Source organism: Sorghum bicolor, chromosome 4, assembly GCF_000003195.3.
Source record: "Sorghum bicolor cultivar BTx623 chromosome 4, Sorghum_bicolor_NCBIv3, whole genome shotgun sequence".
Taxonomy (NCBI): Eukaryota; Viridiplantae; Streptophyta; class Magnoliopsida; order Poales; family Poaceae; genus Sorghum; species Sorghum bicolor.
Window position 1 is genome coordinate 61,698,161 of NC_012873.2, and position 70,409 is coordinate 61,768,569.

Below are 70,409 nucleotides of genomic sequence, written 5' to 3' on the forward strand. Positions count from 1 at the left end.
ATCCTACTGCTAATCTCCATTCTCCATCTCCATCAGCATCTCGTCTCTATTCTATTCTATTCAAACAGCGAAGGCTATGACCTGAATTCATGACATAAAGTTCACGCAATGATACGAAGTTTGATTTCAAGGCTTATTAGGTTACGGCTACGTTAGATAATAATATTAATTAATGATTTGGTTGTATAGTATTGGAGTAGTAATATCGTATACTAAATAATAACCATTTTACTACCTGCCACTGCCAGCCAAGGAATCAAAGAATCATAACGCATTAATCCAATAGTCCATACTAGTCCCTACACCTAGCTTTACAACCTGCATATGGATGGGCCAAAAAATAAAAACGAATCGAACTACTACAATACCGGATCAACCGATCATCATCTCTAACCATTGTGCCAATAGCTTTCGCAACAGACCCTGGTCCTTTTGTTGTTGTTGTAAAACCTCAGCTGCTTGACACGTCAGCCGGCGGTACCCTGGCACCGGCGCCGGCCTTGCGTCCCCGGCGGCGGCCTCGGGCGCGGGGCCTCATGACGACGGTCTTGGATTCCCCCCAGGCGGAGAAGGACTCCCTCTCCTCGTCCGAGTTGTCGCACTCCGGGAACGGCCCGTCCGCGTACCGCACGGCGTCGTAGCACACCGTGTACGTCATCTGCCGCGCCCTGAAGGCGCGCATGGCCGCGCGCTTCTGCGGCGTCATGACGGCGTAGTCGGCCGTCATGAGGCCGAGGAGGTCGGCCTGGCGGGCGCCGTGGCGGTGCGCGACGCGGAGCACCGGGTCGGCGCGGAAGCCGACGACGGCCAGCTCGGAGAAGTCGGACGCGAACGGCGCGTACTTGTAGTTGACCTTGTACTTGCCCCCGTCCGTGGCCCACGCGGAGCCGTCCCAGATGGTGGCGTACACCGCCATCGGCTTCGCCGGGAAGTCGCCGCCCATGTCCGGGTGCCGGATCACCTCCCGGATCGGCGTGTCGTCGATGTAGAAGCTGCATCGATCATGAATTGAACACCCAGTAAATAATCACTGATCAATGTAGTGAATAGAGAGTTTACTGGTGATTGTGATGCGTACATTATGTGAGTGGGAGCCCATAGGATGGAGTAGCTGTGGGCCTCGAGGGTGGGGTCGAAGGGGAGGAGGTAGCGTTCCTCCCGGCCATGGCTGGTGCTGCCGTTGCCGTAGACGTTGGTCTGCACGCGCCACTGCCCGCCCCACCGGCTGCCAAGGAACTCGAAGTCCAGCTCGTCGTGCGTCTTCTCGTACACGTCCCCATTAGACAGCTGCAGCATCATATCGAAAGGATTGCACAAGCATTATACACTGATGATGTCCATGAGTACAGTCGTAAAGAAGTCGGCAATTCAAAACATCATCGTGTGTTAGTTGGAATCTCTGAAGGTTGCAACCTCGAACAACCACAGAACAGTTGGATATTTTATTCCATCAACCACTGGAACATCATTCACTGCAATCACTGGTGTGGTGTGTAAACAGTAGCAGTAAAACTTTACCAAACAAGGAGGACTATGGATTCAGTAGCATTAACTATTTTTTTTTGGTGCGCCTAATAATCAATCATCAGGGGGGCGTGAATGACTGAAGAGGGAACATTTATTCCCGGGGCCAGCCGGCGCAGCCTTTCTGGGCTGCAAAGTCCAAGCAGCCCATGTGGGACGCCCTGTAGCGTCCTCTGCGGCGCAGGACATGGGCGCAGCAACCGGCCGCAACTCGCTACGGCTCGCCGGCGGTTGCTGCCGAGTCCGTGCTGACACGCCATGTGACCAAGCAAACGGTTCGAAAGCGCGGCGGCGGGGATACATACGCTACGATAGTACAGTAAAAAAGGCCCCTTTGGGCAGGAATGTTCCGGCATGGAATCGAATCCAAAAAAAATGTTGCAGCAACGATTGATTGAGAAGGAACACTCACGTAGAAGGCGACGACGACGCCGGCCGTGTAGTCCTTGGGCAGCTTGATGGACGCGCTGAAGAAGCCGTGGAGGTAGTAGTCCGAAGAGATGAACCCGGAACCTGCGCGGGACGAGCAGCTTATCAGAGACTGTATGGACGGCAAGAACAGAGGATGTTATGGAGAACAGAGGATGTTATGTCTGCGAGAAGATGATGCTCCACGTACCTGACCGGCGGTCGAGCAGGAGGCGGACGCTCCTGTCGTCGGAGGAGCGGACAACGTTGCCGTCGCCGAACAGCGGCGAGAACCGCTCCTCGAAGGCCACGGACGGCACGTCGAAGGCGGAGGCGGAGGCGGCCACGGCACATAAGCACGCCAACGTCGCGGCGGCGAGCAAGACCGTCAGCGAGACCCTCGCCTTCGCCGCCATGGCTGCCCGTACAGCAGAGCTTCTGCGCTGCTCTCAGCCTCTGGCCTCGGTTTCCTCCTTGCCCTCCTCTCTTTCTCTCCCACTTCCTCGCTTGTGCACCGGCAGGCGGCGGCGGCTTTCGATCAGGAGCCAAAACCCCCCACGCGTTTCTTGCCCTGGGCTAAAAGCTAACGATCTTGGCTTGCTTTATACGCGGCGCGGTCTTGCTATATTGGCCGGAGCCCGGAGCCGGGGGAAGGGGGATTAGATACGCGACGCGGCTGCGGGCGTCATGCGCGGACGCAGCGGACGTTGGGAGCCGCCTTTTCCGCCGCACCCACAGCCCATGCTGAGGTGGACACGGTTAGTGCTGCGTGGGCCCCACAGTGGCCCCGGAAGCCCTCCAGGCCTCCTCAACGACTGTGGAATGGGGATGTATAACAGTCAGAGCGGAGCAGCCAACAAAAAAATAGCGAGGAGGAGTACTGTCACTGTGCTGTGCACCGTCTTGGCACGGAAAAGGAGCGGCGGGAACGTGGTAGGTAACGGGCGATTAATAAGCAAGCACCAGCTAAGCTCTGCTGGTGACGGTGCAATGCGTGCATCATCACGCATGGTCCTAAACGCCGGGGGGTTGCCCGTTGCCTTGTCCTGTTTCTTTTGCCACTCAAAAGACAGCAACGCACAGTGCATCACTAACCTTGTTTTCGGGCGCGGCGAAATGGCTGGAGCTGGAGTTTTAATGTTAGCGGGACTATGGGGGATGGCGACGTGCTTGGATTTTGGACGTGGGATTGGATGGGATGGACGCATGCGCGGGCCAGTTTTAAGAGCCATCATTACTCGCGTCTGGTGGAGAGGTTTATCACAGGGAAGGCGACGTACGTACGTAATGTGAGGCTGGCTAGCCGGAGCACAGTTGGGCTGAGAACCCGTCCAGGTATGGTCTGACCGTGTGTACTCTACTATTTATTTGTTCCGTGTCGCGTGGCCACCGGTCGTTAAGTCCTGTCCTGTGGTGTGGCGTCGGATAGCGTGTGTGTGTGTGTGTGTTCGCCACCCACCGTGCCCGCTGCTGCTTTCACCTGCCACCGCCAGTGTGGCGCGTACCACTACATGCATGCATGGTGTCCAACGAGGCACCAGCTGTACAAAAGAACGCAACGTCCTCCTCCTCCTTATTGACCGTTTGTCCGGTTGCGTCCTGCTCGAGTGCTCCTCCGGTTCTCCCGTGGCATCGTGGCATCCAAAGGCGGTAGCTCCTCTTCAGCCTCACGAGCAAACGTGATCAACCTAATACAAGTGCATAACCAATGACAGTGTCATTATAATATTGCTACGTAGTTTATCTCGTAGCTGAGTTACTGTTGCGCATCTGCCAACCAACAGAAAAAGGATCATGCACGCGTCAATGACTATATTAATACTTGGTGGTAGCAGTATAGAGAGTACTCGCACCCATCAGCGTTTTATAGTATTGTACTCGCAGAACAGCGCCGCCAGGACCGAAAGTGGCAAGGCGTAGGCGGTATTCACAAATCATAAAGAATAATATGGCCGCAAAGCCGCACACGACAGTGACTAGTAATGTGCAATGTCCCCAACACGACATGGCAGGCGGCCCCCTTTTTCATGTGCGCCGCCCCCCAAGAACAAGGCACACATGCTCGTGCCTGCGCGCCGCGTCAAAGCTCCCGTGGCTTTTGGAAACAGGCAGCTACAGGCCGCCGCGCGCGCGCTCGCGGACGGACGGGGGGGGGGACGGGGTCTCACGCGGTCACGCTCACCCGCGCCAGCCAGCAGCGGCCACCCACCACACCAGCCAGCCACCCACCTGTTCCCTTGGCCGTTTCGGCACCATCCGCCGCCGGCTGGTGGATGGAGCGGGCAGCGGCTGAAGGCAGGTCGCGCTGTTCGGCCTGTGACTCTGTGAGAGGCCGTGTCGTCCTTGGACGCGCCAGTTGCGTCCGGGTAGGCGTACATGAACCGATGCAGAACGTGAGCTGTGTTGCCTTGTCAACGAGAGCGGCGCGCGCGCGTGCGATTTGTGTTGGGTTTCACGGGCGCGCATAGCTAGGACTAGGGAGCTATAGAAAAGCTGTCTGCGCCACCCAGAACACAGCTCCATTTCGATTAGGAGGATCTCGCACGGGACCGGCCGTCTGGACTCACGTCAGCCACATTCGTGCGTGAACGCCACAATTTGTTGGCGTATATCGATCGATAGCTACCAGCAGGCAAGGTTACGTAGAAACGTTGGCGATTTCTCCTTTCAGTTTCCGTTGCAGACGCAGAGTCTCGGGACTCTGATCGGTGATCTGGTGATCGCCTCTCCAACAATCCACACACTCCTATACCACAGCTAAACTCTGTCCATAGCTAGCAGCTATTAGAAGGCATATGATGGCGAGGTGGTGACCTCCGATCCCAATAATGCTAGTAGGAGTAACAATTCTCGTCAGTCCAAATAATAACGGACCAACGCCTGCGGCCCATTACTGTGTAACAGCCACTTTTCTTCCGCGCTCCGAACTACTACGGAGTATGCTCTGGCCCGTCACAGAGCTTGCACAGAAAGTAGGATAAGCTTATCCGAGCGTCAGAGCCATGCACGGATTGGGGCTGGGCACGCAGAACAAAGACTGATCGGAGTGTCATGCGGAGCCATGCGCCCATGCCAACCCCACCGTGCCGTCCGTGCCCATCCACATCCGTCCTAGAGATAGAGGTGCCGCGCAGGCAGAGAGCTTTGCCAAAGCAGCCTAATCCTCCCGTCAAGGCCTTCGAAAGCTGTCATGTGGTGAAGCTCCTCCCCGGTCCTCGCTGGCAGGGTGGCAGGTGAGAATACCGCGCTGCTCTTCCATACGTACAAGAAATACAGTACTACACATGATTGCTGCCCCTGTCTGTCCTGTGCTCGAAACAGGTCGACAACAGTAAAAGCGTATCTAAAGCAAAGCCATGGCAGGACATAGATACGCCAGCGTGTCAATTGTCAAATACTCCTCGTAGCGAGCACTGCATCTTACGAATATGCTGTAGCTGCGGCATCCTTTGTGGGCTTGTTGCTTGTGGCCCTTTTAGCAGTTTAGCGCTTTGCTTAATCTCGACCGTGCTGGTCCATGCTTAGGCAGAGTCGCAGAGAGCCCGGGTGAACGGGGTGCTCGAGGTCGAGGGGTGCGTGTGCTGGTTTCCACTTGCCAACATCTGTGCCACGTGCGACAGTGCGACGATGCTCTGGACAGCTTGCCATAAAACGCCACGACGTGGATTACACGTAACTGGCCTTATCAGTTACCGCTCCTTGTTCCATCACCATCAGCGACGACGTCCCATCCGCGCGCTAGGCGACGGCACGAATAATGCATACAGGCTGCAGCAGCAGAGCACGCTCAGGTGGCACGGGCGTCGTAATGGCTTTGTTGAGTTCCAAAATTTTTTTGCAAAATGAACACGGTAGCACTTTCGTTTGTATTTGATAAATATTGTCTAATTATATACTAACTAGGCTCAAAAGATTCGTCTCGTCAATTCCGACCAAACTGTGCAATTAGTTTTTATTTTCGTCTATATTTAATACTACATGTATACGTCTAAAGATTCGATGTGACGGGAAATCTGAAAAATTTTGCAAAATTTTCTAGGAAGTAAACAAGGCCATTTGTTTCTGGACCCCAAGTGGGGTGAACCTTAGAAGCAACTCCAACCCACCTACTAAATAAGTCCCTATTCTAAATCTACGGACTTGATTAAAAAAATTAACTCCAACTCAACTTCTACTTGGGCTTTCATTTTTCATGCCCTCCTAAATTATAGTTTCAACCTCTCACATCTAGAACCTCCTATCCTACTTGTTTAGGAGGTGGGTTAGAGTTGGGTCTTAATTTGAGCTCCTACTTTTTTTATCATAGCATGTAAATAAAAATTTAAGAGCTTAATTTAGGGACTTGGGTTGGAGTTGCTCTGAAGCCGGAAACAATAGTGCTTCTGGTATTTGGTTCAGGGAATCGACAAAACAATACTCCCTCCGTCCATTTATCTCAATCATTTAAGCAAAAGTTTTTCTTCCAATTATCTCCATCATCTTGAGGTGATCGGCTGTAATTATGGCCATTCCTTGTATGTATGCACACATCTCCATGCAGGACTTGGGGCCATCTTGACTGCTCCTTTGTTGCATGCAGACATGCACATTAATTAGATTAATTAGACTATAATAATTTAATAAAAAAATGTGAGTCATTTATGCTCCTTGGTCTCTGTGCATAAGGCTTAAATGAAGAATAAATGGACGGAGGGAGTACATCAATTTATTTTTACTCGAAAAAATTGAAGCATTGAAGCGTCACAGCTAGTCAGCTACTTGCATCGGCATCCAACAGCCAACACCTCGTGCCAGTGGCAGTGTGATACTACATCGGGGCACACACACAGGTGATTGGTGTGGTGTGGTGGAGCCGGGAAGCCCTGTGCGCCAACGCCCAACGGGCAACGGCCGAGGGAAAGCTCGAAACAGGGCCCCCGCCGCCCCGGAAATCTTCCGGTCCGAATGTTCGGACCGGAGACGCCGTCCTCCCGCTCAATCATTCCCGCGCGCACGGGGCTGCCAGGTACGTATGTTTTTTTTTAATTTCTTTTCCTTTTTTGTTTTTTCTTTCCTTTTCTTTTCTTCTTCTTTTCTTTCCTTTTATGTTTCATTTATTTTTCCCTCCCCGTTAGTTTTCTTCTCTTTTTTTTTCTTTTTCTTTTTCTTTTTATTTATTTATTTCTTTTTCCTTTTTCTTATTTTATTTTATTTTTCTTTATCTTTTCATTTTCCTTCCTGCCCGTTGTTGTTCCTATTTGTTTTTTCTTGGTATTTTTTCTTTTCTTTATTTTGTTTTTTTTCTTTTTCTTTTTCCCTAATTCATGTTTATAGATTCAATTTATTTTTATTTTTCTTTTATGTTATTTTATATTTTTATCTTTCTTTTATTTTTTCCTCTTTATTTTTTATTCCTTTTTGCGCTTCATTTTTCCCTTTCTTTTTTTTATTTTTTATTTCATTCATCTTTTTATTTTTTTGTTTCTTTTGGCAACACATTAATTTAGTGCTGGTTACAAAGGTGTTTATTAGATTATTTTTGTGGAATACATGCATGCATGTGATTGAAACGCTACAAACGTCTTGATATTGATCCTATGGTGGTTGTTTAATTTTTTTAGTGGACTAATATCATAGGAAGCGAGTGATATTATTTTTTGTTTATGTTTCATTCAATTTTCCATATTATTTTTATTTTATTTTTTATTTACTATCATTAATTAGTTTTATTTATTCTTTTTTATTTCTTTTTTGTCTTTATGTTTTTATAGATTTTTTATTTTTCTACTTTATCTTACTTAATTAATTTTTATATTTACTTTTTTCTTTTCTATATTTCATGAGATGTGATGTAAAATGGTGTTTTTTGCAACGTTTATGTGGTATACAATGCCATGTTTTTTTGATGTTTTTTTATGATGTTTATGTAGTATATGTAATGTTCTATGGTTTTCTATGATGTTCATGTGTTATACATGTAATGTTCTATGATATTTTTTTTGATGTTCATGTGGTATTTTTGTGATGTTCTACGATTTTTTTTGTGATGTTCGTGTAATATATATCTGATAATGCAACATTCTATATTGTATTTGGCGATGTTCTATATTGCATTTGGTGATGTTCGATGGTTCATTTAGTGATGTTCACTTAGTATATATGATGATGTACATAGTGATATTCACGTAATATATATGTGATGTTCTATAGTGTATTTAATGGTGTTCTATATTGTATTTAGTGATGCTCTATGATGTATTTAGTGATGTTCATGTTAATGTTCGATAGTGAATTTAGTGACGTTCATTTAGTATACATGTGATGTTTTTTTGATATATTTAGTGATGTTCAGGTAATATATATATGATGTTCTATAATGTATTTAGTAATGTTCTATGGTGTATTTAGTGATGTTCACTTAGTATACATGTGGTGTTCTATGATGTACTGAGTGATGTTCATGTAATGTATTTGTGATGTTCTATAATATATTTAGTGATGTTCCGTAATGTATTTAGTTATGTTCACTTAACATACATGTGATGTTTGCCTTTTATTTTTTCCATATTCCATTGTATATGGTATACACATGATGAATGAGATACTTTATGATTATCTTTAAGTATTTTCACAACATATTATGTAGTATTCATACAACATGTTATGTAGTATTTATACAACATGTTATGTAGTATTTTCCCATGTTTCATTTGTTATATTATACACATGATGTTCTACTTGTGTAATGTTATTTATTATATAATTCTATATTTTTATTTTATTTATTTATCGGTATTATAATACCAATCATTTAAGTGTGTTTTCATATGGAATATTGTTTTTTCTAAATTTAAAACATTTTTCTGTGAAGGCGGAATATTGTTTTATGAATCTAGAACACCACCTTTATTCAATAATAAAAGAAAATATTCTATCTTTATGAAATACATATTCGTTAATAAAACTTTATCTGAATATATTCATGTTGAGATCTTATTTTGAAGCATTTAGTATAAGGAATCCAATAGTGCAATCTGAATTTAATTTGGATACTTGATTTGCTAACTATAACGAAGATGGAACATCGTCTCTTATGAAGATGGAACATTATTTTTTAATGAAGATGGAACATCGTCGCCATGTTTATAATACCAATACGGTTCTTAGAATATTTTATTATGAAGATAGAACATTATTTTTTAAACCTTAAACATCGTCTCAGCTCAATACAAAAATGTTCTATCTTTATATGATAATTATTCGTTATTAAAATTTTATCTAAATATATCCATGTGAGATCTTGTTTTGAAGGATTTATTACAAGAAATCAAATGGTGTAATCGAAATTTAATTTGGATATTTTGTTTAAGAGTTATGACTTTTTTCATTAAAAGTCATTATGTGCATGCGTCGTAACTAACATGGATATGTTGCTGCACTATCTCCTCGCACTAGCTGCGCATGATAAAGCCACAAGCCAAAATTAATTATTATGGGTGAGAATAAATACGTACCAGCACCGGCCATAGAAAAAGTACATTATTAAAGGTCTAATTTGGAAACAGTCTGAAAACGACGTGCGCTGCAGAGGTAAATGTAATTTTCGGCACTAAAACCATTATCAACTAATTCATTCAATAACAGTTATTTAGAAAATGTATAGCTCGCTCTAAAAAAACAGTTTAGAAAAACAGTCAAAATAATTCGACCAACAAACAGTTAATAAGGTTCATTAAATATATAATGCACGGTGCTATTTGATCTTTTAAAGGAAAAAGAGGAATAGTCGTGGGCGCCAGGCGGGAATTGGGGCGCGGGAGTCTGCCGGACGACGCGTTCCGTCCGAACGGCCGGACCCGACGAGGCCCCCCCGCCGCCCCACGTCGCAGAACCGTCCGTGGGTGGTAATCTGGCCGGGTACACCAGCCGTCCCCTTGGGCGGCCTCACAGCACTGGGCTCACACGTGAGTTTTGTTCTGGGCTTCGGATCGCACCATATGGGCCTCGGCATCAGAAAGACGGGGCCCGTCTGGGATAGAAGAGACAGGAACCTCCTCGTGGATTCCAGAAGCCAGCCACGAGCGACCACCGACGCGGAGGATACTCGTCGTCCAAGTCCAACACGGCGGGCGGGCGGGCGGACGCGTGGGCTGGGCTAACTGCCTAACCTTAACCTCCAAGGCACGCCAAGGCCCGCTTCTCCCACCCGACATAAATATCCCCCCATCCAGGCAAGGCGCAGAGCCTCAGACCAGATTCCGATCAATCACCCATAAGCTCCCCCCAAATCTGTTCCTCGTCTCCCGTCTCGCGGTTTCCTACTTCCCTCGGACGCCTCCGGCAAGTCGCTCGACCGCGCGATTCCGCCCGCTCAAGGTATCAACTCGGTTCACCACTCCAATCTACGTCTGATTTAGATGTTACTTCCATCTATGTCTAATTTAGATGTTACTCCGATGCGATTGGATTATGTTTATGCGGTTTGCACTGCTCTGGAAACTGGAATCTAGGGTTTCGAGTGATTTGATCGATCGCGATCTGTGATTTCGTTGCGCCTTGTGTATGCTTGGAGTGATCTAGGCTTGTATATGCGGCATCGCGATCTGACGCGGTTGCTTTGTAGAGGCTGGGGGTCTAGGCTGTGATTTTAGAATCAAATAAAGCTGTTCCTTACCGTAGATGTTTCCTACATGTTCTGTCCAGTACTCCAGTGCTATATTCACATTGTTTGAGGCTTGAGTTTTGTCGATCAGTGGTCATGAGAAAAATATATCTCATGATTTTAGAGGCACCTATTGGGAAAGGTAGATGGTTCCGTTTTACATGTTTTATAGACCTTGTGGCATGGCTCCTTTGTTCTATGGGTGCTTTATTTTCCTGAATAACAGTAATGCGAGACTGGTCTATGGGTGCTTTGACCAGTAATGCGAGACTAGTTATTTGATCATGGTGCAGTTCCTAGTGATTACGAACAACAATTTGGTAGCTCAGTTCATTCAGCATTGGTTTCTACGATCCTTATCATTTTACTTCTGAATGAATTTATTTATTTAAGATATTACAGTGCAATAAACTGCTGTATAATATCAGTAACAAACTGCTATTACTAGTAAATGCCTAGATTCATAATAATTCATTATTCTACTTGAAAATGATCTTAGGCCTTTTTATGCGGTCCTACGCATCCTTCCACAGGACTTGCTGTTTGTTTGTTTTTTGTAATCCCTCGCTGGGACGCAGAATGGTTCATCTGTGCTAATAATTTTTTTGCATATATAAGTTTATAGTTCTCATTATTCATGTGGCTATGGTAGCCTGTAAAATCTATTGTAATAACATATTAGTCAGCCATACATCTGTTCCAACTTGCTCAATTGCAAATCATATCTCCACTTAAAGCACATGTTTGCAAGCTTTCTGACAAGTTTCTTTGTGTTTGATTGAAACAGATGCAGATCTTTGTTAAGACCCTCACCGGCAAGACCATCACTCTCGAGGTTGAGAGTTCAGACACCATCGACAATGTTAAAGCCAAGATCCAAGACAAGGAGGGCATCCCCCCGGACCAGCAGAGGCTCATCTTTGCTGGCAAGCAGCTAGAGGATGGCCGCACTCTGGCTGACTACAATATCCAGAAGGAGTCTACCCTCCATCTTGTCTTGCGCTTGAGGGGTGGCATGCAGATATTTGTGAAGACTCTTACGGGCAAGACAATCACACTGGAGGTTGAGAGCTCTGACACCATCGACAATGTCAAGGCCAAGATTCAGGATAAGGAGGGCATTCCCCCGGATCAGCAGAGACTCATCTTTGCTGGCAAGCAGCTAGAGGATGGCCGCACCTTGGCTGACTACAATATCCAGAAGGAGTCTACCCTGCACCTTGTCTTGCGCCTGAGGGGTGGCATGCAAATCTTTGTCAAGACATTAACTGGCAAGACAATCACACTGGAGGTTGAGAGTTCTGACACTATCGACAATGTCAAGGCCAAGATTCAGGATAAGGAGGGTATTCCACCGGACCAGCAGAGGCTCATCTTTGCTGGCAAGCAGCTCGAGGATGGCCGCACCCTGGCTGACTATAATATCCAGAAGGAGTCTACCCTGCATCTGGTTTTACGCCTCCGAGGTGGGATGCAGATCTTTGTGAAGACACTTACTGGGAAGACTATCACGCTTGAGGTTGAGAGCTCTGACACAATTGACAACGTCAAGGCGAAGATCCAGGACAAGGAGGGCATCCCACCTGACCAACAGAGGCTCATCTTTGCTGGGAAACAGCTGGAGGATGGGCGCACATTGGCTGATTACAATATCCAGAAGGAATCCACCCTTCATCTTGTCCTGCGTCTTAGAGGAGGGATGCAGATCTTTGTCAAGACCTTGACTGGCAAGACCATCACACTCGAGGTAGAGAGCTCTGACACAATTGACAATGTCAAGGCGAAAATCCAGGACAAGGAGGGGATCCCACCTGACCAGCAGCGGCTCATCTTTGCTGGGAAGCAGCTGGAGGATGGGCGCACCTTAGCTGACTACAACATCCAGAAGGAATCCACTCTTCATCTTGTCCTGCGGCTTAGGGGGGGCATGCAAATCTTTGTCAAGACACTGACTGGCAAGACAATCACGTTGGAAGTGGAGAGCTCTGACACCATTGACAATGTGAAGGCCAAGATCCAGGACAAGGAAGGGATTCCTCCAGATCAGCAGAGGCTCATCTTCGCTGGGAAGCAGCTTGAGGACGGGCGCACCTTGGCAGATTACAACATCCAGAAGGAATCCACTCTTCATCTCGTCCTGCGCCTCCGTGGTGGCCGTGTTAACTGAGGTAGTAGGAATATGTCCTGCTGCGAAGCTATTAAAATTCTATGGTTAGAGACGTATCCAGTTCTATTAAGTGCTTCGTCGTGTAAACTTTCTATATCCAGTTCTACTAAGTGTTTCGTCATGTAAACTTTTCTATATAATCTGTTGGCTATACTTTATATATAGCCTGTTGCGTTCGTACTTAGTTTCTCTTCAGATGTAACTTTGTTTACTTATACTCCTCGGGTGCTCTAGCTTTTGAGTCGATTATTTTGGTTGGTGGTCTTCTGACGAGGGTATGGTACCTTTTGAGTGAGGGATTGCAGCTACTATTGCTGCTATTTTGCCAAATTAGCATATGCATTTGACAGGGGACTGTCTGTTCTTCGCGTTTGTTGACTCGTGCTTATTAGTTAAATTATTTTGTTTGAAAGCAGACATTTTTTAAAAATAAAATAAAATCTGAAGGCAGTTCATTTAACTGATGGGCATTTGTGTTTGTTGATTTAACTGATGGGACTACTAGTAGTAACTTTAGGTGTATATGTTCAAACAGACGTGCAGTGTTCTGGTTTGGAAATGTTTGCTGGAGCCTATCTTTGACATTTTTACCTTTCGCTTGAAAGCAGGACAAACTTGTCATGCGGAAAATGACTAGCTTGAAAACGTACTTATAGTCAGCGAATACCAGCCGGCTCCTGTATATTCTACTGTAGGCATGTAGATGTGTGACCTGGGTGCGAGACTGCGAGGGTCAGCAGCCGATACAGTCCCTTTGGCAACTTGCCCAGGTTGATGTGCTGTGAGCCTGTGAAGCTGTGATAAAATCATAAAATTAGCCTAGCTAACGATACAAGAATGAGCTGTATATACACCCAAAATTCTCGGCTTGGGCACATCGATCCTTGCATCGCCGATCGCGTGCCTGCTGCGGTAGTGCATATCCGTCCAAAGTCCAACCACCCTACATGTCAGGCCCAGCCACACACGGGGAGCCCTGCAATTCATACTGGATCGAGCTTTGCAATTCATGCCACCATCAGTACGCTGTTTTTAAGAGTCGTTATTATTTATTAATGCAGCTTGGCCACCCCTGCCGCGGGAGTTTTGCTTTCCTCTAGTATCAAGCTGCAGGCAAAATAAATAAATAAATAAAAATAAAAATAAAAACTGAGATGTTTGCTTCTTAGATCTCGAGTGCCCTAAAAACTAAATTTTTTTAAAGATTTCTCGTTACATCAAATCTTGTGGTACATATATAAAAAGATAACTAATTATATAGTTTGTCTGTAATTTACGATACGAATCTTTTAAGCCTAATTAGTCTAGTTGAATATTAGTTGCCAAATAAAAATAAAAATACTACAATATAAAAAAAATCACCTCCAAGACTAAACAAGACCTATATAATGTGCCACACTGACAGTCATCTTAGCAGCTTCTTGCTGCGGGTAATAAATTTTCTTGCTCTTGTCAAAAAAAAAAAAGTTCGATCCGAGGCATGCATTTTGTCCCTCTATAGCTGGTAGGACAAGTCAGAGTTTTTTTTTTTTTTTTGGTGCTATAGTCGTTGGACTAGGAACCAACATTCGTGGATCTGGCGTCAGTCTCTTGTTCGATGTCGGCGTAGCGCTTGGGTTTGGCTGGCCAAAATTTCAGCGTAGCCGCTACAATTAGTTAAAGTAGGAGTGCGTGGGTCTTTGCAACTCATCAAGTGCACAACGTGCTACGGCCTTGTTTAGGCCTTGTTTAGATACGAATTTTTTTTTGGATTTTACTAATGTAGCACTTTCGTTGTTTGTGGTAAATATTGTCTAATCATAGACTAACTAGAATCAAAAAATTCGTCTCGCCATTTACAGGCAAACTGTGTAATTAGTTTTTATTTTTATCTATTTAGTGTTTCATGCATGTGCCGCAAGATTCGATGTGACGGAGAATCTTGAAAACTTTTTGATTTTTGGGGTAAACTAAACAAGGCCTTAGTTCCTCCGTATAACCCAAAAATTTTTCAAGATTCTCTGTCACATCGAATCTTTAGACACATGCATAGAGTATTAAATATAGACGGAAACAAAAACTAATTACACAGTTTACCTGCAATTTGCGAGACAAATCTTTTAAACCTAGTTAGTCTATAATTAGATAATATTTGTCACATACAGACAAAATGGTACAGTATCTATTTTAAAAAAAATTGTAACTAAGGCCTTGTTTAGATGCACTCAAAATTCCAAAAGTTTATAAGATTCTCCATCACATTGAATCTTTAGACACATGCATGAAGTATTAAATATAGATAAAAAAATAATTAATTAGACAGTTTATTTGTAAATCGTGAGATGAATCTTTTGAGCTTAGTTAGTCCATGATTGGACAATATCTGTCAAATACAAACAAAAATGCTACCGTTCAAAAAAATTTTGCATCTAAACAAGGCCTAAGGCCGACATCCGCAAGACTGCATCAGCACATGCAGTAAACGTGGGTTGAGGAGTTCTGAAAACCTGCTGCCGGACATCTACGCATATCGATATCTGATGGTGTTGCAGATTTGAAGGGATCCACCCGGAGTCGAGGACCAAACCTGCTGCCGGACATTTACGCTACAGTTTTTATACGGAGTATATGCATACCTTGGTCCGGACTCCTCCGGGCCCAGTCAGAGGCTGAGCGCCAATGGAAATATGGAATCAAGCACGAGGCATGTGCTTAGCAGCACAAGAACAGTATAGACAAACCGGATATCTATCCTACTTAGAGCATCTCCAACCATTATGCATTTGAAGTTATGCATTTTAGGCAAATTGTAAACCCCCAAATGAAAATGGCAAGGCTAAAATCAAGTGATCTCCAACCGTTATGCAAAATACCAAGTCCATCATCTTTTTTTTCCCGGAAATTTTGTTTCGCGGCACTCCTTCCCGCGCGGCCAATCGATCCCGCGCCAAACAGCCCGCCGTCGTCTCCCGTTCACCAATTCCCGCCCCTTGGCTCCAGTACCGATCTCCATCAGGTCCTGTTCCCCATCAGTTTCCGGTCGCCGCCATCAGTCAAGCCGTTGCAGCTCGCAAGCAGCAGAACCCTAGATATCGCATTGATGAAGAAGGCGTACCTGGCCGGCGTTGATGAGGAAGGCGTCGTAGATTCGTCCTATCGCGCGCTGTGTCGTCCTATTGTGCGCTGCTTCGTCCAAACGCGCGCGCGAAGCTGGCGAAGGAGGACGCGCGATGCTTCTCCTATCGCGCGAAGTGGTGGCGGCGCGAAGGGAAACCGCGTGAAGGGAAGAAAAAAGCCTGCGAGGTGGAACCAAGAATCCCGTGATCTCTATTTGCATAGCCGGACTCCTTTGGCATATATGCCAAGTTTCCCCCTCCAAATGCATAGCTATGTAAAATGCAAAGTCCAAATGCATAACAATTGGAGTGTTTTTTTTTAGAGTTTTATGCATTTTGGTAAATGCCAAGTCCATTTGCATAATGGTTGGAGTTGCTCTTACAGCTAAGGCCTTGTTTAGCCCTTGCAATTGCAGCATTTTTATTTATATGTAACAATTATTATCCAATTATGAACACCTTATATAAAATATAATGTCCATAAAAGAATCAAGTCCTAGAATCCGTATGAGTCAAACTTTTTTAAAGTTTGACTAACTTTATAGAAAAGAGTAACAACATCTATAATATGAAATGCACATTATATGAAAATATATTCTCTGATGTATCTTAGGATACTAATTTGATACCATAAATCTTAGCATTTTTTCTAGAAATTTAGTTAAAGTTTAAAAAGTTTGACTTAGGATAACTCTAGAAATTGATTCTTTCATGAATAGTGAGAGTAATTAGTTATTTTTTATCTATATTTAATATTCAATGCATATGCTGCAAGATTGATAGAATTCTTTTTTAAAAAAATTAGGCCCTGTTTAGATGCAGCCAAAAAGCCAAAACTTTTGGAGAAATGAGCACTTTTTGGAAGAATGGATCTAAACAGGGGCTTGTAAAACCTGGCTGTAAAGATTTGGAATTTGGGACATTGGAGCCCCAAAACTGTGTAAACTTGCTTAGGGACCCGTGTCATGTGTCTTGTTGACCAAAAAATTTGGGAAGCATCTAAACACCTACTTGAATGTAAAGTTTACAGCCAAAAGTTTTGGGATGTAAAGATTTGGGATCTAAACAGGCCGTTAGTTGTTGGGAGGAACTATGAGGCGCCTTGCATCTCCCCCCTCTTGGGAACTACGTCCCCGTCCGTCGGTCTGGATCCAGGCTGCATTGCAAGGAATACTCCGATCCACACACCAGGCAGGCACGCATAAGCGCCGCTAGCAGAACCGGCCGAAAACGGCAGGTGAAGTGAGGTTGCTGGTTCCTTTCAGCCGTCGGGCGTCGGCGTCGGGTGCCGGCACATGAAAAACCAACCGCGTGCGGACGCACTGATGTGCAGTCGCGGACTCGCGGCCATCGGACCACTGAAGTGCAGGGTCCACGTCGTGATGTCGTAGCTGCCCGTGCGATGCGAGCGACCTAGACGGCGACGTACAGCGCCGATGCCGCGCAGTCGTCGCCCCGTTGTGTACGACGTCGTCATTATATACGTAGAGACGACGACCGTGAGCGCGGTTCGGTATCACGAAGCCAAACCGAAAGGAACTGAACCGTTTATTCACATGGTGCAAAGCGACGATAATCCTGGGATTATTGGAGACATTGATGGGCAAAGTTCTATATGGTGGACCTACACGCCGATGCAGACGCCGATATCAGGATGGAGGGCAGGACAATCGGTGTTCTATTATTCGGTTTTTTACGAGTACGAGAACTTCGCGCTTAGAAAACCAACACACGATCGGTGTTGTATAGAGTATAAAAAACCGACGACTTTGGTTTTTTTTTTCTCGGTTTGGTGTTCGGTTACTGAATACACCGAACAGAAGTCCAGAAGCCTGACGGCGATACTGATACAGAGTTATAGAGCAGTTTATATCATAGTAAAAATATCAATAGGAACTGTTTCACATGTGAACCTTTATAGGAAATATATAGGAACCCGTTGTAGATGCTTCAGACGTTGCAAAAAATAGGACATCGAATCAACAACATTTCAACATAAGTTCAGTTCAGTAGAATACTAGCAGTAGTTCATAACTTGAAACTTAAAATATTACAAGCCAACGACACTCATTCAAACCGCCGATAGCTGCAAGCTCTCCTCTTAATGAAAAACATGCCTCGTGGCACGGTCGAGAAAACTGATAGCTGCTAGTTCAAGACTCTAGACTAGCCTCTGCTTAGAAATGGTGAGTGCACCAAGTTTTGCAAGAAGCTGTGTACGTTATTTTTCTATTTGATGTGACTCGAAAACCAACGGAGCTTCCGAGAAATGCAAACGACACCGAATTGAAAAACCCACATTTTCTAAAATGTAGATGCAAACGGACACCGAATTGAAAACCAACGGAGCTTCCCAGAAATGTATGTAGATGTGCCAGCCCTACGGAGATATATAGTCTCAACATAACACTGGTTTAGAAAAAATATATAATAATACGTATGTAAGAGAATCTTCGACAAATTAATTATCCTACATCTCCTAAAAATCTATATATGTGATATATCTTGTTATTAGTAGTGTAGTTTTTCTCCCATATCAACAAATTACCAATATAGCATTAAGTTTTGACTTTTCTAGATTCATAGTTTTTGTAATGCACCTAGATATATATTATGTCTAGATACATAATACTTCCTTTTCTTCCAAATTATAAGTCGGTTGGTCATAGTTTTTTGAATGCATTTAGATACATATTATGTCTAGATACATACTACTCATAGTTTTTGAATGCATTTAGATACATATTATGTCTAGATACATACTACTCACTCCCTTCCAAATTATAAGTCGGTTTAATTTTTTTTGGTACATTCATCTTGTCATGCATCTAGACATATTATTATATCTAGATGCATAACAAAATTGATGAACCAAAAAAGTCAAAACGACTTATAATTTGAAACAAGAGAGTAAAAACTATGAACCTAGAAATGCCAAAACGTCAGAGGAGGGGTGATAGGATGAATATTTTATGGAACAACTATACTCCTTTATGTTGCATATCTATTATATTTAACAGAATTACAAGAGCAACGAAAGAGCCCTACCTTCGCCAAGAGGGTCTAGAAATTATGATTTAATCGAAAAAATAATAGTAAGCACAACTCGATGTTATGAAGATCTAACGGTCTGTATTTAACCAAAAATCCATACAAAAAAATATATACATGTTTCATTTTTACCTTTTCATAACCATTTCACTTCCCTTTCAGTGATTTTTGTTCCGTTTTCTTTTGTTTTGCATTTTTCCCCTTTTTTACATACTATCTCCCACTGATTTTTTTTTCTCGTACCTATTCTATCTTCAGCTTCTCCAAAATATTTTATAAACATTAAAATTTATAAGATCTATCTATACCTAATATTAAAGAGAAAAAATTTATTTCCATATATTTTTTCATCTACCTAAGCAAAAGATTTGGTTGCTGATGTATATGGAGTTCATGCATATAAATGTACTCCATCCGTTCCAAATTATAAGTCGCTTTGACTTTTTTTTTTTCTGTATATTCATTTTGCTATGTATCTAGACATATATTATATTTAAATACATAGCAAAATGAATGTATCAAAAAATTCAAAGCAACTCATATTTTCAAACAGAGAGAATACTCGAAAAGCATAACAAATAGCAATTACATTTCAAAAACAAATAAATAAATAATCTAATGGCTATGATAAAAAAATAAACTATCAGTGCTATTTGCTCACGTCACCTTGCTAGTTTTAGCATTGCTAGGAGTAATACAAGTATTTTGTTAAAGATGTTCTTAAGGAAGTGAGATTAGCTTGGTAAAAGCTGCGGTCATACAGCCATCCATCCTGCCTGCACCCGCGTCACCGTGTCGAACCACTGCGCGGTACGTCTCGTGATCCAGCGGCAAGCTCGCTGGCACACTGTGCATTCGCATGGAGAAAAGCAAGGATCCTGATACTATTGACAAGTAAAGATTCAAACAGTATCATTTCAAACAAAACAGATACTACTCCGTCCGTATCAGCATTCTGCATTCACCTTCTTTTTGCCGTCATAAATGACGCGGCCAGATAGCATTGCACCGCATGACACCTCATCCGGGTGCCAGCCGATTAAATTAGGCCTTGTTTAGTTTGCGAAAATTTTTGTCTTTAGCTACTGTAGCACTTTCGTTTGTATTTGAAAAATATTATCCAATTATGGACTAACTAGGCTCAAAAGATTCATCTCGTAAATTACAGGCAAACTGTGCAATTAGTTTTTATTTTTATTTATATTTAATATTTTATACATACATTTAAAGATTTGATGTGATGGGAAATCTTGAAATTTTTTGAAAACTAAACTAGGCCTAAGGATTAAACCATCACCGTGCTCAAAGCCTCGATATATACGCTGCAGACGCGCGCGCGAGCTCAGAGACAGAGTGCGCCTCCCTTTGCTCGCCCAAAGCAACGCACGCGCAGAGTACCCGCTTGGCATTATTCAATCCGCCCACGCGCAATGGGCGAGATCGGCACGGACGACCGCGGTCTGGCCGAGGCCGAGGCCGAGCCCGTCGGCGGCGCCGTCAAGGAGGAGGGCATTCTCGACGACGACGAGGAGGAGGCGTCGCCGATCGAGGAGGTGCGGCTGACGGTGCCGACGACGGACGACCCGTCGCTGCCGGTGTGGACGTTCCGGATGTGGAGCATCGGGCTCTTCTCGTGCGCGCTCATGAGCTTCCTCAACCAGTTCTTCTCCTACCGGACGGAGCCGCTCGTGGTGACGGGGATCACGGTGCAGGTGGCGTCGCTGCCCGTGGGCCACTTCATGGCCCGCGTGCTGCCGCGCACCAGGTTCCGCGTCCCCGCGCTGCTCGGCGGCGGCGAGTGGAGCCTCAACCCGGGGCCCTTCAACATTAAGGAGCACGTGCTCATCTCCATCTTCGCCAACGCCGGCTTCGCCTTCGGCGGCGGCAGCGCCTACGCCGTCAGCATCATCAACATCATCCGCGCCTTCTACGGCCGCCACATCTCCTTCATCACCGCCTGGCTCCTCGTCATCACCACGCAGGTTGCTTGCTATTATATAAGTGCCTTTGTTGTTCTGCAATTATCAGCCAGAGCCAGCTGACGTTTCTCGCTCTCGCTTCTTCAATGGCGGGATGGCTGGTTGAAGGTGCTCGGATACGGGTGGGCAGGGCTCATACGCAAGTACGTGGTGGAGCCGGCGCACATGTGGTGGCCGGGCACGCTCGTGCAGGTCTCCCTCTTCCAGTGAGCACACCAGTTTTAACCCTACACTATTTTTTTTTACTTCAGTAAAATCAGTAAGCTGGTGCTGTGCTACCTTTTCTCTGTTATGGGATTCCGCCTTTTGAAATATTCTGCTACCGCGTTCTTCAGTTTGGTTGGATTTTGGTTGCCTTTTTGTGGTTGGATTTTCGGACGCCGGCGAGGGCAACGCATTCTTGGCTTCTTAAGGCCTTGTAATGCCTTGTTTAGTTCAAAAAATTTTGCAAATTAGGTACTGTAGCACTTTCGTTTGTTTGCGACAAATATTATCTAATCATAGATTAACTAGGCTTAAAAGATTTATCTCATCAATTCCGACCAAACTATGTAATTAGTTTTTATTTTCGTCTATATTTAATACTCCATGCATGCGTCTAAAGATTCGATGTGACGGGGAATCTGAAAAATTTTGTAAAATTTTTTGGAAACTAAACAAGGCCTTAGTTCTTAAAACTGAAAAGTTTTCGGAAACTGTAGCACTTTCGTTTGTTTGTGGTAAATATTGTCCAATCATATATCAAAAGATTCATCTCGTGATTTACAGTCAAACTGTGCGATTAGTTTTTGTTTTCGTCTATATTTAATGCTTCATACATGTGCCGCAAGATTCGATGTGACAGGAAATCTTAAATTTTTTTTAGATTTCGGAGTGAACTAAACAAGGCCTAAATTTTGTTATTACAGTTCTTCACCTCTGGACTCTGGTTGGTCGTTTACAGCTGCACACGCATGGCAGCTGGTCTAGTTTTTGCCGGACGTACTATTGGCGCATAGTAGAAACTGACAAAACTTGTGATATAACACCAAAAGAAAACAGAAAAGGAAAACTAGGTGTTGTGTCAGTGATCTTTAACCCTTTCCTGCGAGGTTAGCAATCTTTAGTTAATACTACCTCCAGTCATTTAAAGAGTCCGTTTGCTTCTGCTTCATAGGCTGCCGGCGCATACATTTTTTTATGGGCACTTTCCTTTTTATCGTGCCGTAGCACACACGCATACATTCAAGCTAGGGCCTTGTTTAGTTCCTCAAAAATTTTGCAAAATTTTTCAGATTCCCCGTCACATCGAATCTTTAGACGTATGCATGAAGTATTAAATATAGATGAAAATAAAAACTAATTACACAGTTTGGTCGGAATTGAGGAGACGAATCTTTTAAGTCTTGTTAGTCCATAATTGAACAATATTTGTCAAATACAAACGAAATTGCTACTATTCCTATTTTGCAAATTTTTTTGGAAGTAAACAAGGCCTAGAGTAAAAAATCAGAGAGTGAAGGTCTGCGAAACCAGTCCCAGTATGTAGGAGCAGCGTTGTCACCAAAAGTTGGTCCCAGAACGGCGAATTTAATCTGACTGGCCGATAACATTAAATCGTTAACAAGACAAAAGCGTAGTTAAATAAATGAACTTTTGAAGACGAAGAATCTTAAGAGCATCATGACGCATGATTACAAAAGTACTAGCTACTAGGCTCGCAGTGACATTTCAGTTGGACAGCCTCTTTCTCTTTTTTAGATGGTCCTCTCAACGCTCAAGTAGGACTAATCAGATCAGAGGACTTTCTACGGTACTACCCCACCATGAACATGGGAGTGCAGCCACATACTCCTACTCGATCTAGTGATATGGGTTAACATTGTTCAGTGATAAAGTTTTGGCTTGTGAACACGTGTCCCCACTCCCCACACGCACCAAAACGGAGCCCGTAATCTCCCATAATCTAGATGCATGCTAGATCTTATCAAATTCTCCATGACAAGCCCGTACCGCAGTGGAGGAGGCCAAAGCAGCCTTCTGCCTTCCTGCGCCATGCCCCCATGCGCGTAGCGTTCCCTCACTCGAGTCCAAGTCCACGGGGACAGCGATTTGCCCGGATGCACGGGCGTCTTTTCTGCCTCGTTTTTCTGCCAGCTCTTGACAAAAATTCGCTTGTGGTTTCTGCGCGAATACGACCCTGTACCGCTGCCGGCTGCCGGCGCGATGTGAACGCGCGCCAAGGCTGCGAGTTTTGACCGAGAGGAGGCCGGATCGAGGGGCATGGGGAGGAGACCTCTTGCATGTCTGAAGAGAAACTGTGTGCGCGTTGGGTGGATTGGACTTCACAAGCCGACGTGTGTGGTCCAGGCCCAAGTGGCCTTGAAACGGCGCAGCGGTGTTTTGCACTTTGCACATCACATGCTTGCAGGCCTGCGTTCCTGCCCATATCCAAATGTGATGGCCTCGAACTTGGATTTTGTTTTACATACATACTGACAACAAATAAAAAACAATGTGTTGTGGTGTGGGTTTGTATAGCAACTAAATCATATGCTAGCTGATCAGAGACAGTCGGCTGCACATACAGGATAATGTGAGGCAGAAAATTGAAGTGTACTACCTCTGACCCAAAGATAATGTAATCCAATGTTTAGATCAGGTCGGTTTTTCTTAATTTAGCTAGATTTATAAAAGTAGTATTAATATTTGTATGTCCAAATCTTATTCAAAAAAATATTTGTATGTCCAAATTGATTCATTATAAAAATACATTTTATGATAATCTGTTGATACTTATAACACATAGATATTTATTATATATATGGTCAAACTTAAGATTGATTGATCCATCGAAAAGTGAGAGTTATATCTTGTAAGGACGGGGAGAGTATATTATAAGCATGGTTTTATATTGTATCAATTTTTAACCCAATTCTTCTGTAGAAAATAACGGGCTATAAGTTAGGACAATATATTACTCTGATTGGAATTTGAAATAGTACCATCAATGGTTACTCATGAACCATTTTTTTGTCTACATAACCAACCTTGTGATCAGTTGAAATCTCGATAAAATTTGAATAGCTCCATATTTTCACTGTAAATTGCTTGCATTGAGATGAAAATTACTTAATTTTTGTACACCAATCTGATTAAAGAAAAGGGAAAATTGATGTGGGGTTGTCCTCTATCAGTTCATGACATTGTATTTTAGAAACACCTCTAACAATAGCACTGATCATGTGTCGTTAATGTTGAATCAGGGCATTGCATGAGAAGGACGAATCCGCCAAAGCCTCACGTCAGATCTCTCGTTCCAAGTTCTTCGTGGTGGTGCTCACATGCAGCTTCGCTTGGTACGCTGTGCCGGGCTACCTCTTCCCGACACTAACGTCCATCTCATGGGTGTGTTGGATCTTCTCCAAGTCTGTGACGGCGCAACAGCTAGGGTCGGGCATGAATGGCCTTGGTATTGGTGCCTTCACACTCGATTGGTCCGCCGTCTCCTCCTTCCTCTTCAGTCCCCTCATCTCACCCTTCTTTGCTACCGCCAACATCTTCTTTGGCTACACTTTCTTTCTCTATATTATCATGCCTATAGCATATTGGGGGTTCGACCTATACAACGCCAAGACATTCCCCATCTTCTCCTCGCACCTGTTCATGTCAAATGGCACCAACTACGATGTCCAATCAATTGTGAACAATCAGTTTGAGCTTGACCAGGAAGCCTATCGTAAGAGTGGCAATGTCAACCTTAGTATATTCTTTGCACTCACTTATGGGTTCAGCTTCGCCACCATTGCGGCCACCATCACTCATGTCGGGCTCTTCTATGGAAAGTATGGCATCTCCACTTAATATATGAGTAAAATACTCTATACACATGCTTTCATTACATTCAGTCCAAAATAAAAAGAACACTCTACATGTGGTGTCTGAAGTGTGAACTGAAATGCATGGTTCTAATAAGTTTCTTTGATTTAACTTGGGTATGCCAATGTCTAGGGAAATCTACTACCGTTTCAAATCATCGCAGAAGGAGAAACCTGACATCCACACGAAGCTGATGAAGAAGTACAGTGAAATCCCAGCTTGGTGGTTTTACCTGTTGATGGCCTTGTCAATTACAGTGTCCCTCATCCTCTGTACTGTACTAAAGCATGAGGTACAACTCCCATGGTGGGGACTCATTTTCGCATGTGGCATGGCATTCATCTTCACACTTCCCATCAGCATCATCACTGCGACAACCAACCAGGCAAGTAAAATGTTTGCATGCTTAATGTTCTTTTAAGAAAATAAAACAAAAAGGAGAGATGTTTGAGGGTATTGTCATGCACAGTGATAATCTATGTACAAAAAGGTTGATAGACCCTCCAAAATGCCTTTTGCAGTCACCTGGTCTAAATGTGATCACTGAGTATGCCATGGGTTTAATTATGCCGGGCTATCCTATCGCCGTTGTCTGCTTCAAAGTCTATGGCTACATGAGCATGTCACAGGCTGTTGCCTTCCTCTCGGACTTCAAACTTGGCCACTATATGAAGATCCCTCCAAAGTCCATGTTCCTTGTTCAGGTAATAAATAAGACCCCCAATGCAGTGTTCTTGTAAACGAATTGCTGACTTGCATAAAAGAAACAAATAATGGTACTAACCTTCACTTACTGTGTTTACATAGTTTGTTGGTACCATTGTGGCTGGCACGGTCAACGTTGGGACGGCATGGTGGCTGCTCGGTTCCATCCATGGCATCTGCTCGGATTCTCTCCCACCAGACAGCCCTTGGACATGTCCTAGTGACCGTGTATTCTTCGACGCATCAGTCATTTGGGGCCTTGTCGGTCCAAGGCGCATCTTTGGGCCAGAAGGGAACTATGGTGCCCTCAACTCGTTCTTCCTCATCGGCCTAGCAGGCCCGGTTATCGTATACGCTTTCCATAGGATGTTCCCCAACCAGAAGTGGATACCATTGATCAATCTCCCGGTGCTCTTTGGTGCAACAGCTCTCATGCCCCCAGCAAGGGCTGTGAACTATAACTCATGGCTAATTATTGGCACCATCTTCAATTTCTTCGTGTTTCGGTATCGGAAGAGGTGGTGGACACGGTACAACTACATTCTCTCTGCTGGGCTCGATGCCGGAGTTGCATTTATGGGGGTGGTGCTGTATTTTTCGCTAACCATGCAAAACAAGAGTATCGATTGGTGGGGTACTGCAGGAGAGCACTGCCTTCTTGCCACGTGTCCTACTGCTAAAGGGGTGGACTTGGGTGATGGCATCTGTCCAGTCTTCTAAGCCTGAAGTTTAATGTCTCAACATCTTGCTGCAAGTTTAGCAAAGATCAGTTCCAGTTATATATGTTGATGTCATAGATTTGTGGTATACTATATATGGAGTATAATGCAACTCGCTTTTGTGTAAAGGGTCATATTCTCATGTAATACTTAGTAGTCGATTTCACAGAAGGAAAGGACTAAACATTTGGGAAAACCAATGTGCAATATAGGTTTATCATTTGGGCAATGCAAAAGCTTGCTAGTTTCTGAAATCATACAAATTTAGTCATTACAAGATCATACCCTCCAAACCAAGCACCTCAAATCTAAGGGGACATCACTATTAGGTAATGGGTATTTTGCCCAAGCCTAAACTCATTACCCTTCATGAGTTCCTTACAGCTACCGCCAACGACAGAGGCGGATCAAAAGGGGGGGCTAGGTGGGATCCAGCCCCCCCTATGAGTCTAATTTGTCCATTAGATTAGGGTCAATTAGCCTTAAATTTTTATTAATCTCTAAATTTAACCCTAAATATTCACTGTTTAGCCCCCCTTTGTTCTCATCCTGGATCCGCCACTAGCCAACGATCCTGAAGGAGATGGACAGGAATCGCCGTGCTTTCCTCTAGTCTGGTGATATCTCGGGCAAGTCTTCGCCGACACGATGCTTGGTGGCATGGATCAACGTTTGTATGCCCAGGGATCTGGGAGGCCTTGGGATCAAAGACTTGGGTCTGCAAAACATCTACCTTATGCTGAAATTATTGCATAAGCTACATTGCAACAGGGATTCAGCATCGGCAACCTGGGTCAGGAGACGTGCCTGCGTTGCAAGCCTCACTGGAGATATATATGGCGGTCACTGGGATGTGCTCAGGGTGCTACTGCCTCTCTATCAGGCTCTCACGTCTATCCAGCTAGGGGATGGCAGCACCTCTTCCTTCTGGAGAGACGTCTGGTATGAGGATGACACGCTCGCTGATGTCTACCCGGCCCTCTTCAGCCATTGCAGCAGCAAGGAGATCACTGTTAAACAAGTTCTTCAGGAAGGCTTACAACAATTCTTGGTGCCACGTCTCTCACTGGCAGTTGCCTCCGAGCTACAACAGGTTGAGCACATTCTTTCATCAACAACACTCTCTACTGAACCAGATAAAAGGGTAACTCCCTTCACCAAGGAGGGTAATGCCTTAGACACTAGGACCTTATACAGACTGCTAAAAGCCCGTGGGCAGCAACGGGATGACAGAGTTGTTTTCGTCTGGCAAAATCATGCACCACCACGTGTTTAGATGTTTATGTGGTTGCTCACTCACAGGAGGATTCAGTGCAGAACTAATCTACTCAGAAAGCATGTTCTCCCAAATGCAACATGTGAGGTATGCAATGAAGCGGATGAAACCCCAGAACACATCATTGGAGGATGCACCATTGGAAGGCAGTTCTGGGAAAAGATTGGACTCAAATCCATGAAAACAGCGTCGAAGGATGCTATCCACAACCTCAGTCCACCAGCCGGGGTACCCAATCAAGGTTTCTTCGCGTTCATCGCGCTAGCCTGGTGGCCACTCTGGAAAACAATGAATGCAGCGGTCTTTCGTAATGAGTTGAAGTCGCGATCTCGAAAAAAAAGTTGGTAGGCCTCAACCAAGTACTAACGGCTTGCAAGGCAACAACAAGGCAAACTAGGAGAAATCGTTGATAAGTGGTGCCTATTCTTTGATCTGACAAACTAGGAGAAAAAAATACAAGTATTGTTTCTTTCTTTCATCTTGTATCCTTTAAAGAAATCACCATCTGAGTGATGTTCTTTGATTTGTAAATTCACTACAAGCCGTTCCGTTTAGGGCCACTGTATATAATATAAATTCAGATGGGGAACATCTCCCCCGGTGACCATAAAAAAATAAACTCAATATATCACCGTAGCATCAATATATAGACGCTCGACGCTCGCACGCCTCACAAGCCGTAGTAGCTCAGGGTGCGCCTCTCTTTGCTAGGCCAAAGCAAAGCACGATGGGTGAGATCGGTACGGACGACCGCGGTCTGGCCGAGCCCATGGGCGCCGTCAAGGAGGAGGGCATCCTCGACGACGACGACGAGGACGCGTCGCCGGTCGAGCAGGTGCGGCTGACGGTGCCGACGACGGACGACCCGTCGCTGCCGGTGTGGACGTTCCGGATGTGGAGCATCGGGCTGCTGTCGTGCGCGCTCATGAGCTTCCTCAACCAGTTCTTCGCGTACCGGACGGAGCCTCTCGTCGTGACGCAGATCACGGTGCAGGTGGCGTCGCTGCCCGTGGGCCACTTCTTGGCCCGGGTGCTGCCGCGCACCAGGTTCCGGGCGCCGGCGATGCTTGGCGGCGGGGAGTGGAGCCTCAACCCGGGGCCCTTCAACATCAAGGAGCACGTGCTCATCTCCATCTTCGCCAACGCCGGCTTCGCCTTCGGCGTTGGGAGCGCCTACGCCGTCGGCATCATCAACATCATCCGCGCCTTCTACCAACGCCAAATCTCCTTCTTCACCGCCTGGCTCCTCGTCATCACCACGCAGGTTGGTTGCCAAGCTAGCTTCTGCAAGATCATGAGCTACTAGCTAAACAACTGACACTGACCGGAATTTCTCGCTCTTGCTTCAATGGTTGGCTGGTTCAAGGTGCTTGGGTATGGATGGGCAGGGCTGATGCGCAAGTATGTGGTGGAACCGGCGCACATGTGGTGGCCGAGCACGCTCGTCCAGGTCTCCCTCTTCCGGTGAGCTCAATTTTTACTCCTACATCCGCTATTTTTGCGTCAGTATGCTGGTGCCGTCCATACATCGGCTTTCTGAATTTTTCTGCTACCGCGTTCTTGAGTTTGGTTGGATTTTGGTTAACGTTTGTGGTTGGATTTTCGGAAGCCGGCGAGACCAACGCGTTCTTTGGCATCTTGAAACTTTTGTACAGCTCTTCACCTCGTTGGTTAGTCGTTTGGTTTCTCAGTCCTACAGCTGCAGCTGCAGCTGCACGCATGGCAGCTCGTGCGCGTCAGTAACTTTGCATGGAGCATCTAAGCTACTAGTATTAGTATTATAGTAAGGGCTTGTTTGGGCACAGCTTAACTTCACTAGTAAAGCTGTTTTTTTAGAAAATAACTTTATGAGTGACTTTCTAGATGAAGTTGAGCTGTTTTGGAAAAAGTGTTTGGCAAAATAGCTTCACCAACTACTTCATGCATAGTTGAGAAAGAGAAATAAGGGAGAAGCTGCAATAAGCTACTTTTTTCTAGCTTCATCCAACTTATGTCTTTGTGAGAGGAAGAGAAAAACAGCTTCACCCATGAAGCTGTTTTGGAAATAAATGTTTGGCAAAAAAAAACAGCTCACAACAGCTCATAGAACCAAACAGGCCCTAACTGTATTTTTTTCTTCTTTATTATTATTTTTTTTTGCTGGTTTGCCGTTAGGGGCGCTAAAAGCACATAGCGAACTGAAAACTCTGAGTAAACTGACAATACTGCGATAGAACCAAAAAGGGTGTTGTTTCAGCGATCTTTGACCCTTTCTTGGAATCAAAATAATTAAGCGAAAACCAAACGTTCTTTAAATGTAGACAATCCAAGTAGGCAAAGACAAATCATTTATGATGTCTGAAGCGTCGTATTTATTTGACAGGAGGTAGAACACATATGTTGCCGTTTCCTGGAAACAAACGTTAAGCAGCGTGGTCACCAAAGTTGGTCACGGAACGGAGACTCTAATCTGACTGGCCCATGACATTAACAAGACAAAAGCACAGTTAAATAAATAAGCTTGAGGAATCTCAAGGGAATCATGATGCATGGTTACGTAGCTGTATGCAGGGCACGCAGTGCCATTTCAGTTGGACGGTCTCTTTCTGTTTACGATGATGGTCCTCTCAACGCTGATGATGCAGAGGAGTAGATCAGATCAGAGAGCTTTACTACCCCACCATGAAATGGCATGCAGTACTGCAACCACAGACTGGATCAAGTGATGGGTTTATCTTTATGGATTGGCTGCTGACAATATTGCATGCCATGCCTGATCATGGAATCCCCGATTATTACATTGTTCGTTTTCAGTGCTTGGAGAGAATTATTTTGGCGAAGATCAATAATAGAGCTAAGTGCTTGACTATAAGCCAAGTGATTAGAGCCAAGTTATACAATAAGTTGTCTCATACTTGTCTCTAAAATATCTTCTCTTTCATATTCCTTCTTACAACACTTTCTATTTGGGCCCACCACTACTATACATTCGTGCCCAGTTTGGTGCTTACATAAGAGCCAAGCTATCATCTCTCTCCTCTCTTCTCTCCTCCACATCATCATTAGCTTGACTATAAGCCCATTATTGTACCCGCTCTTACAAACCTATGTTCCCATGCAACAAGGACAACTTTGGTTGGCCCTAAAACACGGACAAGTTTTGGTTTCAGACATGCAGTGCGTGCACAACATTGGTTTTTCTAATCAAACTCCGGTAGCAGGTCGACTGATAGACATGGCGGCTGGGCCAGTGGGGCTGCACGCAGGGGCGGGCCTAGGACTAGGACCAGTAGGGCCATGGCCCTAGTCTCGGCCTAGAAAATTTGGGAGCAACTCTTGAAAGGGGTGTAGGACTAAAAGAGTGAAGACAGTTCAGTTGTGATTTCTGAAAGTAAAGGTATTCCATCAACTTTTCAGTAGTTTAGATATTTTGTTCTCTTGATTTCAAGTTTTGAACTGTTAATGTGAACTTTTGATTCCAATTAGATGAAGAGGACAAGAACTATTGCATCGTATTTCTCTCCAGTTGCCGAACAAGGATATGTCATAGCTATTGTATCGTATTATTATTTTATTAATTATATAATTTAAAATTTTCTCTGAATTTGCAAATTTTGTTTAAGAATATTTGTTATATAGACACACACACTATATAGGCTATAGGCTCTATTTTAGGCTATAGCTTTTGAATTTTGGCCGCTAGAATTTGGCCCTAGTCTTCGCCAAATCCTGGGTCCGCCACTGGCTGCACGCTTTCGTGTTGTACCTTTTGTAACGGAGTCAGATAATAAAGTTGCTCGGTAGATAAAGATCTCCACTGCAAACTGCAAAGTATGTAATTTTAGTTTAGCTGCAAAATGAAGAGAACAGAGTCTCCTCTACAAGTTAGTGAGTATTCCACGTTAGTAGGCGGCTAGGCGCCCTCTCGGAATGAAGCGAATCAACACAAGCCATCCAGTGCTAAACCATAGTACACTACTGTTTTTCTTCTCAAGCTGTACCTGTTACCTGTAGCTTGCCTAACCTTGACGGAATCCAGTTTGTCGCTGATAATCTGAATCTGCCAGCCTGTAGTCCTCTATCGCATCGCAGCGCTACACTGCACTGACTAGACTGAAAAATCAGCATCACTTTCATCAGAACGCGAGATTCCAAAGCGATTGCCACGCATGATTGCGGTGGCATCACTCTGGTGTCCCCGCTTCATGCGGCGTCATCAGTCCCATTCGCAGTACCGTTTTCTCTGAATCTCTAAATCATAAAGAAGAGGTTTTTCTTAGTCCGAAATTGGGCGTCATTTTCTCGTTAAGCCAATCTGCGGAGCGCCGATAGCTTGCGAAAGCAACATCCGCGGCATCCGCGTTGCCATTATGCTGGCCAGTGTGCATATATATACAATAACAGCAACTTGTCCTTAACTTTATGTCCCATAATCTAGATGCATGCTAGACCAATGATCAAAGTCTCCATGACAAGACAGCAAACCATAAGCGTTAATGTGCCGTGCCCGTCATCCTCGCTGGATTCTATAGTCAAGTCCAAGACGACCGAAATCACGGGATGGACTGGGACTGGGACTGGGACAGCGATTGCCCGGATGGCCGTGCCCGTCTTGGTGCTTCTCTGCCATTTCGCTGTGTAAACAACAACGTGCTCATCTAGATAACAGTGTACTGTTGCCAAGGGATACGAAATCATCTGCTAGCTCATTATAGAGACAGTCGGTTCTGCAAGCAGCACTACAATGGGAGGCAGAAATATGTTGTAAGGCTGGTTTTGTATCCAAATTTACCGAATTCTTATATGTTTTGTCTAGCAAAACTTTCCTAGTCTGAGCATATAAATTCAGGACAGTACATTATTCCACAATTGGCATTTGACAGAGGACCATCAATGGTTACTCATGAATCATTTTTGTTTACATAAGCAACCTTGTGAATCAGTTGAAATTTCGATGAATTTTGGATGACGGCATCTTATTTTCACTATAAAATTGCTTACTGTTGAGATGTGTACACTAATCTGATTCAAGAAGAGGATATAGTTACAGTAAAGGCTGCATAGTTTCATCTGACATCACATTTTAGCCATTGAGGTACAACTGCCACTAAAAACAGCACTGATCATGTGTCCTTAATGTTGAACCAGGGCATTGCACGAGAAGGATGAATCCGCCAAAGCCTCACGCCAGATCTCGCGTTCCAAGTTCTTCCTGGTGGTGCTCATCTGTAGCTTCGCATGGTACGTCGTGCCAGGCTACCTCTTCCCGACATTGACCTCCATCTCATGGGTGTGTTGGGTCTTCTCTAAGTCCGTGACAGCGCAACAACTGGGATCGGGTATGCTAGGTCTTGGTCTTGGCGCCTTCACACTCGATTGGTCCACCGTCTCCTCCTACCTCTACAGTCCACTTATCTCACCCTTCTTCGCCACCGCCAACATCTTCTTTGGCTATGTGTTCTTTCTCTATGTGATCTTGCCTATATCATATTGGGGGTTTAACCTATACAACGCCAAGACATTCCCCATCTTCTCCTCACACTTGTTCATGTCAAATGGCACGGAGTACAACATCCCATCAATTGTGAATAGTCAGTTTCAGCTTGACAAGGACACATATGATAAAAATGGCAAAATCAATCTCAGCGTATTCTTTGCAGTCGGTTATGGGTTCAGCTTCGCCACCATTGCGGCCACCATCACACATGTCGGGCTCTTCTATGGAAAGTATGGCATCTCAACTTTTTTCTTCCCAAAAAGACTTTGAGCACTAGAACTCACTTTGATTAGCACATGAGAAACATATTCTAAACACATGTTCTGGTTATGTGTTTTATGAGCTGAAACACATCATTTAAGATTCTTTGTCTGAAACGAGACATGTCAATGTGCAGAGAAATCTACCAACGTTTTAAATCATCGCAGAAGGAGAAACCTGATGTCCACACAAAGCTTATGAACAAGTATAGTGACATCCCAGCGTGGTGGTTTCATTCGCTAATGGCTCTATCAATTGCAGTGGCCCTCCTCCTTTGTACTGTACTGAACCACGAGGTCCAGCTCCAATGGTGGGGCCTCATCTTCGCGTGTGGCATGGCATTCATCTTCACCCTTCCCATCAGCATCATCACTGCGACAACCAACCAGGCAAGTAACACATTTGCGTGTTCTATGTTCTTTTAAGAAAATAAAACAAAAAAGGACAGATGTTTGAGGTACTGTCATGCTCATGCATTCTAAAACGCCTTGTGCAGTCACCTGGTCTGAATGTGATCACTGAGTATATCATGGGTTTGATTAAGCCGGGCTATCCCATTGCTAATGTATGCTTCAAGACCTATGGCTACATGAGTATGCAACAGGCAGTTGCCTTCCTCTCCGACTTCAAGCTTGGCCACTATATGAAGATCCCTCCCAAGTCCATGTTCCTTGTTCAGGTAATACAAACCAAAATCACCAAGCATTCTTATTGTAAATGATTTGGCAACATGTATAAAAGAAACAACATGTAGTACTAACCTTCATGTACTGTATTTACTTAGTTTGTTGGTACCATTGTGGCCGGCACTGTCAACATTGGGACAGCATGGTGGCTGCTCGGCTCCATCCACGGCATCTGCTCGGATTCACTCCCAGCAGACAGCCCTTGGACATGTCCTAGTGATCGTGTATTCTTCGACGCATCAGTCATTTGGGGCCTTGTCGGTCCAAGACGCATCTTTGGTCCAGAAGGGAACTATGGTGCCCTCAACTGGTTCTTCCTCATCGGCCTAGCAGGCCCGGTTATCGTATATGCTTTCCATAGGATGTTCCCCAACCAGAAGTGGATACCATTGATCAATCTTCCGGTGCTCTTTGGTGCAACAGCTGCCATGCCACCAGCAACGGCTGTGAACTATAACTCATGGCTGCTTTTTGGCACGATCTTCAATTTCTTTGTGTTCCGGTACCGAAAGATGTGGTGGACACGATACAATTACATTCTCTCCGCTGCCCTTGATGCCGGAGTTGCATTCATGGGGGTGGTGCTGTACTTTTCGCTGACCATGGAGAACAAGAGTATCGATTGGTGGGGCACTGCAGGAGAACATTGCCCTCTTGCAAAGTGTCCTACCGCTAAAGGAGTGGACTTGGGTGATGGCATCTGCCCAGTATTCTAAGCTTGGAGTTTAATGTCTTAAGGTACAGATGCAAGTTAAGCAATGATCAATTGCAGTTACATTGCCATAGATTTGTGGTATACATATGTGGTGTGTAATGCAACTTCTCCTATGTAAAGGTTATATTCTCATGTATAGGTTGATCATTTCGGCAATGCAAGGCATGCTAGTTCATGAAATGCTATAATTTTACTCATCGTATGATAATACCCTCCAAACCACGCGCCCCAAAGTATTTGGTTTGCGATTTCAATTCATCTACACAATTTGGGCCATTGATGTACACAATGGTGAACCGGGCCTTACAATAGCGCATAGTGTTTAAGAAGCTGAAAGAGATGAGAATATGAGATATATTCATGGGATCATTCGTAGCACATTCACTTTAGGTGGCGTGTACTGTTTCGCCAGCCCCATCATGTGCTCCGCGCGGCAGCAACGCCGGCGGTTAGCCCTGACTGATGCCGCCGATCACCATGCAGTGATGGAGAGTACTGCAACAAGAGGAGACGGCAACCGACAGCCTGTTCGGCTGTTCTGACCGCACACCCTGGCACCTTGCATTGCCAATAATTTTTTTTCTCGAACGTGCTCTGCGCACGGAATGCATTAAGAAGGAACGGAGGAAAAAGTACAAGCTAGGCAGTCTCAATGGTAATCCACAATTACCAGGGAGCGCAACCAACACCACACACACGAGCTAAAGAAACAAGCAAGGCAAAGAGGGAAGCAACACAGCAGAAGAGCCAACGTGGGCTAAGCACTAAGCAAGCTCACGCACACTCCTGAAGCCCGCTAAACACCAATCCTCGGCCTCGTTGAGAATGGCGGAGACAAGGCCAGCAACGGGCAGCGACTTCAAAGCGAAAGTGCGCGAGTTTCTTTCTTTCCACAGCCTCCAGCCAACTAAGAACACCAAGGAGTCAAATCCTCTCCTGCGCTGCTTATCCACCAGCCTTCTGGATCGAAGCCACCAGGACATGAAGTCCTCTTCCTGAACATGGACAACCTCCTGCAGGTGAAAGCGGACAAGGATGCGCTGCCAGGTCTCTCTGCTAAAGACACAGCCCAACAAGATATGGTCCATCGTCTCAGGCAGCTGATCACAAAAGATACAAGTGGGGGAGTCACGCAAGCCATGGCGGAAGCAGCGATCTGAAGTCCAACACCTATGGTGCATGACCAACCAGAAGAACAGGCGAACCTTGGCCGGTGCTGGTGTCTTCCAAACCTCTTTCGCCCCAAGCGGTGTAGATGCGCCAAGGAACATGGCACCATAAGCCGAGGCCGCGGAGTACACCCCATCAGTTGTGAAGCGCCAACTGAAAGTATCCGGCACACCCGGCACTAGCTGAACAAGTTGCATTCGCTGCCACAGCACAATGTACTCATTCAGCACCTAGACTGTTTGGGCACCAGTGATATGGTGAATCCAAGCATTTCCAGGTAACGCCTCGCACACAAGTGACTTCAAACACCACTTGGAGACAGCGGCAAAGAGAGCCGGCATGAGAGCCTGAATGCTGGACCCCTGAAGCCAGTTATCAGTCCAGAAGTATGTTGAATCGCCGCTTCCAACCACAGACACAGTTGCAGCACGGAAGAAGGCAACAACAGACTTCTCCTTGTTCCGGTGCACGGTAGCCCAGTCAAAGCATCGTTCAGTGTGGCATTTCCACTCCCCACCTAAGCCTGAGCACAATGTCAGCCCGTCTCAGGTCGACGACCCCAAGACCACCAAGGTCGCGAGGCCTGCAGACAGTGACCAAGGCCACCTCGCACTTTCCAGCTGTAATCGACTGGTCACCACACCAGATATCGGAGCTTATCAATCTGCTTCAAAGCCCATGGCGAGAGCCTAATAAGATCACAGCGTCTAATGCATTGTATCTGAATCCAAAGTACTAATGTCCAGCTAATCTATCACAGCGTCTGCCCTATGCTATAGGCTAGAGCCTAATAAGAGTCTAACATAGTAACATCCCAAGCAATGGCTGCAAGATTAGTATTGTAACTTATGATACATTCCAGTTATGTTAGCACAGACAGTGCTGTAGAATTCTGGTATGTCAAATGCAGTTGGTTGCAGAAATGGCAAGAACTAGATACTAGTGCAAACTACAATGGTTCGAGGCTCCAGTTATTTGGATGTTACACAAAAGCATGCTATTAATACTGTTCCATTCCTGAATGCTACAATTTACTGAATCTCGAAGAACACCTCCAAAAACCATGCATCCCAATTTCAAACCTCAAATTCAAGAAGACCACTAGCAGTTTTTCATTAATTCAAGTAGCAGTTCATTCATACTGAAAAACTTCTTTCTTTCAATTAGCTAGTTACACTATTATATGTGTTCTGCAGTCTGTAAACAGAAATAAATCAGACATAGTAACAGCTTACTAAACTAATACCGATGACACCAATTTAGCCATTACCAACACGCAGCAGACCTAAACATTACAATGGGCATAGAAAGGAAGCTGGGAGATAAGAGATACCAATGAAGATTGGGAACAGCTAGGCTCGCGAGACTCTTTCCCTCAGTCTCCTCACTCCGGGAGGCGGCCGCGGTTGAGGAGTCCGAGCGTGTGGCGCGCAGCCTCGACGAGGTCACGCATGTTGTGGAGCGACCTCTCCTCGGCGCCGAAGAGGAAGATGGCTCGGCACTCCGCCTTCTTTGCCAGCCGCGCCGCGTGCCCCAGCGGCAGCTCCGGCGAGTTTAGCGCCCGAAGGATCTGCCGGTACAGAGACAGAACCACCGGCCGGTTCCGCGCCAGATCCCCCGCTGTCGTCCAGATCAGCCCGCTGCTAGCGCCACCCTTCGCCATCCTTCCGCCGCCGTGCTCACCTCACCGACCGAACGAAAGCCGCCGTGGTCCAAAGCGAAAGGAATAGAGGGAGGCCACTGGGCCTGCATGAGAAAATGGGCTGACGGCCCATGATTAGGCTACGGCCTAGGAGCATCAGAGCATGCGTTCCCAGCCACAGCATCATCGCTCTCCAGAATTAGGCATCAGCTTTGCTCCTACGAAACCGGCAGCAAAATGCGCGTGAGGCGGTTCCATTTCTGTCACCCCATCTCGATCGCGTTCCCAGACACTGCGAGAGGCCGTTGGGATCGCATCCGTGGAGGTGAGAACGCAGATTTTGGAATTCCTGCTCTCTGCGATTCAGTGTGTCTATCCCTTTTTTTTCCCCCGATCCGAAGCAAAATTCAGAGTGTTATTCTCTTTGGTTTTTCGTGATTATGTTGCATTTGGGGATTAGCTTGTTCGCGGATCGATATGTGCAGCTGATCGAGGATGCTCTAGGGGATCCTGGCGCACTTTGTCTGACATTAGTCTTGTTCATTTGTCTTTGTTTGCCAATGCGTTGATTTTTCAACCATGTACATTGGTAGATTCAGACATTTTAGATTTCCTAAAAGCTGTGTTTGTATGTTCTGTTCGGTTCGTGTCATGGACTATGCTTTAGGTTATATACAGTTATACTACTGCTCAAGCGTGCAACATTTCATCAGCGACTCATTTATTGACCGTAGTTGGATGCCTACTAGCTATTTCTGAAAGAAACATTTGTCGTCGATTACTTTCTTTTTTTTTTAATTTTACATATAGCCTATATTCTTATGGAAATTCCTTGTGTATTCGTCCCACTTACTAGGCATGGTCAATCAAACTGCCGATTAATTCTTTTCGTTCCAATTTTTTTAAGGCAACCATGACCGGCACAGTAAAAGTCCACAATGTCTCACTTAAAGCAACAGAGCAAGAAATTAGTGAGTTCTTTTCATTTTCTGGTGAGATAGTACATGTAGAATTGCAAAGGTTAGTGTCATATCATCTTCATTATATATCATCAGTATAAATACATGCATAATTTGACCTGGAATGCTTTTGCAGTTGTGACGAGCGGTCACAGTTTGCCTACATCACGTTCAGAGATAATCAAGGAGCAGAGAGGGCTATGCTTCTTACGGTATAGGTTTTTGCATTAGTTTCCACAGTCTTTGCTATGAATTATTTATGATGATGATCATCTTCATACACTTTACCTATGAAATAAGTGCCTGCAAATTTAATATTATATCCACTAATTTTGTTGATTTTTTTTTTCGAACGGCGGCAAAAAGCATTTGCTGGATTTTTATTAGACGAGGAAAAAGAGAAAAAACAAGGAAAACAAACACTTTACAAACTGCGAGGCTAAGCTCAAACTCCACTAATTTTGTTGAATGAAAGCAATGATTTACTACTAATACACTTTTTCAAGATTTGACTCCTGAACTGAATATGAATATACAGTTTGCATATATGGTTTCTTCCATGAAACTGCCATGTATGTCTGTATGATGTGTTCTTGTTATTGGTCTCTAAGTACTATATTTTCCATCTTATATTTGATTTTCTTGTCTTTTACCTAACAAAATATCTTGTCCTTTGTATTTTTTTTTAGGAAATTTTCCTTTGTATTAAAAATAACCTTTCTACACTTATGAGCTCTATTACTCAAATCCATGCTTTAATGCAGGGAGCGACTATTGAACATATGGCTGTCATCATCACACCAGCCACCGATTACAAGCTACCTGCGTCCGTTTTAGCTGATCTAGAGGTAGTAGAACCATGTCATATTCAAATCTCCCATTAGCAAAATTGCTTTCAACAAGCTAAGACTCCTAATACCACCAATTGCATTACCAGTCAAAAAATACCGGTGGCATGGAATTCGCTCTTCAGAAGGCTGAGGATATCGTAAGTTCTATGCTAGCCAAAGGGTTTGTTCTTGGCATGGATGCCGTTGAAAAAGCAAAGACTTTTGATGAAAAGCATCAGCTTACATCAACTGCAACTGCCAAAGTCGCTTCCCTTGACAAGACAATGGGACTAAGCCAGAAGTTCAACACCGGGACCTTAGTGGTGAATGAGAAAATGAAGGAAATGGATGAGAAATACCAGGTTGCAGAGAAGACCAAGTCAGCATTAGCTGCGGCTGAACAGACTGTCTCTACTGCTAGTTCTGCCATCATGAGTAACAGATATATCCTTACAGGTGCAGCATGGGTAACTGATGCCTACAACAAGGTTGCAACCACTACGACCGATGTTAGCACGAAGACAAAGGAAAGGGTGATGGCTGAGTGGGAGGGAGCCAATCATAGCGGTGAAACCGCAAAGGTTGATTCGCTTGAAAGCTCCGAAGCGGATGAGGAAGAGTGCAAGCGTCATGAAGATGATTCTACAAACAACTTCATTGTAGATAGTCCTGAAATGACTTGTCAGGAGAATGAGCATCAAGTGGGTGAACGTCAAATGACTAATGTAGAGGAGAATAAAAATCACGAGGGTGAAATTGCAGTAGCCCACATGCAAGAAAACACTGAGACAGCTGAGAATCCTAGCTGCCACGAGAGTGAAGTATCCAAGGCCAATGCTCATGATAGCATTCTAATGACTGAACAAAGTGAGCGAGAGCATAAGCAACCCGAAGATGAATTTGCAAAGACCCATGTCCCAGGAAGCCCTGTCACTATTCCGGTCACCATGTCCACTATTGACAGGAACTCTAGCAACAGTCCCAATAAGCCTGATTCTGCTGAGGGTTTTCTATGATATGTTATTGTAAATATAGATTGGGGTGATGATGATAGTTTATTTCATCTCTTTCTATTGAATTTTTCATCCTTCTTGCTTAATTGTTCATAGGCAATGATAGTTTTGTTCAGCTCTTGCAGCTAATTTTCCACACTTTAGTGTTGTTTTCAGGCAATGATAGTTTCATTCAGCTCTTGTTGTTGAAAATTGACATCCTTCAATGTCGTTTTCGAGCATAATAGAGGTTATAAAATTGTAGTAGCAACAATTTATTGTTCTTTGAATATTATTTTCATGGAGCTGCAACTTGAGTTGTCTTTTATATTTCTTTTCTTTTGTGATGAATTGCTTTACCATCTGTGTTGGAAGTATCATGTTAGTTGCCTATTTTCAACCTTGCTCCTGTCTTTTTTAGGGAAAAAGGAGTATGTAGATTGTAGAGGAACCTTGTTCATGTCATTGTGAAGTGTATTATCCATGAGTTGTCCATTTATCCCCTTTCTACTTTTGTTAGGGCCTGCAAATGAGTAGTTTTGTCCTCACCCCATTTGTTATTGGTGAATATCGTTTTTCTAGAACACGACTTCATGTGTATTTCATTAAGCAAAGGGGACGCTGAAAGAACGACGAATAGGTAAAGTACATAGGATTCGCACGTAATCCATGGATTATCAGCGAATATCCACAACACAAACGAAAGCAAGAAAAATGAGGGGTGGGGGATCCTCCACCGCAGAGCCCCAACCAATTGAACCTAACACAAAAGAACTCAACACAATCATTAAGGTTACCTCTGCATCCGAGTTGCATGTAGACAATGAGCTCCCATTCTATTGTATCTAGGACATGATTATCATTCAGTAGGAATTGACACAAAACACGCACAATAGACCTCTAAGAATGAGGAATACAGACTGTAAATGTGTTGATGTGTCCGACAGTTGTGGGCCCATGAAAGAAAGCATGTATGAAGACAACATATTGGGACACATTGGCGTCTTTTTTTTTCAAAGGCAAGTGATAGGATCATAGGACCATGAACTTGCCAATCTAAGCTCTGACCAATTGGCAATTGCTACATGAAGACTAATCTGTCTGCATGGGCCAAATTGTGAAGCATGTCACACGGCCCTGCACAAATGCAACCTGTTTGGCTTACATGATTTTTATCATACTACAAAACCGCTTCTCTGAACAATGTGGACTTCATCGAGAAAATCAGAGGACCAAGTTGCGACATGCGGTGGAATGCTCGCGTGTGTGGGCAGGGAGGCTCGCGTGGGCGACACCCCGGCTCCGCTCCGCTTCCCACCATCGTGCTCTCCACGGCCGCCGTCGCCGTTCTCCTGGCTTACGGCGGCGGCGGCCAGCACAACCGGCCCCCGTCGCGGTACCTCACCTTCTTCCTCCTCTCCACCTTCTCTCCTCCATCTCCCTTCCTCTAACTCTGGTTCTCCGGCGAGCTGGCTGGCTGGCGGGGCAAATCTGGCCCCCTTGGGCTAGATCTGGCCTCCACCTCCTTGGATCTGCGACGAACAGCGGGTGTGGCCATGGCTTCGACATCCCTGTGCCTGGCTATGCTACTTCGGTAGGCTGGCCGGCCGGCAGGGCAGTGTTGGCCGCCTGTACGCTCACTACGGCGGGCCTCGCCGCTGGAGCAACAATGCCATGTCGAGGCCCCCCTCTAGTGGCCGGCCGAATCTGCACCCCTAGGGCCTGATCTGGCTTCTGAGGGTGCCATGCGACGACGGTGGCCAACGGCTCCATCCAGGTGGCCAGAGGCGGCGCCGGTTGCAGTGCCAGCCAAATATGGCTAGCCGACGGCGGGCGCGCTGCGGCTTCCTGTGCGCTACATGGCGATTGGCCCCCCTGCTTTGCTGGGCGGCGTCGTGACTTTGATGCGTGGGTGCGACGTCGCCTCTCTTGGTTCTCGCCCTGACTATGCTTTCCACTACGCGGTGTGGGTTGGGACGTAGACAGTCCAGGTGTGGCACGGGCTAGTCTCATGGCATGCTCGGGCTTCGACGCGGCATCTCCACGAGGCTCCGTGTGCGCCTCGGCCTTGCGCGCACTGGCGAACCCCACAAGCAGGAGGTGTCCTGGGTTTGGGTGGTGCCGTGGTGGTGGCCAGTTCCATGGCAGCGCCCCTTTTGACTTGTGGTGTCGAATTCTGTGCTTGGGTGTCTCTACCTTGCCTGCTTTGCCCCGGGCCGGCGACGATGGCGCGATTTGCATCATGTTTCTTCTTGAAGGCATCGTCAAAGCTTGTCTTCACCATGTGTGTCGCTGGGCAGGTTTTTTGGATGAAAATCCCTTGTGCTTTGCTAACGATGATGGCGTCTGAGGATGTCATCCCCCTCCTTGGAGGCTTCGTTGGAGCACTCTTGCGGTCGTGCCTCTACCCTTGGTTCCTGCTGGTGTGCTAGGCCTTTTTGTGCTTCATGTTTCCTTCACTTTGGTTTGTCTAGTAGTTGAGTGGTGTTACCACAGTTGCTTGCTAGGTAGCGGACGCTTTGCCGCTATCTCTCTTCTTGGACGGATGCTTTGCCGTCATTTACTCGGGTGGATGCTTTGTCGCCGATGTCGTGTTGATCTCCCCCTTTGGCAGATGCTTTACTGCTAAGGGCGTGATGGTCAGGCTACGGTTCGTGGACTGATGCTTTGCCGTCATGGTTCTGTGCCAAGGTTGAATTGGACTCCCCCTATGACAGATGCTTTGCTGCTAAGGGTGTGATGGTCAATTTGCGGTCATTGCGGATGCTTTGCCGCCATGATTTCTTCTCTTGCGGATGCTTTGCTGCTCTTGTTATGCTGGCGCCCTTGGCGGATGCTTTGCCGCTGAGGTTGAGCCTTGTCGTCTCTACGGTTCCACCACAACTACTAGTGACCATTGTGTTGTCCTCTTGTATTAGGCTTAGCTCATTGGAGTTTTAAGGTGGTGGGTACCCCCCCTCATGTTTTTTTGCTTTTGTTTTTTGTTTCGGGTTCTGGCCGGTAATCCTAGGATTATTTGTCAGTCCTTTGTATGCTCTGGCCTTTCTTTTGGCCTCTTCCTCTTAATGAAAAATAGGTAGAAGACCTGATCACAATAAAGTTGCGACATGCCGCTGATAAGGTACTATCCTTCTAAGTAAAATTTTAGAGGTTTTAAATTTTCTTAAAATCACACAAAATATTTTCTAGTTTCTCGATTGGTCTTCATACAAATTTTGAAGCCCCAAAACATGAACAATACTACTCCCGCAATCTCAAATTATAAGTCATTCCAAGAATTTTGGAGAGTCAAAATATTTTAAGTTTAACCAAATTTATATGATAACATAGTAACATTTATGATACCATATAAGTATCATTAGGTTCTTCATTAGTTATATTTTTATAGTAATATCTATTTGATGTCATAAACCTTTTTATTTTGTCTATAATGTTGGTCAAACTTGAAATGCTTTGATTCTCTAAGATTTTTAGAATAACTTATAAATTGAGATGAAGGGAGTACTATACAACTTGCTATCACCCGGCGAACTGCAGTTAACTTTGAGGGTATCCAAATCCAAGTAGAATGTTTTGCATGAGAATACTTCAGCACGTCTACAACCATTGCCTTCAATCTGTGTATCTATTGGGATATGTATCCTTGATCTTCGTCAGGTGAGGCCCTCTCGCTGCAATTTTCAGGGGTGTTCATTACTATCAATGGTGCGACCTGAATGCTCCAAATTAAATTAGCTTTCTATCCTGACCTGCACAAGCTCACAGAACATGCTAGCAGCTGCACATGCATATCCTGGCCATTGTTATTTTTTTGAGGGTTTCCTTGCCATTGTTCTGCACAAAACTTCTTCAGAACACTTATGATCATCTAATATACTTCTTGTAAAATCAGCATCGACAGATCAACATGATGTGACCTGCAGAGCTGTGGAGTCTCTCTGCAGCTGCCCCCTGCTTGTGCAAACCCATTTAGGAATTGCAAGTGGGCTAGCCCGTGTTGTCACAAGCAATCTACAAAATTAAGTCTGTATATGTAGGTTCACAGGCATGCAGCGGCCCAAGGAGCAAAGAGTGGCGACTGGTGGGCTCTCACTTGGTGTCTGGGGCGGATACATATACCTAGAGTTTATAAATATATTACTAACATTTTATCTCTAAATAAATTTATTACAAAAGTATATTTAGCGATTCATCTATCGATATTAATTATATATCATAAATAAAAATATTATATATATATATATATTTGATCAAAATTAAAAATATCTAACTTCTTGAAAAACACATTTTCTGAGACAGAGAGAGTATTGCTTAGACACTTAAATAGTAATACTAAGCATGAAGTTTCCCTACCTCTGCCACTGCTCGGTGCATTCCCTTCCTTATGCTTTGGGGGTCATGGCGAGCACACACGGCCTCTCACATCATCACATCATGTTCTTAACTTTGATCAAATATATATTAAAATAGATTAATATTTATGATACATAATTAGTATTATTGGATAGATCATTAAATCTATTTTCACACTAAACTTATTGGATAGATCGTTCAAACTTAGCATGTGTTTAGTTGCAAGAACCATGAGGATGTAACGAACCCCCTCGATGGCATGGGTAGCGCCTGCTACTAGAGATTCGGCGAAGGTGCAGAAGGTTATTGCTGGACCTTGCAGCACTGGTGCACCATGTAGGATGAGGCGGTCACAATAATCCCATGTGAGTCAACCATCCAACCAAATAAAGAAACTTTTGGAACGCATGAATTGAAAAACTTAGTAATAAAAAATGTAGGAATAAAATAGAGATATGTGTGTAAACAGAGGATTGTAAAATGTAGAAATGTTATGTGAAAGGTTGTTTGATTGGGGGGCATAGAGGGAAAAAAAATAAAGAATTCGTTTTGCAGGAATGTAAGTGTGTGCTTTGCATGTGTTTTCTCTTTTTATTGGGTATAGAACAAGCCATAATGGACCGTTAGTTATTAGTATCAGCATTCAACTCCTTGTATTTTGTCCGTACAACTTTTTCCATGAGTAGATTTCAGAAATCCCACGGAATTAACAACAAAGGAATGAAATCCTATGGAACGATATGGTTTTGTGTAGTTAAACTTATCTGTCGAGTTTGATAGTCATTCAGCAGTATTTTTCTCTCAAAACAAATCAGCGAACAGTACTTTCAATCATGATTTATCAACTAAGTGACACAGAGTGGGCTCTGAACTCTTCTAGTAGTAGTAATCAGTAATCACCTGTAATCTAAAGAGCCCTAAAAATAGCTTATAAAATCAGGATACAAATTTTTTTCTTCAACAGTATTCATCCGAATTTTTTTCCAAAGATCTTCAACAGTATTCATCTAAAGGAGCCCTAAAAATAGCTTATAGAAAACAGAATCGCTCTATTCCACCTCATCTTCAGAACAAGTATATTTTATTAAGATCGAGGATCGAGGTAGTATTATATCGGAAGCAAAGGTGCCAACCATATCCCTCTCTGTCAAAAAAAGCTTCTAAAGCCTTGTTTAGTTCCGAAAAGTGAAAAAATTTCGGTACTGTAGCATTTTCGTTTATTTGTGATAAATATTATCTAATCATGGACTAACTAGGATCAAAAGATTCGTCTCGTGATTTATAGCTAAACTGCGTAATTAGTTTTTATTTTCATCTATATTTAATGTTTCATGCATGTGCCACAAGATTCGATGTGACGGAGAATTTTGAAAACTTTTTGGTTTCTATGGTGAACTAAGAGCCTGTTTAGATTGGGGATGAAAATGTTTTGAGTGTCACATCGGATGTGTCGGAAGGATATCGGAAGGGGTTTTTAAAAACTAATAAAAAAACAAATTACATAGCTCGTCAGGAAACTGCAAGATAAATTTATTAAGCATAATTAATCTGTCATTAGCATATGTGGGTTACTGTAGCACTTAAGGCTAATTATGGAGTAACTAGGCTTAAAAGATTCGTCTCGCGATTCTCAACTAAACTGTGTAATTAGTTTATTTTTTTATCTACATTTAATGTTCCATGCATCAATGCATGTGTCTAAAGATTTGATGGGATGGATGAAAAAATTTTGGATGGGGAACTAAACATGGCGTAAACAAGGCCTAAAACAACAAGGACAAAGCCGCCTTTGGAGGTCCGTGGTGGCCACGGCCTCGCACGTGTGAGGCGTGACGACAAGCGCACCGCGCACAGTCCTAGCGTCCCGTCCCGTTCCCGTCCTGTCCGGCGAGCCGAGGCCCAGTTTCGTTCGTCAGAACCTACGATCGTCTGACAGCAGCAAAGACAAATTAAGGCCTTGTTTAGTTCACCTTGAAATCCAAAAACTTTTCAAGATTCTCCGTCACATCGAATCTTGGGGCACATGCATGAAGCATTAGATATAGATGAAAATAAAAACTAATTACACAGTTTGTCTGTAAATCACGAGATGAATCTTTTGAGCTTAGTTAGTCTATGATTGGATAATATTTACCACAAACAAACGAAAGTGCTATAGTGCCGAAATCCGAAATCTTTTCGGAACTAAACAAGGCCTAAGGTGACGACATCCTCTGTCCAAACGAAAATTGAGAACCCTACCAAATTCCTCAACAACGACTGGTGCTTTGGACTTAACCGAGTGCAGATCCCAGCTAGCTTTTACCTAATTCCGACGAATCGATGATACTAACTGCGGTGGTTGATCATATGGAAAGGGGCAGGGGCTAGTGTTCAAACGCGACAGCTAGCTAGTAACTAGTACGCATCTTGTCGGAGCCTGCTTTTTTTAGGGCCTATTTGGTCATATCAAATGTTTTAACACATGTTGAAATATTAAATATATATTATTTATAAAACTAAAAACATGACTAGAGAGTAATTTGCGAGACGAATCTTTTAAGTCTAATTAGTTTATAATTTAACAATAATTGCTAAATAAAACGAAAATACTATAGTATATGTTAAACTTTAACAATCCAAATCAAACATCTCCTTAGTTTTTTTGAAGCATGTCAGTAAGACGAGCAGTTGATGACATGTGTTGTGGGGAACACTAGCATGTTAACACTAGTTCGTTTATATGGTTTTTGGGGGTCAGTTTTTATTCAAAAAACTGAGCGGTCATTTATATTTTTCTCTTTCTTCTTCCAATAGAAAGTAACAGTTTGGCAGCTTTCTCCTTTTTTTTGGTTCAGAATCCAACTTCTCAGAAAAGCCCCAAGTTCTAAACTTTCAGTGACTTCAGCTTTTGGGTGCAAATTAAACAGCCAAGACATGAATGATGCATATACTACACCAGGCGCCTTCTGCAGAGGTAAATGTCAATAACTGCATAATACTAGGCTATTCCTGGGTTTCTTTGCCTTGCACGGTTACTATATCTTTTTTTCTCTCAAATATATAAAAAAATTATATATTCTTGTATTAAGTAGAAGAGCTTAAATTTGCAGACAACGTGGTTCTATCAAGCGCTGAAGGAGGTCGAAGTAAACAGTCATAGTTGGACTATCCTAACAAACACCTCTAGTTTCGATATTACGTAAATAGAAAACAACCAAAACCGACACAATGGTGCGACCTAGGAGGTGGCCTTGCACCTTTACGGCTGCCTAGATGAGCCTTTTCCATCGTTCCAGAAGAGCGCGTCCAGTGATGCTTCGATGTTGGATGCAGTTAGGTTGCATAGAAGATCTTGTCAAAAGCCTCTAATTCTGATGCAAAAACCCTTAATGTGTAGCCCATACACTGCATGATCAATACCTCACCCTTGCTTGAAATCAAGTGCTCGAGACAGCTGAGCCGCCAACTGCCTGCCCCGCCACGGCAACACTAGCACAGCAGGAGACTGCTTGGGAGACTCACAAATGAGCGGAGACTTGACCTTCTTTAGCACGAGCCCGGTGAAGCTCTTGAGGCGGCGTGCGGTGGAGTTGTCGCTGACGTTGACTGTGCGGTCCTCCCGAAGTGAATGTCTACATCCATTGTGAGCTCGGCTGGACCAAAGCCAGGCGGACCGCCCACATCATCCTACGTAGGCACATCAGCTCCTGAGGTGGTGGTCTACACCACCTAGGGCAAGTGCTCGCAAAGAATGAGCTAGGCTACAACCTTCTCCAGCATTGGAATCCTCTGAAGAGGTGTTTGGTTGAGGGTGTTATTAAAGACTTAAAGTTTAACAGGTACTGTATCATTTTGTCTTACTTAACAATTAGTGTTCAATTATGGACGTCTCGTAAATTACTCTCTAGTTATGTTTTTAGTTTTGTAAATAGTTTATATTTAATACTCTATATATATGTGTTCAAACACTCGATGTGACAAGAGTTAAACTTTATCGAGGCGAACCAAACAGACCCTAAAACTTTGCGCGCAGCATGCGTGGCATCCGGGCATGATGCGAGCAATAACGGGTCGAGGTCAGAGAGATCCCAAATATGGCGTGTCTCGCTGATCGGCTCGACATGACCATCACGAGCAGCACTGTCGGTGGCGACACCGGAGACCTTTGCTGCAGCGGTGCTACTCCCCTTCAGCCATCGACGACGTCGGAGACGTCGGCACCCACCACCGCCGTGCGCAGCCGCACCCGGCACAGCTCCAGCCGAGCTCAGTGTTTTGCCCTGAGTGCGTGAGGGGTCGCGGCGACCCTGGGCAGAGTGTCGAGCATGCGAGCGGGTGCCCGAGGTACGCTCCTGGTTACTTGGTTAGGTTGTCGTGGGCGGCCTTCCGTGGCACCAGATGCACCATATCAGCACATAAATATAAAATAAATAAGCCCTACAAAATAAAATCAAGATACCAAGCTGTAGCGTTTTCACAAAATCAATAACCAAATTCAAAGCTGGGTCAACATTTTCAACATCCACTGGCTAGACTTTTGGTACTTCACGTAGAAGAAAACGGAGCTATAGCTTACGCTGTTCTTTGGGTTTGATTATTCTTCAACAACGAAGAAGAAGTGTAGAACTGTAGTACGGATCAAACATTGCTGTTATGCAAACAGTGGCCAGACGACATAGGAATTTTCATGTGAAATAATCGATGTCCTCATGAGTTTGGAATCATCATATTATTTAGATATAAACTAGCAATTTCGAGTTTTGGACGCTTCCGGGATATTTTTTTTTCATGTCAGGCTATATATAGTAGGCCTATATATGTTAAGTACATTCGTATCAGTGGTCTAGTTTTAATGGCATATGGAATCCATTCTATATAAAGAGTCAATATCCACCGCAAAACTTCGCATAATCGTTCACACTCGCTGGATTACGTTTGACTTTAGGCTAAAAAATGGTACCGGCTATTCAACTTTCTGTTTCAACTTAATCTCTCCATTACATATATAAGATGATTTATTAGTTCAAAGCAAACTAATTAGTTTGTCCTAATATATATTTAAAAACAAATGGAGAATGGAAGCATGTGCCCATTCTTTATATAGCATCTCCAAGAGTCACTCTAAATCATTATTTAAAAAGCTATTTGAATAAAATTCGCTCTTTATATCTTTCCATCCTCCAACGACTCAATATCTTGTGAGTACTCTAGAGAGACCGTCCCACTCTTCATATTTGCCTAGTGAGAAATATAAAAAACATTTGAAGATCTAACTATAAAAATCTAAAGGCAGGATATTTATTTACTAAAATCTCTATTCCTAACAATTAGAAAGGATATAAAGATGATCTTCAAGTTGCTCTTATCAGAAGAGAATGGACAATAATGAGATGGTTTACAAGAGTCTCAAAACTATTGGTTGGTTAATTCTGGACTTGTTTGACTCCACTAGAATGAAAAATAATTAGATGGTTCTAAAAATTATGCACATCTATCATTATAAAAAAAATACTTTAAAGTATTCTCTAAAACTTGATCTAAATTACCAAAAATAACCCCTATTTTTTGACAAAGGTACGCAAATATATTATTATAAAATTACTCACCTTCATTATCATTAAAAATAACCTAATTTGTTTCTTGTGAAATTCTACATTTTCTGTAAAATTCTTGCACTCCAAAGGGGCCCTTAGATTCTACTATTTATAGGCTATGTTTTGTACAACTTCCCTAAGAAGCATTTCTCTAAAAAACTACACAAATGAAGAAAAAAACGCAATTAGGATAATGTAATGCCCCTAGAGTCCAAATGGCTCAGATCCACTCTGCACACTGAGTGACCACACCTATCACTATCCCGCTTACGCTTTCGTCCTTGCTTCGCATAAAAGGATTAACCCGAGGATGGTGGGATGGACTATAGAAGCTTATATGTTGGGTTATCAAGATGGGACTAAACTCTTCACAGTTATCTCATAATATGCACATGGACCACCACGGGCCAAATTCTAAATTGGGCCGGGTGTGACATACAACCCCCTCAAAGGACCTGATGTCCTCGTCGGCCCAACATACCCACAACCGGGCAAACGATGACCAGAAACGTTCTCTCTTAGCACACACGACCGTACATCCAGTGCCGACACATGTGCCACGTCGTGCACCCCGCAGGGCCTACATGCACAATGAACCCCATGTATGTGCCCCTGACCAGCATGCGCCCGTGGCCACGAAGGTCAGTTCTGGTACTTTTGTAACGCCCTCAGAGTCCAAACGGCTCAGATCCACTCTGCATGCTGAGCGAACCACACCTACCATCATCCCACTTATGTTTTCGTCCTCGCTTCGTGTACAAGGATTAACACGAGGATGGTTGGATGGACTCTAGAAACCTTATATGTTGGTCTAACCCACTCTTAAGTCTTAACAACCAAGGTGGGACTAAATCCTTCACAATTATTTCATAATATGCACAATGGCGAAACCACATGTTAACTAGAGGGTGCAAATGCACCCCCCAAAATATAAAAACAATGATTAGGTCCAAAATTTCACCATATATGCACCCCATGGAAGATGTCTATGCACCCACAAACTAAGTGCATCGCCTCTAATTTGCTCTAGCTTCGCCACTGGATATGCACATGGGCCACCACGGGCCAAATTCTAAATTGAACCGGGTGTGATAGATAAGTTGGTCTAACCCAGCTTATGTGTTTTAGTACAAATGACGGCGGTAAGGAAAAACACGGTTAGAGAAAAAAACACATCATTTGGCTTCTTAATTTAGATTATTTTAGTCAAAATCAACTTATGAGTTGTACTAAACACGCACATAGCGGAGTAAATTATACTTTTTTAGTAGTACTTACAACCCAAATATTCGACGATAAGCTTATTATTATTACTTGTAATATCTTTTACTTTGTCATGTCGTTTTATTTGTTTCTATTTGATGACATTTTCCAAATGTACCCTTGCAAATTGACATGTTTTTTGACTTGCGTAGAAATATCCAAAATGTTCTATCAAAGGTAGAGAAAAATCGTCGCCATCGAACATGGGAGGTGGTTCATCACCACCGGATATATCTTTCTCTAGGCGGTGAAGCCTAGCTAATCTAATGAGCATGTGGCTTTAGTACCGATTGAAATGATCAAGATGCCTGAGGGAGGTGAATCGAACTAATCTAAATTTCTCGCAAATTTAAAACCTATCGTTTAATCTATTCGCCCTAGTGCCTAAACAAGTGTTTCTAGTCTAGAGTTTTGCAACCTAGTTTCAACCATGTTGTATCGTGACAAATCTAGGAATGTAAATTTCATAAAAGTAAATACTCAAAGTAATAAAGGATTAGGAGCACACTAATACATCATTAATAATTCAGTATACCCCAGTACTAGACCCTTCAAATTTTGTGGTTGAGCAACAAGAAGGATGCCGATTTGAGAATGAAATTATAATTGCCTAAAACAACTCATTTTACATCGTTGAGAGTTTACAATAGAGTAAACAGTAAAGCAAGCATTGCCACCAATTCAAACTTCAAACATATCGTCTTCAATGCTAATAAAAATTGGATGGCCAAATGTTCAGAATTCTGTTGGAGTAGGATATCTATCCTTGAAATTTTGTCATACAGGCAGAGACTTTGATGCAGGCAAACGAAACCGGTCAAACGAAGAAACGGATCCCTCATAGCTACTCCTACCTCCGTGAAAAGATGCAATTTAAGCTTTATTATTAGCTAGTCTTTTTAAATTTAGGCAAAGATTATAAAAAGTTTTGATATTTTGTGAAAACAATATATTTTATATTACTACACAAAAATATGCATTACTATAAAAGTACATTTTATGAAAAAAACTAATAATAGTTATTTATTAGTATCATAAATATTAATAATTGTATATAAAAAGTAAATAAACTTAAGATTATTTGACTCGTTATTGTGTTAACATTTATTCTTTTGTGGAAAGAGGGCTTATAAATGCATGCAAGTGATTTACCCCATTTGTTCTAAATTATAAGTCATTTTGACTTTTTTAGTATATCCATTTTACTATATATGATGTAGCGGTTTATTATGTTCAAATACATATATATAACAAAAACTAGTATCTTTCTTTTTTTTAGGCATAGGTAAATCCAGCTTTAGAAAAACCTCAAAGATCATGCAATGTAGCGGTTTCAGAAAATGTTCACATGTCCGTGGCCATGAAACATGCCAGCAAGTGCAGAAACAGAAGCGGATACCATATCCAATGCCAATGCCAATGCCTCACTGGAAACGGATACGGTGCGGACTGCGGACAGTATCACAGTACATGGACGGTTTGGCAGCTTGGCTGCTGCCTCCAGAATCTCGAGATGATGCATTGAACCAAGATGCTTCCGCGTACCGGCCGGACGTCCGAGCAGTTGGACTCTAACTATCAGTTGAAACAGATATCCGAGTTTGTGACTATTCTCAGGCCGCCTTGTTTAGTTTATGAAGGAAAAAATTTCGTGATACTGTAGCACTTTCGTTTATTTATGGTAATTATTATCTAACCATAGATTAACTAGACTCAAAAGATTCATCTCGTCAATTTCGATCAAGCTGTGCAATTAGTTTTTATTTTCATCTATATTTAATACTTTATGCATGCATCTAAATATTCGATGTGACGGAAAATCTTGAAAATTTTTGAATTTTTGGGTGGAAGTAAACAAGGCCTCAGTCGTCACCACTCAGCAGCAGCCATTCAATTTGCAGCCAGCTGATACACATCAGGCTCCAGTGCAACTCGACGACTTGAGAAGCTAATAATGATCAGTATGAGTGATTCTCTCACAGCATCCATTTACCAGCAGCATGTTTCTGTTTTCCTCTAGCCCCCCCGCCCCCTTTAAGGCCTTTAGTCTATGATTAGCCTTAAGTGCTACAGTAACTTTCATGTGTTAATGATAGATTAATTAAGTTTAATAAATTTGTCTCGTAATTTTCAGATGAGTTATGCAGTTAGTTTTTTATTAATATCCAAATATCTATATACTACAAAACATCCGATGTAACACCTAAAATTTTTTTATTCCTCAACTAAACAAGATAAAGTCTATCTTTTTTCAAGCTCACGCCCCTCCGGTTCCATCAAAAAACAATTATCAGCAGTAAAATGTGTGTAGCTGATGTAGCCTAGAGGACGACATGACGAGAGGAGCATAGGAGCCATGGGAGACGAAGCCTGAGGCCTTGTTTAGTTTGCGAAAAAATTTATTTTATTTAGTTTAAAATTGATAATTATTATCCAACTATAAACTAACTAGGTTTAAAAAATTTATCTCACAAATTATAGACAAATTGTGTAATTAATTATTTTTATTTATATTTAATACTCTATGTATATATCGTAAGATTTGATGTGATGGAGAATTTTGAAATATTTAATACTCTATGCACCATATATCGTAAGATTCGATATGACAAAAAAATCTTGAAAATTTTTATGGATGCAACGCAGCCCTCTCCGTCTTTTGGAGCAGCAGGACTACCAAGCGCATCCGACAAGAAACAAGTCAATTCACTTGTTTGTGTAGGACGGGATTTGGCGTACAGCGTGCTAGCTACACACTGCGGGCGCAGGGTGGTTGCACCGTCTACAGAACTCAGAAAGGGATATATGTGTGATGTTTCACGTTTACAAGCTCGCTTATATGTATTCACGCATGGGCAGGTGCCGTGCCTCCAATGATCCGTACGCGCGACACTGACTTGTTTGTTGAAGTTTATCAACCGAATCTATTAACTATTTAATAATTTTTTCTTTCAAAAAATCAGCCAACGATACTTTCATATATCAGCGAGCGTTGAATATAATGAGCCATTAGCCCATATTTATATTTGATAATTAATTCAAGGACCTATAATTAATGCTATAATAAAAATGGTTTAGTACCATATTGATGATTGACCATGTGTTAACTCAACTTAAATAGGTGGCCTTTGTTAGCCCCTATGAAGAAGTTGAGGGAGGATGAAGGGGTGCCACACGCGCGCGCCGCCGCCGAGCCGAGGCGTGACTTGACGAGGTCGAGACGAGCGAGCGTGACGTGGCACACGAGGACCAGACCAGACGTGACGTGGCGCATGCTTGGTGAATAAGGAAAGGGAGGAAAAACGGGATCTGACCGTTGTGTAATTAATGGCAATTAATTGCTAATTGATTGACTCGGTTTATGGCAATTAAATGAGATTCATGGTCATCAATCAGATGTTTCCTCCTGAGGCCTATATATACCATACGCACCCGCTCCTTCCATTCCTGTGTCGAGTTGCACTCTGTCCATTCCCGTCCCGAACCTCTGCGCGCACAGAGATCGGGAGAGCAGGCCTCCGGAACCCGACGCCTTGCATCGAGACACCTGCTCGGGTGTTGCGGGCAATCAGGTTTTTGGGGAGCGTCTTCCGCGACTGCTCACCGGCGAGATCGTCTTCTTCCACTCCGGCGGGTCTTCTTCCTGGTGGACGTTCGCGCGGATCGAGATCGACTACTTCGTCTTCTTCCTGGTGGACGTTCGCGGGACTGCACTGCGAACATCTTCCTGCACCGACTGTGGTCCGCTACTTCGAGCAACGCACTATGTCGACTAGTGCGAATGGAGCCGCCGGTGCCTTCGGCACTGGTCCCTCCTCTGGGTACAATCTTAAACGATTGTTTTTTGTTTTCAGTATGTCTGCTGTTGTTGCAGTAGTATTTGCAATGTTTGTCTCTAATCTGAGTAGTGATAAAATTGCACACGTGCACATATATGCCACCACAATATTATGCGTAATTTTCTGGATTAAATCAAACAGTAAAATGTCTAAATTTCTAACAATCCAAAAACCTGATATTAGGCATTTTTCTGTTAGTGGTTTTGTTGCTGCGTTAAAACCAGATGCGTTCGATGGTTCAAACTATAAGCGGTGGCGCGCGAGAATGATATTGTGGTTGACTGCTATGAGTTGCTATGACGTCGCGAAGGGGAAGCCTGAACAGTTTACTCCTGAGGAGGAGAAAACGTTCATGGCTGCTGATAACCTCTTCAGAGGCGCCGTCATAAGTGCGCTCGATAAAAAGTATGTCGACAACTATATTATTTGCTCCACTGCTAAAGAATTATGGGATGCGCTTGAGGCCAAGTTCGGGGTTTCTGATGCTGGTAGCGAGCTGTACCTCATGGAACAATTGTTTGATTACAAGATGGTGGATAGCCGTTCTGTGATTGAACAAGCACATGAGATACAGGCACTAGCTAAGGAACTAGAACAATTTCCTTGTGTGTTGCCTGAAAAGTTTGTGGCCGGCGGTATAATCGCTAAGCTGCCACCTTCTTGGAAGGATTTTGCTACTTCTCTAAAATATCAGAGGAAAGAGTTTGGTCTTGCTGAACTCATGGGAACTCTTGATGTTGAGGAGAAGGCGAGAGCAAAAGATACACATGGGAAAGGCGTTGAGTCTTCTAGTGCCAATGTGGTGCAGAAGAAAAAGCAATTCGCATTCCGTAATAAGAAAAAGAACAAGCAAGAGAACAAGCAAGGAGCAAACCCGAAGCCAAAACAAACTGCAACTTTTAAGAAGAAAAAGGCCGAAGGAGGCTGCTTTGTTTGCGGTAGCGATGACCACTGGGCGAGTGGTTGTCCAGACCGCAAATTTAAACGAGAAGAGAAAAAGTCAGTAAACATGGTCATTGGCGAGGCTGAAGGAGGAACATCTGGGTATGGTAATTATTTACCTACTGTTCTTTCAGTCTGTCATTCACCTGAGTGGTGGATGGATACTGGGGCTAATGTTCATGTGTGTGCTGACATCTCTTTGTTTTCTTCTTATCAGGCCGGCAACACTGGAGCCTTACTGATGGGGAACGGATCTCATGCGCGTGTTCTTGGTGTTGGTACGGTCATTCTGAAGTTCACTTCGGGAACGACGGTGCTGATGAAGAACGTGCAGCATGTCCCCTCCATCAAAAAGAATCTAGTTAGCGGCTCACAGCTTTGTAGAGATGGCTACAAAATAGTCTTTGAGGCCAATAAAGTTATACTTTCAAAGTTTGGAACTTTTATTGGTAAAGGTTATGATTGCGGAGGCTTGTTCCGCTTATCCATGCATGATGTGTGTAATAAAATCGTGAACCATACTGTGATTTCGAATGAGTCGAATATTTGGCATTCGCGATTTTGTCATGTTAATTATAGTTGTTTAACGCGGCTAGCAAATATGAATTTAATCCCAAAATTTAATTTAGTCAAAGGTTCTAAGTGCCATGTATGCGTGCAATCCAAGCAACCTCGCAAGCCTCACAAGGCTGCGGAGGCGAGAAACTTGGCACCATTAGAATTAATCCATTCCGATCTATGCGAGATGAATGGTGAGTTGACTAAAGGTGGTAAACGATACTTCATCACTTTTATAGATGATTGTACTAGATTTTGTCATGTGTACTTGCTTAAAACAAAGGATGAAGCATTACAATATTTTAAAACCTATAAAGCTGAAGTAGAAAATCAACTTGAGAGGAAAATTAAACGCTTAAGGTCCGATCGTGGTGGAGAATATTTTTCAAGTGATTTTCCTGACTTCTGCGTAGAACATGGAATTATTCATGAGAGGACACTACCATACTCACCACAGTCCAATGGGATTGCCGAAAGAAAGAACCGTACTCTAACTGAGATGGTTAACGCCATGTTAGAGACTTCGGGTCTATCTAAGGAATGGTGGGGTGAGGCGATATTGACAGCGAGTCATGTCCTGAATAGAGTTCCTACTAAGAATAAAGAAATCACACCATTTGAGGAATGGGAAAAGAAAAGAGTAAATGTCTCTTATTTGCGTACTTGGGGTTGTTTGGCTAAAGTGAATGTGCCAATAAACAAGAAACGCAAACTCGGACTTAAGACAGTTGACTGTATTTTCCTTGGTTATGCTACTCACAGCATAGGGTATAGGTTCTTAATCATAAACTCTGGAGTACCAGATATGCATGTTGGTACTATAATGGAATCTAGAGATGCAACATTCTTTGAAAGTGAGTTTCCTATGAAAAGTACACCTAATATTTCTAGTCATGAGTCTATAAACTCCCATGAGCAATTTATTCCGATAGAACAATCTGAGGAACCCCATGTTCACTATCCTGAGGAGGATGATAATGTAGTCACTCGAACGAGCAAAAGACAAAGAAAAGTGAAGTCTTTTGGAGATGACTATATTGTGTACCTCGTGGATGATACCCCAACAACCATTAAAGAAGCATTTTCCTCTCCTGATGCTGACTTGTGGAAGGAAGCAATAAGGAATGAGATGGATTCTATAATGTCTAATGGAACTTGGGAAGTGGTTGAACGACCTTATGGGTGCAAACCTATAGGGTGCAAATGGGTGTTTAAGAAAAAGCTTAGGCCTGATGGTACAATTGAGAGGTACAAGGCTAGGCTTGTGGCTAAGGGTTATACCCAAAGAGAAGGGGAAGATTTCTTTGATACTTATTCACCTGTTGCCCGTTTGACCACAATTCGAGTGTTATTGTCTTTGGCTGCCTCTCATGGTCTTCTCATTCATCAGATGGATGTGAAGACAGTTTTTCTAAATGGAGAGTTAGAGGAAGAGATCTATATGGATCAGCCTGATGGATTTGTAACAAGTGGTGAAAAGGGCAAGGTGTGTAAGTTATTAAAATCCCTTTATGGCCTAAAACAAGTTCCAAAACAATGGCATGAGAAGTTTGACAGAACCTTAACTTCTGCCGGCTTTGCTGTTAATGAAGCTGACAGATGTGTGTATTATCGGTTTGGTGGGGGTGAAGGTGTGATCCTTTGTCTGTACGTGGATGACATACTGATCTTTGGGACAAGCCTTGTTGTGATCAAGGAAGTTAAAGACTTTTTGTCTAATAACTTTGAGATGAAAGATTTGGGAGAAGCTGATGTTATTCTAAACATTAAGTTTTCAAGAGAAGGCAATGGTGGGATAACACTTGTGCAGTCCCACTATGTGGAAAAGATTTTAAGTCGCTTTGGGTACAGTGACTGTCAATCTGCTCCTACGCCTTATGATCCTAGTGTGCTATTGAGGAAAAATCGAAGAATAGCAAGGGATCAACTAAGATTCTCCCAAATTATAGGCTCATTGATGTACGTTGCTAGTGCCACGAGGCCTGATATCTCGTTTGCAGTGAGCAAACTTAGCCGGTTTGTGTCAAATTCGGGAGATATTCATTGGCAAGCTCTTGAGAGAGTGATGCGCTATTTGAAAGGTACTGTGAGCTATGGCATTCACTATACCGGATACCCGAAGGTATTAGAGGGTTATTGTGATGCAAACTGGATATCTGATGCTGATGTGTTAAAGGCCACAAGTGGATATGTGTTTCTACTTGGAGGTGGCGCTGTTTCATGGAAGTCTTGCAAGCAGACTATCTTAACGAAGTCAACCATGGAAGCAGAACTCACAGCATTAGACACCGCCGGTGCTGAGGCCGAGTGGCTTCGTGAACTCCTGATGGATCTACCGGTGGTTAAAAAACCTGTGCCGGCTATTTCCATGAACTGTGACAATCAAACAGTGATCACTAAAGTCAACAGTTCTAAGGACAACATGAAGTCTACTAGGCATGTCAAACGGCGTTTGAAGACTGTCAGAAAGTTGAGAAACTCCGGAGTTATAGCATTGGACTATGTTCATACGTCCAAAAATCTGGCAGATCAATTTACAAAGGGACTATCACGTAATGTGATAGATAGTGCATCGAGTGAGATGGGTTTGAGACCCACGTGAGGTCTACCATGGTGGCAACCTGTTCTATGTGATCGGAGATCCCGTGAAGTAGAATGGTGAAACAAGCCAGAAGTAGATTGTGAGGAAAGACCCTTTACTTAACTCATCTCAATTGCACTTCTTTCCTAAGTCTGTAAGGAAGGCTGGTTATATACCTTAATGTATTCCAAAGCGGCTTGTGAAGCGATAGATGTTGTCCTACAGAACATCTTTAAGGAATACACCTATATGAGTTTGACTGCTAGTCACAGTCTATGAGATTTTGGGTGATCTCTAGATACTCATGAATGGGCCAGAAGTATGACTTATATGCTTCAACCAGAGGGGATGTTCATGCAACCCGGTATCAGTTATGAGTATAGATGAAACTTATATCACACAAAACTTGCAATTCAAGGCATAGTCCATTGTTCAAGTTGTGGCTAAGTGTAGTCTGTACTCTAGGTGGAAGTTCAACTTAACAGTCTCCACTGAAACGACTGGTATATGAAACGACATGGAAACTCGAGAGTTTTTCTTATGTGCCCTAGAAATAGGTGGGGATTGTTGAATATAATGGGCCATTAGCCCATATTTATATTTGATGATTAATTCAAGGGCCCATAATTAATGCTATAATGAAAATGGTTTAGTACCATATTGATGATTGACCATGTGTTAACTCAACTTAAATAGGTGGCCTTTGTTAGCCCCTATGGAGAAGTTGAGGGAGGATGAAGGGGTGCCACGCGCGCGGCGCCGCCGCCGAGCCGAGGCGTGGCGTGACTTGTCTTGTCTTGTCGAGACGAGACGAGCGAGCGTGACGTGGCACACGAGGACCAGACCAGACGTGACGTGACGCATGCTTGGTGAATAAGGAAAGGGAGGAAAAACGGGATCTGACCGTTGTGTAATTAATGGCAATTAATTGCTAATTGATTGACTCGGTTTATGGCAATTAAATGAGATTAATGGTCATCAATCAGATGTTTCCTCCTGAGGCCTATATATACCATACGCACCCACTCCTTCCATTCCTGCGAGAACACACTCAGTCTTCTCTCTTCCTGTCGAGTTGCACTCTGTCCATTCCCGTCCCGAACCTCTGCGCGCACAGAGATCGGGAGAGCAGGCCTCCGGAACCCGACGCCTTGCATCGAGACACCTGCTCGGGTGTTGCGGGCAATCAGGTTTTTGGAGAGCGTCTTCCGCGACTGCTCACCGGCGAGATCGTCTTCTTCCACTCCGGCGGGTCTTCTTCCTGGTGGACGTTCGCGCGGATCGAGATCGACTACTTCGTCTTCTTCCTGGTGGACGTTCGCGGGACTGCACTGCGAACATCTTCCTGCACCGACTGTGGTCCGCTACTTCGAGCAACGCACTATGTCGACTAGTGCGAATGGAGCCGCCGGTGCCTTCGGCACTGGTCCCTCCTCTGGGTACAATCTTAAACGATTGTTTTTTGTTTTCAGTATGTCTGCTGTTGTTGCAGTAGTATTTGCAATGTTTGTCTCTAATCTGAGTAGTGATAAAATTGCACACGTGCACATATATGCCACCACAATATTATGCGTAATTTTCTGGATTAAATCAAACAGTAAAATGTCTAAATTTGTAACAGCGAGACGAACAACTAGCGACACGTCGAGTTCCGACGCCCTGGCATTTGTCGACCACCCACTCGATCCATCTTCGTGCAAGCTAGAGGAAAAAAGGCAAAGTGAAACAGATAAGTGATTATTTATGATGCGAGTGGACAAGCCCCTAGTGCTAATATCTCTCTGTGTACAGTACACATTGGTCGACATGCATGATTATTCGAGGTTAGTTCGGCATCGTATATCTCCGGCCGCCTGTCACATGAACAGCTGGACGGTGAACCTACTCAGGTCTTTTCGGGTCTTTTATACGATCATCGGTCGTTCCAACTTTCCGAGGCCGTCTTCAAAATGAAACGCATCGCAGTCTGTATAGGTTATGAACGAATTGACTTTACGTTGAACTGCAAATTATATTAAAGGAGCATATATCTTTGGGCATCAGTCCTCAGTGCAGTACAACGTACAAAGTTGCGTCGTAGCGATGCAAAATTGTCTCGCGTCCTCCTTGTCCGTTCACATGTACATATGGCTAATACTACCTCAACTGGAATAGCTTGACGTACGCTTCCAAACAGCAACAGCTTAACTGATCTGCAATTAGACAGACCGTATATCTTAATTGCTTTTAGTATTGGAATCATTTGAACAACCTCTATCAGACACAGACAGGTTATATATGTCGTCGTTGCCTGTTGATCTTTATATGTGCACACTAGAAATACTAATACCAAGGCTGACAGACCACCAGTTCTCTTTATGCATGTCTTTTTCCTTCATATTACCTCCCAAATAAAACTGATCATTTACTATTTGGGATTTAGATACCGACACATACACTAAGTTTACTTGACATACGCCAATTTTGTGCCTGGGGCTGGGACGACGACGTCTCTTTCGTTGCTACGATCGAGATCAGCAATCGCAACCAGCAGGCCTGGCCTGTTCAGATAAGGCGTACAATGAGGTTAGGTAGAACGTCAATTAGCTGGTATATAGGTAGGGGGACCTGAACCAAAACTTACCAAGGATACTTCAGTTAAAGGCAGCTTCTGATTTGTGCCCTTGACCTCTGCCACTGTGCAAAAGTTTATGAGCGCACAGTGACCTATGGCACCTATGGCGTCCCCTAATTTGGCGCATGGCGAATTCCTAGAGGTGCCAAATCAATTGGAAACATGTCAAGGATTAGGTGCGAGAAGGTAAAACAGCAACAGGTACTAGTCGAGTATTGGTCACCCTAAACTCAAAGACTTGAGAGCTTCTGCGGTTGTGGCTTCGAAAGGGACAGGTGCTTGCTTCAGACTTCAGACCATATATACTGACCAGTGTACACCATGACTACTATGCAGCGAAGTCCATAGGTGTGAAAGGATAGTCACACCATGTGTATCGCGATGTCTACTGAGAAATTACAGTGACGGTAAACGTGGAATCTTTGCTTCATGCCCGCTGCTAATTTGCTGGGCATGCTCTTGGTCTTTACCACTGTTGTCGGATTTGCTACAGCCTATATGAATCAGGTCCAATTGGTACGTCCTCTTTCTTTTGAAATGTGATTTGAAAATGTGGGGCTTGTGACCTAAAGCTTTGGGCTTAACAATCAACTGGACTAGAGTAATAAAACAGGTGTATTCTCGCCAAAACAATGGTATTTGAATAGTTGTCGTGCCATGCCTAACAGCATAGCTATTGACCATTGAAGAAGCAGTTAAATATTTTTGATTACTTATTAGTTGCTTATGTTGACTTAATAACATGAGTAGGTAGTTTGTTTTCTTCCACTTGTTTGCTTACATTGACTTAATATCGATCATTAGCTATTACTTGGAAGTAGGTTAACAATATATAGAAACGAGATACGATCTTAAGCCCCTTTGGCAGGGCTCGTTATATACTTGGGAAACGGACAGAGCCGATGTCTGATTATGGGTTGTGTCACATATAGCAGATCTAGAGGATACCACATAGGACAGAGATTTATATATACTGGTTTAGGTGAAGTATATCCTACATCTAGTCTATGATAGAATTTGTATGCTCACAAATACGAGCGCATACTCACTCCTATGAACGTACACACACATGCCCTACCCCTATGAGTACCTCCGAAGAACCGAGTTGGACCGGCAAATCTCGAGATTGTCAAAGTCACCAAAAGCGCCTCGTTGTCAATGGACACATCGTCTACCACTGAAAGCATAGCGCTGTTAAATCTTAAAATAAATACAGGAAAATACGAGCACCCGTGTCAAGTCAAGGACTTGAATCTAGATAGCCAGGTTCACCATAAGAAATCCAACCAGTTGATCTATAATCAGTTCGCAGAGAGGTCCTATCTTGATCGGCTTATAGATATATATGTTTCCTGGTAGGTTACAAAGAATCCCAAATGCCTTTCATATCAAGTAAATAAGATACCGTCAGGTAATTTTCACCTTCGACCAATCAGCATGGTGTACTCCTATCTAGGGGGCGGTTTTGTCCTTAGTGTCCATGGGCTGTGTACTCATTAGTACCCCACGAGTTCTTCATGAGCAAGCCTGCAACAACCCTGATGATATCTTGACCTCAGCCTGGTGCTTTTAGCCTATTCATGCATAAGTTTTATTTTAAACAAATGACGTTAAGTGAAGGCCAACCAGCATGTAAAAACCCATAAGAAGCAACTCAAGTAAATAGTAGGTATGAAATGCATAGTCTGCAGGCAAATCCATAATTAAATTAAATTTAAATAATTATGATTTAAGATGGTGTGCCCTTATTTTCATCGGATGTGCACATCACTGACAATGTTCGAAAAAGTTTTAAAAACTTCACAATTTTGTCACTAGGGTTTTTGAGTGGAATGTTACAGGTGCATGTCTCCCAAATGCTCCAACTCATAAGAATGATTATCATCATAAAGGGGGGGGGGGCTCTCAAATACCATTCTAAGCTTTCAAGGATCTCAAATGGGAGACTTGGTGAGCTATGAATAGATTGAGAAGCACCCAGCAGTCTTGTGCATGATTGCGCTACTAAAAAGTGATGATTGAGATTTTCCTCCAAAGAAGTTGTGTAGAAACACAAAGATGTACCGTGTATAACTACAATTCCATGTTTTTCCATCTTAGAAGCTCTCAAGTACTTAGACTATCCTTGAGTAATATCCAAAAGAACATCTTGTATTTGTGCTAGCACGAAGAATTCCAAAACAATAAGCATGAGGAACCTCAACCATGGCCAATATAAAGATCAATGGTCATCTAATAAAGGAATAACAAGTTCAGAAAACTAGTGGTATTAAGATCACTTCTCTTGTATATCAAGTGCCTATTTTTTGTTATTATTCAGACAACATACAATTTTATCGATGTTTGTCTATAGAAAAACAGTTCATTGTCTCTTGTGAGTTGTCTTTTTAATTTTACTAGGAGAATACCCCGCGTGTTGCTGCTGGAATACGGAGGATTACGTGGCATGATGTCATGGATAAACAAAATACTTATGTGTCTTGCTGACGTGGACATTACAATTATATAGCTAGTGGATTTTAGTTGTGTGTGATAGTGCATTGTTTAGTTGGACAAGCCTATATGTTGAGAAAAATATAGTGACTTGTTGACATGGACAATATAATTGTATGGGCTAATGGATTTTTAATTATGTGCAATAGTGGCTTGTTTAGTTGGACAACTTGCATGTTGAGAAAAATAGGTATTGGGGTTTAGCTTTATAGGAGTATAAGATTAGTTGTCTCTTATGACTTATTGCCTAAAAAGTAAAAAAAAATCAGGCACCTAGAATATAGCAACTCCTATTAAGATAGTCCTCTAAAGGAAGAACAGTAGTACTTATTCACCATAAGAAGAAGAAGAAGAAGAAGAAGAATAGCACCTAATCGATATATTTTTCATGAAAACTTATGAGACCTAGCTTCTTAAGTAACTAGGTGAATTCCCCGCGCGTTGCTGTGAGATTTTTTAAATTAAATTATTATATACATAGCATTACTATATGGTATATATATAGACTTGCATGTATTTTATTGTATCATATCTAGTAAAAATTGCTAAACTAACAGAAAAACTAATATTTGATTACATTATAGAGGAATAGGTGATGAAACAAATAGTGTGTGTATGACTTGTGTGTTAAGAGATTAAAGATTTAAAGTATTTCACATGAGATAAGTGACATAGACATTTTTTTGTAATTAATATGGGATGATATGGACTTAGTGGGGAATGATGTAGACACCTTGCATGAAGAGATAGAATATTTAGTGGGTCACTTAGAGGGAAATAATATGGACACCTTGCATGAAGAGAGAAATCATCTAGTGGGATTTAGCTTTATAAGAGTACTAGGAGGATTTCCCGCATGTTGCAGCGGGTACGAAGAAGAAATATAAGTAGGTTAGAGTGTTAATCATTAAGAATCGGAGATGTATATATATATATGGTATTGGTAATGCAACAATATATGTTGATAAATGATGTGGTTTGCTAATATGAATAGCTTGAATGAAGACATAATGATATGTGTTAGTTGGATGTGTTAGTGGATGCTGATATGGACACTTTGCATGCGCGAGATTGTGGAATATGCTATGTGCTAGTGGGATGTTTTAATGGATGTTGATGTGGACACTTTGCATGGCAAGAGAAATAGTTAGTGAGAATTTATCTTTATAAGAGATATAGATATGATGTTTAAGAGAAACAGTTCTCTTTAAAATTATTTTCTTTTAAAGCTTTTAAATGGAACAGATTTAGATCTGATGTAATTATTAAAATTACATTGCAAGCAAAATAAACCATTCACATTCCTAAAGGAAGCCCTGAAGAAAATCCTGTGGCACCTAGACATGGTATGGCGCATTAAAGGTTCTACTCAAATGCACGTTAGAGACCCAACTGTTCGAAAAAGAATACAGAAGAAGATTCGACTCAATAACATGAGGACAGTTGATTCTACTTGTTACTACCTCCATATCTACTTATAAGATGTTTTGGTTTTTTCTAGTGTATATAAGTGCATCGTAAGCTATGTCTCTTCAAAGTAAGAAGTAGTTGTTAGAGCATCTCTAGCAGTACTACATAAAAGCTACCTAAATATCTATTTAGATAGCCAACTATTTTTCTATTACCTAAATTTTGCTTCTGACTCCAGCAGTACTACCTAGAAGAGACTACTTAAAACCATCCTCGTAGAGAATGATAGGCGGGTCCCATGTGTCATTCTCTTTTCCATCTTCTTCTCAGTAGATAAAGTTGTCACTGGACCGATGAAGACCTAGCCGCCATTGTGGAGGCTGGATCTGCCATGGTTAGTCCGGAGGTCGCGGTGAGGGAAAGGGGAGGGTAGCGTGAGGCGAGGAGGATGCACGACGAAGGAGGGAGTGCCGCCGCACTGGGGAGCAGGCCCGCCGCGCTGACGAGCAGGGCTACTTGCACCATGGACCATGCAGGGGTAAGGTTACCGGAGATAACAACACGATGGGAAGGAAAGCCGCTAGGGCCAGCGGTGCGACAAGGAGGAAAGCCGCCAAGGAGGACGGCAGCCGAGGAGGGAAGCCCGCGGGCGCGGAGTTAGGCGGTTCCCAACACGTTGTGAGAAAGAGACAAAGAAACAATAGGTAGCCTGATTTGTTGACCCAACCCAACAGATATAAATAGTGAGAGGAGAAATTTGTTGGATCAACAAAAGTAGTTAGCCTGATAAGTAGCATGTTAGAAGGTTGTTTTTTTTTTGACGAAAGAAGAATTATATTAGATAATAGCTGGGTACATGAATATGTTACAAGCACTCTGAATTACATAATTAAATTTTTAGAAAAATCATCTAAATTATACCCAAACTTTGAATAGCTCCAAATCTCAAAACTAAACCTATACGACGCTTTGCAGAATGGATGGCCGTCCAGGCAAACATTTGGTAAAAAGCATGAGAACAGATGCCCAACAAACGACGACCAACATTCATGTAGGCGGAGTTGAGAAACTTCTTCTTTCTTATGTCTTTCTTCTTCTTCTTTCCGCCACCAAAGAATATGAGAAAGACTAATCTGAAATTTATTCTCCTAGTCCTCTGTTAGAAGGCTGCTGGAGGGTGTTTTCTAGTCTCCACTACCTAAAATTAGGATATGTAATGGGTTTAGTTATCCTGCTGTAAGTGCTCTTACAGACCTCACCATTCCATGAACTAACCATTCTATTTTTCTTATATAAGTTCGATTTCCGCTCACAAAAAATTTCAATTCCGCTAAAAAGAAGATTATCAGCTCAGGTTCACATTTACCTGGTACATGTAATCCGAATCAGATATTATATACAAGTCAGAGTTTATTTTTGAAGTAATAAAAAAGTTACTGGACTACAAACGCACATTATCATTTGATAGAATTCCAAATACAATAGTAGAGGATATGCTTGAATATACACGCTGCAATCGAATACTGAAGAAAGGCTAACTTTTTTTTTCTCAACTACTCCAAAAAGTTGGCACGCTAATTTGTTTACAAGCATTAGCATCTTAAGATTTGCCCTTAGCTCGTACACGTGTAAGATCACCAGGCCTACTAACTCCAAAATGAGGGCATGTCCTGATTAACAACAGTCCCTGTAGGCTGTAGGCCCTCGCTGAGTAATCAGAGCCACGAACGGCCTTCCTTCCGAGCTTTCCTGAGACAGGGGTTTGGTGAGCGCAATAGTCTCGAAGGTAAGAGATTGTCACCTCAGTACCTCACCTCACCTGTCGTCTCCGCCTGCACGGCGTCTCCCCTGTCTTCGTCTCCGCCCTCAGTGCCTGCACATATATACCCCCTGCTGAGCCGTGCTCTGCATCATCCAACCAGAACCCGGGAGCGGTGACAGGCTGAGAGCTTAGGCGAACCAAGAACACGCAGGGGCACGGACAGCCGGACAGGGAGAGGCATGGGGCGAGGGCGAGCGCCGTGCTGCGCCAAGGTGGGGCTCAACAGGGGCTCCTGGACGCCGCAGGAGGACATGCGCCTCATCGCCTACATCCAGAAGCACGGCCACGCCAACTGGCGGGCGCTGCCCAAGCAAGCAGGTTTGCTGCGGTGTGGGAAGAGCTGCAGGCTGCGGTGGATCAACTACCTGCGGCCGGACCTCAAGCGCGGCAACTTCACCGCCGACGAGGAGGAGACCATCATAAGGCTGCACGGCTTGCTCGGGAACAAGTAAGCGTTAAGCCGCCGTCGATCGTTGCTTTATAGCGAATTTCGACTCGATCCTTGCTGCTGATATCTGGGCCATCTGAGGTTCTTGCGTAGCGGTAAAAGAGAGACTGATGTTTCGAACAAATTTGATCTTTTTCATCAGATGGTCTAAGATCGCTGCCTGCCTGCCGGGGAGGACGGACAACGAGATCAAGAACGTGTGGAACACGCACCTGAAGAAGAAGAAGCAGGTGGCGCCGCGGGAGGAGCAGAAGGCTGGCGCGGCGGCGGACAAGAACGACGACGACGGCGCGGCGAGCGGCGAAGCCGGCACGCCTGCCACTGCCGCCTCCTCCTCGGCGTCCTCCTCGACGACGACGACGACGACCAACAACAGTTCCGCGGGCAGCGACAACTCCGGCGACCAGTGCGGCACGAGCAGGGAGCCTGACGTGATCGACGCATCCCTCCTCCAACTAGAAGACATCGACGTCTCGGACATGCTGGTGGACGCGCCCCCGGCGGCGGCGCAGCCATGCCAGGCGCCAATGCTGTCGTCGCCGTGCTCCTCGTCCTCCCTGACGACGACGTGCGTCGGCGGCGGCGTGGAGGAACTGATCGAGCTTCCCGTGATCGAGATCGAGCCGGAGATCTGGAGCATCATCGACGGCGAGAGCGCTACTGACGCGCCGGACGCCTCAGGTGGAGGCACAGCGCCATGTACGGGCACCGCGGCCGTCGTCAGCACCAGCGAAGCAGAGGAAGCGGCGGCGGCCAACGATTGGTGGTTGGAGAATTTGGAGAAGGAGCTGGGCCTGTGGGGCCCAGCGGAGGATACTCAGGCGGCCCACCCTGACCTACTGGACCACATAGCAGCAGGCTTCAGCCCACTCGGCGCCTTGGAGTTGGAGAGGGACCCAGTGTCCACCTACTTCCAGACCGCGCCCGCCGTTGGGGAACCTGAACTGATGGTGGCCGAACCATCTGCCGTTCTGCTACGAGTCATCAATGAGCAACAGGAAGGAACGGATCCCTTCCGTCCCGTTGAGATCGAAGGCTGAGGTTTAAGAACGGTCTGATCGGACGGACGGGGTTAATTGTTATACTACCTTTAGTCAGCACTCAGCAATGGGCAACTAGCCTACTATATACAAAGAGGATAGAGCAACGAACATCTTGGTTCCTGGAGATGTTTGATGCATCAAATTCAAGTAGTTTGCTTGATGCAGTGGCAAGTTCGTATGTCTAGGTCAATTAGGATGCACTTACAGAACCGTCCCATGTAGAGTGAAAACACTAAGTACTCTTCTTAACAGCGTTTAACAGGGGTTTGATTGGTATGGAACACTGCACTCCAGTCTGATTGTCTGAAGATGGAGGCAACGAGGGATTGCAGTCCACCGTCATGTTACTTGGTTTGTTGTGGCTTTTGTGCAGTGTGTGCATATATAGAACATGACGTCATCGCGACGTAGGCGCTTGGTCATCCGAGAGAGTCCTACTACCACTACCGACCCATATATGATGTGTCCTTTTGTGAATCATCATCACCTGGCTCTGATTATGCTTTGGAACCCTTTTGCTTTTGATAATGCGATGTAACCTTTTTTTTTTATTTTCCTCCTCGCTTTTCATTTGCCATTCTTTCTTTCATCTCCTTTTCGTTGTTTGTTTGTTTTCTTCTTTATGTAAATTTGCCTGTCTTCTTTTTCCTTCTTTTGCAGTGTTACGTTTAGCTAGGGCCGTAAAAAGAAACCACATGTTACTCGATGACAGTGAAGTGCCGAAGTTAAGTTACCTAATCAAGAACTGGAAGCATATGGTTTCGTATATTTACATCAGACTTATTGAAAATTAAGAGGTGTGCTAAGCTCCACGCCAGTCAATGATGACTGATGAGCTAGTGTGCACGTTCACTCAGATGTTACAATTTATTTATTTTTTTGCAAATAACGCTCAGATGTTACATGATGCCTGCACAAGACACGATATGATATATACTACATCAAATTGCTAGGTTCGTGCTACTTTTAACCTCTGAGCCCAGCGAGCCTGACATTTTGTTCTGTTGGGTTGGCTACAGCTGACAGGAGAAAAAAAAGGTTTATATTACCCCTTTTAACTTAAAAGTCTGTTTTTCCTCCCTATACACTAAAACCGAATAAACCACATTCCTAAACTTTTAAAACCATTCGTTTTAGCTCTCTAACCGGTTATAAGCGGTTTTTAAAGTCGGTTTTATCTTTTTATTTATTTCAGATGAATCTTTACAAAATCATAGTAATCACAGAAAATCATAAAAGGGGAAAATCCAACTCTGTTGGACTCCATGTGATTAGATATACGCAATGAACATATAATATGGTAGGTTTTAGCA

General features: G+C 43.7%; 7 protein-coding genes across 8 annotated transcripts; 5 read left to right on the forward strand and 2 right to left on the reverse strand.

The window, feature by feature from the left end:
* Positions 211 to 2,555, reverse strand: LOC8073179 (probable xyloglucan endotransglucosylase/hydrolase protein 30). Its single transcript, XM_002454396.2, has 4 exons — positions 2,144 to 2,555; positions 1,937 to 2,037; positions 1,079 to 1,287; positions 211 to 992 (listed from the first exon to the last, which is right to left on the reverse strand). The coding sequence occupies exons 1-4, from the start codon at positions 2,346 to 2,348 to the stop codon at positions 452 to 454; spliced, it is 1,056 nt and encodes a 351-aa protein (XP_002454441.1). The 5' UTR covers positions 2,349 to 2,555; the 3' UTR covers positions 211 to 451.
* On the forward strand, positions 10,115 to 12,997 carry LOC8073180 (polyubiquitin). Its single transcript, XM_002452660.2, has 2 exons — positions 10,115 to 10,287; positions 11,361 to 12,997. The coding sequence occupies exon 2, from the start codon at positions 11,361 to 11,363 to the stop codon at positions 12,738 to 12,740; it is 1,380 nt and encodes a 459-aa protein (XP_002452705.1). The 5' UTR covers positions 10,115 to 10,287; the 3' UTR covers positions 12,741 to 12,997.
* LOC8073884 (oligopeptide transporter 4) lies at positions 20,218 to 26,401 on the forward strand. The gene is made up of 6 exons (XM_002452661.2): positions 20,218 to 20,868; positions 20,974 to 21,071; positions 24,111 to 24,689; positions 24,856 to 25,108; positions 25,245 to 25,427; positions 25,531 to 26,401. The coding sequence occupies exons 1-6, from the start codon at positions 20,317 to 20,319 to the stop codon at positions 26,146 to 26,148; spliced, it is 2,283 nt and encodes a 760-aa protein (XP_002452706.1). The 5' UTR covers positions 20,218 to 20,316; the 3' UTR covers positions 26,149 to 26,401.
* On the forward strand, positions 28,074 to 34,755 carry LOC8073885 (oligopeptide transporter 4). The gene is made up of 6 exons (XM_002452662.2): positions 28,074 to 28,687; positions 28,790 to 28,887; positions 32,551 to 33,129; positions 33,297 to 33,549; positions 33,657 to 33,839; positions 33,945 to 34,755. Exons 1-6 carry the CDS (start codon positions 28,151 to 28,153, stop codon positions 34,560 to 34,562), a joined length of 2,268 nt encoding a protein of 755 aa, XP_002452707.1. The 5' UTR covers positions 28,074 to 28,150; the 3' UTR covers positions 34,563 to 34,755.
* Positions 33,395 to 37,497, reverse strand: LOC8073886. Of its 2 annotated transcripts, none has more exons than XM_002454397.2 (2): positions 37,065 to 37,496; positions 33,395 to 33,532 (listed from the first exon to the last, which is right to left on the reverse strand). In XM_002454397.2, the coding sequence occupies exon 1, from the start codon at positions 37,392 to 37,394 to the stop codon at positions 37,116 to 37,118; it is 279 nt and encodes a 92-aa protein (XP_002454442.1). In that variant the 5' UTR covers positions 37,395 to 37,496; the 3' UTR covers positions 33,395 to 33,532; positions 37,065 to 37,115. The 2 variants fall into 2 exon arrangements, with proteins under 2 accessions (XP_002454442.1, XP_021314787.1); XM_021459112.1 differs by lacking the exon at positions 33,395 to 33,532 and adding an exon at positions 35,136 to 36,395 and having other exon boundaries at positions 37,065 to 37,497.
* On the forward strand, positions 37,570 to 40,484 carry LOC8073181 (binding partner of ACD11 1). The gene is made up of 5 exons (XM_002452663.2): positions 37,570 to 37,698; positions 38,281 to 38,393; positions 38,469 to 38,544; positions 39,097 to 39,180; positions 39,270 to 40,484. The coding sequence occupies exons 2-5, from the start codon at positions 38,287 to 38,289 to the stop codon at positions 40,176 to 40,178; spliced, it is 1,176 nt and encodes a 391-aa protein (XP_002452708.1). The 5' UTR covers positions 37,570 to 37,698; positions 38,281 to 38,286; the 3' UTR covers positions 40,179 to 40,484.
* On the forward strand, positions 67,560 to 69,377 carry LOC8073887 (myb-related protein Zm1). The gene is made up of 2 exons (XM_002452664.2): positions 67,560 to 68,053; positions 68,196 to 69,377. The coding sequence occupies exons 1-2, from the start codon at positions 67,785 to 67,787 to the stop codon at positions 69,091 to 69,093; spliced, it is 1,167 nt and encodes a 388-aa protein (XP_002452709.1). The 5' UTR covers positions 67,560 to 67,784; the 3' UTR covers positions 69,094 to 69,377.

Excerpts from the sequence above, each read along its gene's own strand:
- LOC8073179 (XM_002454396.2), bottom strand. The coding sequence starts at position 2,348 with ATGGCGGCGAAGGCGAGGGTCTCGCTGACGGTCTTGCTCGCCGCCGCG. Across the intron at positions 2,038-2,143 it reads CCTGCTCGACCGCCGGTCAG|GTTCCGGGTTCATCTCTTCG; the intron begins GTACGTGGAGCA and ends CGTCCCGCGCAG. Across the intron at positions 1,288-1,936 it reads GCGTCGTCGTCGCCTTCTAC|CTGTCTAATGGGGACGTGTA; the intron begins GTGAGTGTTCCT and ends ATGATGCTGCAG.
- LOC8073180 (XM_002452660.2), top strand. The coding sequence starts at position 11,361 with ATGCAGATCTTTGTTAAGACCCTCACCGGCAAGACCATCACTCTCGAG.
- LOC8073887 (XM_002452664.2), top strand. The coding sequence starts at position 67,785 with ATGGGGCGAGGGCGAGCGCCGTGCTGCGCCAAGGTGGGGCTCAACAGG. Across the intron at positions 68,054-68,195 it reads CACGGCTTGCTCGGGAACAA|ATGGTCTAAGATCGCTGCCT; the intron begins GTAAGCGTTAAG and ends CTTTTTCATCAG.
- LOC8073884 (XM_002452661.2), top strand. The coding sequence starts at position 20,317 with ATGGGCGAGATCGGCACGGACGACCGCGGTCTGGCCGAGGCCGAGGCC. Across the intron at positions 25,109-25,244 it reads TCACTGCGACAACCAACCAG|TCACCTGGTCTAAATGTGAT; the intron begins GCAAGTAAAATG and ends TGCCTTTTGCAG. Across the intron at positions 25,428-25,530 it reads AGTCCATGTTCCTTGTTCAG|TTTGTTGGTACCATTGTGGC; the intron begins GTAATAAATAAG and ends GTGTTTACATAG.
- LOC8073885 (XM_002452662.2), top strand. The coding sequence starts at position 28,151 with ATGGGTGAGATCGGTACGGACGACCGCGGTCTGGCCGAGCCCATGGGC. Across the intron at positions 33,550-33,656 it reads TCACTGCGACAACCAACCAG|TCACCTGGTCTGAATGTGAT; the intron begins GCAAGTAACACA and ends CGCCTTGTGCAG. Across the intron at positions 33,840-33,944 it reads AGTCCATGTTCCTTGTTCAG|TTTGTTGGTACCATTGTGGC; the intron begins GTAATACAAACC and ends GTATTTACTTAG.
- LOC8073886 (XM_002454397.2), bottom strand. The coding sequence starts at position 37,394 with ATGGCGAAGGGTGGCGCTAGCAGCGGGCTGATCTGGACGACAGCGGGG.
- LOC8073181 (XM_002452663.2), top strand. The coding sequence starts at position 38,287 with ATGACCGGCACAGTAAAAGTCCACAATGTCTCACTTAAAGCAACAGAG. Across the intron at positions 38,394-38,468 it reads GTACATGTAGAATTGCAAAG|TTGTGACGAGCGGTCACAGT; the intron begins GTTAGTGTCATA and ends ATGCTTTTGCAG. Across the intron at positions 39,181-39,269 it reads CCGTTTTAGCTGATCTAGAG|TCAAAAAATACCGGTGGCAT; the intron begins GTAGTAGAACCA and ends TTGCATTACCAG.